This window comes from Saccoglossus kowalevskii, chromosome 12, assembly GCF_978046115.1.
Source record: "Saccoglossus kowalevskii chromosome 12, keSacKowa6.1, whole genome shotgun sequence".
Lineage (NCBI taxonomy): Eukaryota > Metazoa > Hemichordata > Enteropneusta > Harrimaniidae > Saccoglossus > Saccoglossus kowalevskii.
In genome coordinates, this window is record NC_140652.1 from 17,312,500 (window position 1) to 17,375,989 (window position 63,490).

Consider the following 63,490-nt stretch of genomic DNA (forward strand, 5'->3'; position numbering starts at 1 on the left):
TCTCCCTTTCATTCTGTAACAACCCATTTAGGGGCTTAATAATCGCACACAAAGATGCGCAAATTTTATAAAAGGGTAATTTAACGATACTCGTTAAAAGATTTTTTTTAAAACAAGCGCATCACGTGTACCACAATTTAAATGGTTCCTTTCTTCCACGGTCAATTGTATTTTAACCATGTAGTACTTAAAACACAAGTGTAAATCGATTCTTTTGTAACACGATTTTTACGGTGAGTGGTTAGCAGCGTAGTTTCCCTGGTCTACCAGCGAAGTAGACTATGTGTTTGACGTTTACCGTACCTGTATCTCGTACATAATGACGTCATGCATTTTCATTTTTGTTAATTAATAACCACACATGACCTCCAATACAGTTTGTATGTACCATGTCTCGCATTACTAGTATCCTTAAAGTATACGATTATGAACTGGCATTTTACACTTATTACCAATAACTCGCTTAATCAATTGAAAAAAAAAAAACAAAAAAATAAAAAAAAAACAAAAAAACAAAACAAAAAAAAAACAGAAAAATAATTAATACACGATTTACCTGATATTTTTCACAAAAAAATCTATTTTTTAGGACATTTCTATAAAACACAATGTTCAAGAAAAGTGTATTTTTGTTACTTTTCAAACACCATGTATCATTTGTGGCAATTCGAAGCAATTAGTTATTCTTACCTGTCGAAAATTGGCAGACAAATCTGAATTTTCTGCTACACTTCTCAAAGTACCAAGGGAATCCGCTGTCCAGCGTCACCCGGGAACCTGATCTGAAATTTGAAAAAAAAAAATCACATTATATCGCGCTTTCATCTATGCACAAACGATAAACTTTTACTGGTTCTTCTCAATGTCCTACAGCAGTCAACGTGTCGCGTACTATTTTGGTACTGTAATAGCTCCATGCGACCGAGACGATATCGATACGGGCGGGACCCCTCAGGCTGAACACGGATGTTGCTCAATATTTCATGTATATCCGGTTATGAATATTCATGAGTTTGACAATTTGTAATGAAAGTTATACCTGTATTTTGCATAAATCTTAGTTTAATGAGTATGTGTTTTATATACCAAACCCAATAACATAAACTGTGTTATAGACGGCTGTACACATTTTACAGTTTCAGGCACTGACTGCATGAAATGTGGGCTCTACCACCACCCTTAAATTCGCAGAAACTATAAATTTTCACCTTTTAATTTATTCAAAAAAATTGAACCCGGAGAAAACAATTGAACGCTGGAAACAATAAAGGAACAAAATAACAAACAAACAAATACAAAATAAAAATAACTATTAATTTATCAATAGAAAAAAATCAACCAATCAGTCAATACTATGAGGTTATTACGAGGATACCTCAAAGTATGCACGAAGACAGTACAAAGGGAGTATCTACCGACGCGAAGCGGAAGTCGATGCGACAGCGTACTGTCTGAGTGCATACTTTGAGGTATTCTCGTAATAACCCTATTATTATACATCTTTTCCTTCCAAGGATACACCATGGGAATGCCGAAATCCAAAAGTTTAGAACAGAATCAGCGAACTTCTTTGTGCGGAGTCCGGTTAACTTCTGGTGGCAGCAATGTTTCAGTGTTTTTATCATTTTGAATTCATATTTCCTAATATGGTAGGATGAAAATACCCCGTGAAATACCGCAAAACTATGGTAAGCTGTAACTTATGGCGTTACGATGACAGATGTATAATAATATGAGGTTATTACGAGAATATCTCTAAGTATGCACGAAGACAGTACAGCTGGAGAAGTGACCTACGCGCAGGTGAGGTATTCTCGTAATAACCTTATTATTATACATCTTTTCCTTCCAAGGATACATAATGGGAATGCCGAAATCCCCAAAATTTAGAACAGAATCAGCGAACTTCTTTGTATGGAGTCCAGTCAAACTTTGATGGCAGCCATGTTTATTTTTATTATTAGTAGAGAACGCTTATGCGCGTAATCATTCCATATTTGGAATTCGCATTTTCTTATATGGTAGGATGAAAATACCCCGTAAAATACCGCAAAATTATGACGTTACAATGACACATGTACAATAATACGTTATACTTACTTGATAAAACCACAGTCTTTAGAGTCACTATTGCCGTAGGGGTTGGGCAAATTCAGATCACTGGTCTCACTGCCATCAGACCAAGTCATCACTCCTTCCACGTCTTTATCACTTAGACCAATCCAAACAGTGCTAGAAATTCCATTGTTAATCAGTATATCCGCCAAGCGTACATTCGCCGCTCGGCTATCAGGCTGTGCCAACTTACCACCGGACAACTCGCAATACGTTTTGGCGTCTCCCCAGGATTTTTTCCTATTCACGACAAGGTAGGTCGCAAAATCGCCGTAAAAGGGACCTTTATCATCGATAAGGGAGAATATAGTAAAAATTAGTAGAACAACATGTCACAATATTTAGAAATATGTGATGGTAATGGTTTTAATGAAACACGCGGAGATGCAACGGACATGTGAGGGAATGCAATTCGGGTTCCGTCCCGTGCAACGACGAACCCGTCTTCAGAGGAGACACTGCGCATTCATCACGGAAGCGTCATCGCGGTAGGGCGCGACTTATATCGTCAAAATACTTTACTGACAATTCTCAGATTCAATTATAAACATTTAGAAGTAACAAAACCCAATATAATACTGCCAATATTCGAGTATATTTAAATACACATTCACGATAACAACCAGACACTATATACGATGTCATTCATTGTAATAGCAATACATGGGGGCGGAGCTACGTCACAAGACGTTCCACGTTGCTACGACGCGCACCACTGTACATGTATTTCTATGGGCTCTGTGTGCGCTGCTGTGGAACGCCGGACGAGCCGGTGAAAATTCGAGAAAACAACACAAACTCAACTTTGAAGTAATCCTGAACAACCAAATTTACATATGTTACACACATAGGGCTAATCGTGTTACACTGTTCAGGGGGGTCTCAACAACCATCCCAAAAGTACCGTTTTCTGCGAGTTTTTGGCCTTTGTTTTCACCGCGGGGGTTGCCAAGCGGTGAAAAACGCCCGGATGTCCGCCCCCGAGGATACATGTAAAGAATGCTTTCAGTCTTATGTCTTATGCAATATTTTAACATGTAAATTAATGCGTCCTCTCAGTAGTGATACGTCATCGCTGTGACGCGCCGTGGAAATGAGGCGTCGTGAAATATTTCAGTCCCTGTAACCAATGATAAACAACCATCATTAGATTCTTGACAAAATGACCGCCGCTCTGAGTGGAATTTAAAAACCACGGCGAAATGTTAAGTTCAGTATTCTTAGTTTTAAACACTGCAGTGGTTAATACTGAATTTTTTGATACATTGTTGCTACGTTTCTTGTTTGAATGGATTCTACATTGATCACCTTCACAGAATGACACATACCGTCACGTGTTCACCCACCACCACTGAGAGTGCGCAGAGTGACGAACAATATCACGTGTTCATACCTTGTTCGATCGGAATCTTATTTGCTCTTATTTCTCTAATCTGAAAAAAATAATTATACACACAAAGTATATTTTATAGAGGCTTTTTAAAGAAAATTCATTTTTGCGAAAGATTACAACCGGGAAATGAATATAAAAAAAAATGTCAAGTTATGTGGGTCAGTTCAACACCACGTGCATGGTATGCAAATTATTGTACTCTCGCACACTGCTGTCATACGGAACAAGAACCAAAGCTGCGCCACTGTTTTAGAGTCATACATAGCTCGTACATACAAAATTATGTCTGATTGGTTACCCAACCATATCACCTAACAATCAGACCAATCAAGGGACAACTTGTTTGTTAGCTGTTTTTTATTAGACCCATCGTATTCTGTCTAGTATATATGCTTCGACTCAACAGTTTGACCTCGGCAAATGACACACTGTAACCCTTGCCCCGAGAACTGACACGCTGTTGCCATGGCAGCTGACAGACTGATACTGTAGCCCGGAATAAGAACGTGGCGTATATTTTACTCACATTTGATACAGCAAAGCTTCGTTGACATGACAGTGCCATGGACAGCATTAACACACAGACTAGTTGCATCTTCGTCATGATTGCGACAATATGTCTAGAATAGAATAGAATAGAATAGAATAGAATAGAATAGAATAGAATAGAATAGAATAGAATAGAATAGAATAGAATAGAATAGAATAAAAAAAATTCTCTATAGTAATATAAATGCATAATTATATACATTTTAATTTCAGAGCATGTGTTCGCAGTGTTTGAATAGCGTATTATCACTGTAATCACTATGGACAACCATTATTGTTAATATCAGTTGACTTGGCTACAAATAATGGAGCAAATCAATGCCGTACTAGTATATACTTCTGTATTGTGCTGGATACAGTTTCTCCTATCGCGCGACTACCAACCTTTAAAGGGCAGTGGTCGTCACGCAGCGCGTGTTCGAGTTTCATGTAAACAATGCATTTACACTCGTCGTATACGTCGCTATGAGTCCCATATCGAATAGGACGCGACGCGACGACCGCCGCCCTTTAAGATCGCTCAAACAAATACTGTGGAATACTTTATTTTCGCTGGAATTAATTTTCGCTGAAAATGCTTTTTGGGCGCTTTGCTTGGAATTTATTTTCACTGATTTTTCATGAGTTTAATGTGAAATATAGGGAAAAAAGTATATTCGCTGGATTTTATTTTCATGGAATCATCCTTTCAGCGAAAATAAATTCCAAGCGAAAATAAAGTATTCTACAGTATATTCGGTCGATGAACAAGCGGACATGCGTTGTAAATTAATCGTACGTCCCATAAACTAAACGCGCATGATTAGTCATTTTGGCGAATGAATATTATTTTTTGCTCCATCAAAAAATGTGTTCAGTTTAAGGTAAGTAAATAATCCAGCGTATACAAACATCCAGATGCACAGGCGCATGCCTCTTTAACGATATAATACTTTCACCAAACCGACATTCATACAAATCCCGAGTTGCACCAGTGGAGAGTATGTGCACTGTGATGCGCGCATCGCAAAAGTGAAACTGAATCGGGCATATCCTCAACCATGCTGGAACGGTACAAGCCAATATCACATGATGACATGACATATGGTCGGCAATATTCAGTAATCCTTGTTCTAAGTAACTGTTCAAAATACACATGGAAGGTTAAACTTATTCGAAATCAGATATATATATATACCATGTACGCGTGTGCCTGTGCGTTGGAGGACATGTTACGCGTCCCCGAAATGTAACAATGAATTCTGAAGTCTACACTGCCAGACGAATAAGGCGTTATTCACTTACCGCTTTTTAAGAAGGAGTGACTGGTACACTGATGTATCTCCAATCGTGGAATCAGAGAAAATGATCATTACTTTTTTATGTAGCGTAGCTTCACGGAACAACGCTATAATTGACATTTGTGCGTTCAATAAAGTGGAATTTAATGTCCTCTTTACGCCACAAATTGGCACGCACAATCCAAATATAAACAGACTACCTGTTTTTTTCCCACTCTGATTTGCATTAATAATAACTTTATATAATGACATTGCAATCGCATATAATATGCTATCGCGTATGCCAAAATGACGTAAAGTTCACAATTGATTTATTACATCGAATAAAGTAATTTTGATGAGCGTAATTGTCACGAACCTGGATCGCATTGCCGTTGTTGAATATAACATCCAATAGCAATCATAACGCCAGGCAAGGACACAATATTTCTAGTACACTGGTTGCGCTCGAACGGTTTTTGTAATAATTAAAGAGAAAAGTCAGCGTTGGTCTACGGTCAACGAACTAGAGTTGAAGCGAGCGAATCACAGAAACGGCACATAATAAAAAACTACAACAACACATCATGTATATTTCAAAACCAGTTAAAACCAGTGACGTAACGCATTGCTTCATGATTAATGACCAACGTGCAATAAAACTAACTAAATAACAGTCAATTAACTTTTAGTTTGTAATATGTTAATGAAGTCGCAATTGTTTACGTAATACTAGTATGCTTCCACGCGTGCGCAGTGACTGATCGTCAGGAACAGTCGTTCGTTTCCCGACTCGGAGATAAAAAAAACTGAATGGTGTTGGTGGCTGCTGTTCTTATTAAATATGTCGGTGTCCCTATTAATAAAACATTATGGGCAGGATGTCATAACAGATCTAGTGCTGACTAGTGAGCGACAATTTTTCAGACATTCAGGTGCTTGACTGCAAAAAAATATACAAATCTATTGCAAAACTGGCGACTATAAACCTTTTCTATAAATTGTGCCCCCTGGCGACGTAGCATCTCCATGACGTACATGTGACCCCACTCATTGTTTTTATAAAATTGTCACGGTTGGGCCTGTCTACGTTGCGCCCTCTATCGACTGCTACGGGGTTTGACAAAATGTAGGGGGCGCCAAATCTGACTGAACTGATCAGGATTATAAACACTACTAAACAGTCGGTTATCGAAAATTTAAACGAGCCGTGAGGTCAGTAAAAGTGGTATCCAACAATTTACATTATAGCAGTCAAAACACCGCACATAGTTGTATAATATTTCGGCTCGCGCTCAATTCGTTTCGTGCACTTCTGGCTCCTTAGGATCCGACCAACATGGCTGAGATGTTTCCACCAATCAGATGGCAGGATTCACAATCTATATTCTCCGTATAGATTCTATAATCGTAAGAAGTGTTATTTACAACATGGGCCCATGAACTGCAGTATTCAGTCACGGAAAGTGAATGTGTGCTCATTGAACAGCTCTGTTAACACCTAACGCCTCGTGACTGCCATCATGTCACTAGACCCATACAATGTAATGCAATTGTTTTATGTTAATTCTTTTTTTATGAATGGTATTTTGCGATCTTTGGTTCTGAACCAGCATTTTTTTTAATTATCACACACATCAATAAAATAAGTTGCCAGAGGACAAGGTCAGTCTACCAGCAACCTTGAGTTTACACAGTGCCCGGCGTCGTAAAGAACCGGTTCATCGGAAACCGGAACTATCGAACATTGGTTTCGCATTACAATTCTGGAAAGGTGATTTATTCCGATTGTCTGTGCAATGAATGTAACCATGGTGTCCCGGCAACGGTCTTGGGAACAACGGTGGAAATGTCGTTTACATAGAAAGAAAATATGACAATAGGTGATTTTCGTACAACTGCGAGATCTCGCGAGATGCATGAAAGACGCGCGTCGAACGTCTGCCGCAAAAATCGAACGATTTGATTTTGAACTCGACCGGCCGATCTTTGACAGAAGAATATTGCATTCGAATATCCTCACTTAATCGAAATTGCCCATCATCAAATGTGTACAGCACATTATTGACATGGAAATGTCCCCCAAAATACTTTCGCGTTTGTCGAATCTCACGCGATGTTTGACGCCACTACGACGCTATGACCTTTGTTTGTCCTGTTTTTACGTTTGATTTCACGCATAACGCGTGATTCTCGCAGTGAACGGAAACCACTTCATACCCATAGCAAATCAGTTATCACGCGTCCCTACTCACCCCTTGATGAAAAAACACCGAAGGTTGAAGGACGCAAGCCTTCATATTTTCTTCAAATCTATAGACCACTTACCCGGAAGTAATAGTCGATAGAAGGAAATTTTATTTTTGTGACGTCGTTTGGTACACCCAGAAGTACAATATCGCGCGTGCAATTCTACGTTACACCCCAAAACTGTATCCGCGCATGCGAAACCATGTATATTCGACTTCCGGGAAAAGTGGTCTATCTTGCGCTAATTTATTCTGACTTAAATATTTTTACTTGTTCGACCGATTAAACATCCTTCTGGTATAGTTCTACGGAATCATTGTATTTGAGCTTAATATTCACAACACGCTTTCAGGGTCGACAGGGAAACCAGTAGTAACGAGCTTTTCAGAGCCCGTCAAAAGTAGCACTTCGGCTTGTGAGGACGCTGCAAATACGCCATTCGCGAGATTTGAACTGTTTGAAATTCGCGTGAATTGGGTCATAAATCAATATGATGTGTGCGAATTGATAAAATTGTCACTTCGTCGTTTAATTGAAATTTGTACACATAACTTTCTAAAATGAATGTGTACGGCGATGAAAACATGACATGATTTCCAATCCACGGGAATGTTAACGGGGATTAATGTTCTAGTAAACTGCTGTCCCTCTTTAATGTTGGATTTTACGAGGATGACAGAATCACCATTTTTTGATTATTTGATTCGTGGAAATGTAGCAAAGTAACACAAGGAAATGGACTTCACTATAAAAGTAATGTCCATTTCTGCGAAAAGTACGAAAACAAGGATGCATCAGCGCATAGGAACTGCGTTGATGCGACATTCCGTTATTTAGCTGCGAGAAATAATATCAACTTTATTTTGCCGGTGAATTCAAATTACAGATAATCAAATAAATTCGCTAATAGAAATGTTATTTATGTTCGTTTCTAATGGATTTTATGAGAACTTATTTGAAAATGTATATTACCATCATTAACAGTGGTAAATGTAAGTAAATACATATTTTTAATTACTCTGTTTGTCGAACCGCTGTTTAAGGATGTGTATATTTGACGCGTTGTAAAATTTAGAAATTAGATTTTATTTTGAACACTGTTTTGTACCGCTGATGTTTAATTTGTCAGTGTAAGGTAAAAAGTTTAAAAATATTAGCGTATTTCATGAAGTACCTCGGCAGGCTTGAATTGTCGAATCGAATTCCCGTGGTTATACATGCCGAATTCTCGTTATGGTATATAACATTAAGGCCATGGTTCCGACAACCACCACGAAACCAGGATTTAACTAGTCCTAGTACGTCTCTCGTCAAATTCTCTGTTTGTGCGAATTCTCTATTCGAGCGTGAAGCAAAAGAGCAATAATTTCGTTTAGAGAATTTCAAAAACCGAGCATAGGCAAAATGTTGCCGGTGGTGGCGCTATACAATATTCCTCACGCTGCCAAGCCAAATGACCAATCACTGCCAAGCTGCAGACTACATAATCCAAGATTATGGACTACCTAATGTTTTTCGTGACACACATAACTACTGATTGAGAATGTGCATAATGCCACCCTTGAAGAAAAAATTAAATACTCAAGATGGCGACCAATATGGCCGCCGTAATGTATATGGATCTAACCATATCTCGGCTTCTCGATATGATAGATTGATAATATTGGTATCTAAGACTAGGACGAAGAGATCAAGAAATCCACTTATGGTGTTATCAGATTTTCAAAATATTATTTCTATAATAAATTCAAGACGCCAGCTAAATAGGCTTCCAGTGGCCGTTTTATATCATTATTTAAATAATTCTGGGTTCATTAGATGTTTGAGGAGAGGAGGTATTTTTAGTGTACATACTATATATATATATATATATAATATATATGACTACTTAAACAGTGCCTAATTAAAAATGTAGGTATAAAAAAGTGACTACTAAATGATAATAATAAACTCATAATCGACTATGTTATATATAGTAATTTTGTAACTAAAGCGATGATGCCAGTATTACTATAAATAAAAAAAAATATTATCATGAATACGTCGCTCTGATTGGTCAAGAACATTTTTCTGATTATGAAAGCCGTGGTAAAATACACCGTATACTACTGCTTGTCATGTTTAGAAGCAAGGCCCCAAACGTGAATACCACACAGTAGGGGTGAATCAGTTGAAATCGAAAACATTAAATAATTTGCGTTACGGCTAATGAGCGCAATGAAGAACAATGCAACACTTGGGTATCTGGGGTTCAAAATGAATGCATTAGAACATTTTTTTCGTGAGCCCGGAAATGTTGTCGACCGTCAAAACGCAATCGGGCTTAGTACGGCACTAATTAGATTCTGTATTTTTGTTAAATCCCCGTTGTGTGATTTTATATATATCAACGTTGTCGCGAACAATAACATACCGTCGAATTAAGCTTGTAACGTCAAAGTACGGGTGCGAATTTGCTCCACCGATCTATGTATCTATACTCGCTGTATACTACTTCCAGGGCCCATTCTATTGTACCACGTTTAGAAGCAGAAAGCTCGAAAGCACATGTTTTTTTTTATTTTTTTATGCTTTAAAGTTATGTCCGTGTCAAAGAATTACATTTAACGTGAAGTTGGTATAATATAATGGCAATAGGCGATATCTTTTGTTCTGAAGACACAATTGAAATATAACAAGTAATGCATATAACAGTTCTAGAATGTATTCATAAAGGAAGTGTGGTGTAATCACGTGGTGTTACCACGTGGTGTTATCACGTGGTGTTATTATTGTACAATTTTATGACCAACAGTTGTCTAGGCATGTTCACACTTCATCATCACCTTTTTTTTTCTTCATCAATAGCACTTTTATTTGCTGCTTGGGTTGTGCATTTTACACAAATCATCTATAATTATTTTAGTGTTTTTTAAAGATAAAAATTTAAATATGAGTCACAAATATCAATATACTATTCGAACGGAAAAGTATAATACTCTAGACACTCATGTTAAGATCAATAAATATAACACATTTAAGAGGGAATGGGAGAAAGAACAACGTTCACAAGGAAAGACATCTCTCTGTGATATGAATTGTAGAGTCGTGTCTCATTGCATTCAATCACTCTTGTGAATTTGTTTGACTTTTTCTCCCAGATCTGATTTTGCCAGTTGATCTGTGTAATATGAAACGAGGTGTATCAACGAAGTGGCGAAGGTTTCTGATTACGTGCAATATATACCACACAACATGTACCTGCGCTCTTTGGGATGATCGCGTACGTCACGTGCCGGAAGTGATACGTCAGTGAATGACGTACATGCACGCCATGCGCTTCACTACTACGATACCGCTTCACAGGCTCCCCACAGTGCTGCCTCCGCCACAGTGATGCAGCTTTTAGACAAACACAACTTATAGAAACGCCAATGACTTCAATATCATGTTTAATTATAGTTTATAAGGTTATGAAGCTAACGTGTGAAATGCTTGTTAAATAAAGTTGGCAACATTTTTTTTTCTTGTACTTCATTTAAGTGCGGGGTGAAAGTTTTTGTTATAGTGTATACTTATCATAATGTGATGTGCAAACATCGTGTTATGGTATGCGTTTGTCTATGATGTGCACCCGTTATGTTATGTCGTGCAACTATCATGATGTGGTGCGCACACATCGTGTTTTGTTGTGCACTCGCCATGATGCGCACCCGTCTTGTTATGATGTGCAAATATCATTTTATGATATGTGTGTTCATATTGGTTTGGTATGGTTATACTTACATTTAAATTTCTTTACAATTTTGTTTTCTATATACATTTTAATTATTAAGAGTTTTTTGATGCATAAAATTGTAGACAAAGCTATACTACGAAATTAATTTGAAGTTATTGACAAAACCAAAAACGACTATCCCAAATCGACTGTAAACATTTTGGTTTTGTAGTATATATTGTGTTCATGGTCTGTTTACTTTTACGAGTATATTGTTTCACACATCAATAAAATCGATGGCTTTAACAATATTAGTAAAACAATGATGGAAGCAGTAATTAGAAAAAAAATACTCATTTGTACATTTATTTTGTATAAAGATGTAGTGAATATGTCATTAGCTTCTGTTACTCATCTATCGTTATCTGTCCATTTCAAGTGTTATATTACTCCAAAACAGACACAGTCTACGCAAGAAAACTTTCTAAGAATGTATAGGTTTGATAAGTTTTGGTCACTTGGATTTATAGAGCATTCGTTCAATTTCCAAATGGTTTGAAAAATCAATTGTCCGGATAGCGTTTGCTAACATCGTACCAGGGCTTCACGTAAAGGTACTGCGTTCATACATGGTATAAATTCAGGAATCGACAATTAAAATTAATATAGTCGGAATAGATAGGTTCTAGGCTTGTCTTAGCCTTGCATTCAGTCTCTTGTTTTGTTTTTTTTCAATTAAAGCGGGAGGGTCGTCACCTGCGCACGCGCGGGAATTGAGTCCCAAGCGACGATAACAACACACGCTAAAACGCAAAGGCTCATGGGTAGACGCTTGTTTGTAAACAATGACACGCTATAGCCATCTAACACATGCGCGGGTACCCCAGACCATTCGTCCCGGTGTTATCGCTATCGCCACACGAGACTCCAGCTTGTCTCCTATACAATTTTCCTTCCGCCCACTTAATTTTAATATTCATATGACCTTTGCACTGACATCGATAGCCAATCGCATTCGACCGCGGACGTCACTCTAAATAAACAACTGAATAAATTAATATACCATATTTGGAAGATAGCGGGTAAATTCAACGTTGTTGGTGTGTTCCTTCGGGTTCCGAAGTCGCACGAAACGAGTTCATGTTCCGTTATCTTTCGCAAGTAAAACAGGTCGATATGTATTAAACATGGCATTTGTTTTCTTGTTTTAACCCCCTTATTACGCAAGCTTCCGTCGAAGTGGTGTTTTTTTCGACGATTTGTGGCATGTTGCAAAACGAACGAAACATTGCGGCATTCTTAGCGGTGGATAAGGGATTGACTATGTCGTCACATTTATGTCTCGTTTGAAAGAGAATAAACAACCGCTCAGAAAAATATGTTGCTAATATTTAAGTGCGGTGCCTTGAAATCGCCTGCCCGACGTCCAAATTTCAAAAGGATGTTCGATTTGCAATGACGACCGTTCATATGTACTAGGCGACGTTACTAATTACTACTAGAGTCGGTGTTTGCATTAAGAATTATAGAACAAAAGATCAGCAAAGCGGTGCTTTTGTCGGCGATTTTGTCAAAGGGAATATTGATAAAATGTTGCAAAACAGAATCGCGAGTTGGGTGAAAAATTGCGCCGGCGGCATTCTCAGCGATGGCGACACCCCAGAAACACCGTGTCACGGTGCATTCGTGCATCAGTACACCGAAGAAATACATACATATTGTTGCGGACGACTATTGTAGACTGTGTTCGTGTAGTCTTCGAGTTTGTGGACAGTTAAAGTCGTGTGTGAATTTATTCAAGCCAGGAAAAGCAGGAGGGATAACTTATGGAAATCGTCTTTCCAATTTGATTCAGTGCGACGTTGTGAAAGGAGCGACTCTGTCGTCTCATCTATGTCTAGTTTGTAAGAGAAAGATTGATAGCGCAGAAAAATCCGCCAATAATGTAAAACAGTGGCGTGAAATTGTCAGTCATTCTAATATCTCCCAACCTGTGAACGAAAGGGTTAAGCGTGCTGCCTTGAAATCGCCTGCCCGACCACGTTCGAGTTCAAAACGACGTTCCATAACATCGATGTGTTTTAAGACACTGTCCACTGCTGATGCGACAATTTCCTTAGAAATCATTTTGATTTGATTTATGGATGGCGAGCACCGACACTCCGATCCGATGAACTAATCAAAACTAAAATGGCGCGTGTCACGTGACTTTGTTTACTAAAGATAGCGTGGGCGTTTGATTGACACTCAACTCATTAGTATTCCACCAATCACAGCTACATCTACTTTCTGGATGTGCGCAGTCAAATTGTATAGGAGACAAGCTGGAGTCTCGTGTGGCGATAGCGATAACACCAGGACGAATGGTCTGGGGTACATGCGCGGGTGACGACTCTCCGCTTTAAATCAAATGTCATGGGAGTGTGTAAATGGCGAAAGCCCGGTTATCGCGATATAAACAATGGCGCATATTATTTTGTAGCGGCGCTGTTACACCACATTGTCCAATCACAAGCCTTGTGTTCTTCTTGGTTTTTTTGTCAAGAGAATGAGGAATATCAAAGAATATGACTTTAACGGTGTGATTGGTTGAAGGCTAAATATATTTTCAGCGTGTGTATTTTGTTCATTCAAGTAGGATATGATCGTCCGCCAACATGACTGGGCAACGTGGTGGACAAATCTGCGATAGAGGCCAACGTTATTTGTACTCAGTTAGCTGTCCAATCAAAGATTTATGGCCTATTCGTCGATTTATTTTATATTTTCTGTCTATTCAAGCAAAAATAACAAAAATACACGAAAGGTGAAATATTATATTGCAACAACTTGACTATGTGACTAACCGAAATCATGGCAATATGCGCCACAGCCCGTGATCAAAATGTCAGACGTAATTGCCTCGAAAATCATTGTCCGACAACATTTGTCGATTAAGCGGTATTTCACAGACACTGACATCAGGCGGGGAAGCCGTCACCTACGCAGACGATCATAGCGTGTCGTTGTTTACTCATGAGCCTTTGCGTTTTTAGCGTGTGTTGTTATCGTCGCTTTGGGCTCGATTCCCATAGATAATAGTTGTGTACACATCCCGATCTGTGGCACGCTGCAGGCAAGAGTGTGGATTGCGAATCCTGCTATTTGATTGGCGGAAAATATGTATCTATGTTAGAACTGGGGCGTAACACATCATTCTCGTCTCCACAAGAGGTCCGCATATGAAAACCTGGTAACCGCTAAACGCGCTGGCAACATTCCAAACCCGACGTGGGTGACATCAAATCATCGGGTACTTCACGTGTTCGAATCAACACAATTTAATAAGCAACTTGCCACCAAATTCGATAAGAACACCGGTAGAGTGGTGTTGCTGGTTCCATGATCGGTAGGTCCAATGCTACCTGTCCCGATCTTACCTGTGTTGAAAGACGAAAAGGGTGCCGATCCATACCATAAGCACAGACGCAGGTGGTGATCAAATCCACTGGACAAGCTTCATTCGCGAACGGGTGCGACTTGTTCATCCTCCACATCTTCTTGTTGTCGATCTTGTCGAGCTAATTAAATTGCTATACCGTCATTGAGATGACACAGCCCTGCCATGTAGTTCCAAACATGGAATATGTATTCCACGGGAAATACACTACTACATGTACAATCAACACTGGCGCCTATAGTCCCATAATTCATAAATATAATGTGAGCCTATCTAACAGAATCGTCGATTTTCAACGTACTTAAAAACCTACAAAATGTTGTATTCATGTGCAGAGTGTAATCGCTACAGTTGTATTCATATGCAGAGTGTAATCACTACAGTAGTATTCATATGCAGAGTGTAATCGCCACAGTTGTATTCATATGCAGAGTGTAATCGCTACAGTTGTATTCATATGCAGAGTGTAATCGCTACAGTTGTATTCATATGCAGAGTGTAATCGCTACAGTTGTATTCATATGCAGAGTGTAATCGCTACAGCGTATTCATATGGAGAGTGTAATCGCTACAGTTGTATTCATATGGAGAGTGTAATCGCTACAGTGTATTCATATGCAGAGTGTAATCGCTACAGTTGTATTGATATGGAGAGTGTAATCGCTACAGTTGTATTGATATGGAGAGTGTAATCGCTACAGTTGTATTCATATGCAGAGTGTAATCGCTACAGTGTATTCATATGGAGAGTGTAATCGCTACAGTCGTATTCATATGCAGAGTGTAATCGCTACAGTGTATTCATATGCAGAGTGTAATCGCCAGTTATATTCACATGCAGAGTGTAATCGCTACAGTTGTATTCATATGCAGAGTGTAATCGCTACAGTTGTATTCATATGCAGAGTGTAATCGCTAGTTATATTCATATGCAGAGTGTAATCGCTACAGTGTATTCATATGCAGAGTGTAATCGCTACAGTTGTATTCATATGCAGAGTGTAATCGCTACAGTTGTATTCATATGCAGAGTGTAATCGCTACAGTTGTATTCATATGGAGAGTATAATAGCTACAGTTGTATTCATATGGAGAATGTAATCGCTACAGTGTATTCATATGGAGAATGTAATCACTACAGTCGTATTCATATGCAGAGTGTAATCGCTACAGTGTATTCATATGCAGAGTGTAATCGCTACAGTTGTATTCATATGCGGAGTGTAATCGCTACAGTGTATTCATATGCAGAGTGTAATCGCTACAGTGTATTCATATGCAGAGTGTAATCGCTACAGTGTATTCATATGCAGAGTGTAATCGCTACTGTGTATTCATATGCAGAGTGTAATCACTACAGTTGTATTCATATGCAGAGTGTAATCGCTACAGTTGTATTCATATGCAGAGTGTAATCGCTACAGTTGTATTCATATGGAGAGTTTTATAGCTACAGTTGTATTCATATGCGGAGTGTAATCGCTACAGTTGTATTCATATGGAGAGTTTTATAGCTACAGTTGTATTCATATGGAGAGTGTAATCACTACAGTCGTATTCATATGCAGAGTGTAATCGCTACAGTGTATTCATATGCAGAGTGTAATCGCTATAGTTGTATTCATATGCAGAGTGTAATCACTGCAGTTGTATTCATATGCAGAGTGTAATCGCTACAGTGTATTCATATGCAGAGTGTAATCGCTACTGTGTATTCATATGCAGAGTGTAATCACTACAGTTGTATTCATATGCAGCGTGTAATCGCTGCAGTTGTATTCATATGCAGAGTGTAATCGCTACAGTGTATTCATATGGACAGTGTAATCGTTAGTTATATTCATATGCAGAGTGTAATCGCTACAGTAGTATTCATATGTAGAGTGTAATCGCTACAGTTGTATTCATATGCAGTGTAATCGCTACAGTTGTATTCATATGCAGAGTGTAATCGCTACAGTTGTATTCATACGCAAAGTGTAATCGCTACAGTTGTATTCATATGTAGAGTGTAATCGCTACCGTTGTATTCATATGCAGAGTGTAATTGCCACAGTTGTATTCATATGCAGAGTGTAATCGCTACAGTTGTATTCATATGCAGAGTGTAATCGCTACAGTTGTATTCATATGTAGAGTGTAATCGCTACCGTTGTATTCATATGCAGAGTGTCATTGCCACAGTTGTATTCATATGGAGAGTGTAATTGCCACAGTTGTATTCATATGCAGAGTGTAATCGCTACAGTTGTATTCATATGCAGAGTGTAATCGCTACAGTTGTATTCATATGTAGAGTGTAATCGCTACAGTTGTATTCATATGCAGAGTGTAATCACTACAGTTGTATTCATATGCTGAGTGTAATCGCCACAGTTGTATTCATATGCAGAGTGTAATCACTACAGTTGTATTCATATGCAGTGTAATCGCTACAGTTATATTCATATGCAGAGTGTAATTGCTACACTTGTATTCATATGCAGAGTGTAATCGCTACAGTTGTATTCATATGCAGAGTGTAATCTCCACAGTTGTATTCATATGCAGAGTGTAATCGCCACAGTTGTATTCATATGCAGAGTGTAATCGCTTCAGTTGTATTCATATGCAGAGTGTAATTGCTACTGTTGTATTCATATGCAGAGTGTAATCGCTACAGTTGTATTCATATGCAGAGTGTAATTGCTACAGTTGTATTAATATGCAGAGTGTAATCGCTACAGTTATATTCATATGCAGAGTGTAATTGCTACTGTTGTATTCATATGCAGAGTGTAATCGCTACAGTTGTATTAATATGCAGAGTGTAATCGCTACTGTGTATTCATATGCAGAGTGTAATCACTACAGTTGTATTCATATGCAGCGTGTAATCGCTGCAGTTGTATTCATATGCAGAGTGTAATCGCTACAGTTGTATTCATATGCAGAGTGTAATCACTACAGTTGTATTCATATGCAGAGTGTAATCGCTACAGTTGTATTCATATGTAGAGTGTAATCGCTACAGTTGTATTCATATGCAGAGTGTAATCACTACAGTTGTATTCATATGCTGAGTGTAATCGCCACAGTTGTATTCATATGCAGAGTGTAATCGCTTCAGTTGTATTCATATGCAGAGTGTAATTGCTACTGTTGTATTCATATGCAGAGTGTAATCGCTACAGTTGTATTCATATGCAGAGTGTAATTGCTACAGTTGTATTAATATGCAGAGTGTAATCGCTACAGTTATATTCATATGCAGAGTGTAATTGCTACTGTTGTATTCATATGCAGAGTGTAATCGCTACAGTTGTATTAATATGCAGAGTGTAATCGCTACTGTGTATTCATATGCAGAGTGTAATCACTACAGTTGTATTCATATGCAGCGTGTAATCGCTGCAGTTGTATTCATATGCAGAGTGTAATCGCTACAGTTGTATTCATATGCAGAGTGTAATCACTACAGTTGTATTCATATGCAGAGTGTAATCGCTACAGTTGTATTCAGTTGTATTCATATGCAGAGTGTAATCGCTACAGTTATATTCATATGCAGAGTGTAATCGCTACAGTTGTATTCATATGCAGAGTGTAATCGCTACAGTTATATTCATATGCAGAGTGTAATCGCTACAGTTGTATTCATATGCAGAGTGTAATCACTACAGTTGTATTCATATGAGTATAATTGCTACAGTTAACTTTACAAAACGTATAATCCACCTTGAACCGAGGTTAAGGATGAGTAGACTTATTCACGGTGCAGAGGTACATATTTATTATTCGATTATTGGGATTAAATGAACGACTGAACCATTATACATTCTGATTTCGGTTCTGGCCAAATGAACTCGTTATAAAGGTATTTTCAATGTCACATGGTAGGCATTGAATTAATGATGATGGGAAGGCAGCGGTGCATACAATGTTTCCTTTTGTATTTACGTAAATTATCCCCAGTTCAGCGCTGCGTGCAAGGCAAAGCAAATGATTGCCGAATCTTTCAATTTTACCGTTTTCGTCGTCGTAATTGCAACTCGTGGTCTTGTGTTTATAAATGTAAACACCACAGTTGTGGAAAGCACTTCCTAAACCGAGGCTGAAGGTCAAGTGTATTTATAAACACACTCTAACTCATACGATTACCTGACGGTTGGAGTGCTCCTGTTCGACCGCTATTGTCGAATCCTTGTTTTCGGGGACGGGGTCGGTTAATTATCGATGTCTTCCGAGTAGGCGTACTTATACTGCAAACTTGATGACGTGATATACAGTCAAGTGTGTATTTCTCTAAGAAATGAACATCAGATATCAAGATGATAAACGCAATATTGTCGGAGAACACAAAACAAAGCAATAAAAATCGTAAAAGAATTAAAATCAACAATATTATACATCAAAAATTAGTTTAAATACAAATCTTGTTTTGTACAATGATTCATTTTTTTCTCCCAGTCACAGTCTCAATATTTTTGAACTCATAGGGAATAATTTTAAATAAGTTAATTCTTTTATAAATGTGTTCTTGTGGAGCACCCTTGACTTATAAACTGGGAATTTCACAATCATCAATTCCACATATAGTTATTTTCACAGAACAATTGAGTATTAGTGACAGATGATTTTCAACATTTGATCTGCAAATATTCCGTTCAAATCCAGAGTGCTGCTCAACAAAAACATATGTACCCAAGTAAACGAACATTTTTTTTTGAAGAAAGACACTAGTAAACAAAACAGAGTGCTCTCCTCTTGCAAATGCTGACAAAACACAATATTTTACTAGTAAATGATTTCAAAAGATTTCGAACATTAACGCTGCGTTATCGAAAGCATTACATTTAAATATGAAGTATTTTGTTTCTGAATATGACGAGAATTTCGATCGGCTTCTTTTACTTTACGCATTTCAACATTTTCATTTCATTTCTACGGTGTTCCGTGATGTGATTGATGAGACATGCGCTCGACTGACACGCAAACGGAAAATAGTCTTCATCTTATATCATCATGCTCAGACATCAACGTCGCAATCTTGGCATCGAGCTTCAAAGGAAACATCCGCGTGGCAAAGTGGGTGTGCGTGTATATAATACAATTTTTAAGAAATGGAAAAATGCATCTGCCACACGCAAAACCTCAAGCTGGAAATTCAAAAGATAAACAAGCCTGTTGAGGTGAAAACGGACACCACGAACACTGTGTCGTGTTGGTCCTAAAGGGTTACTGAGTGCTGGCGGCCAATCCACTCGTGCGCCTTATCCCCGGCATCGCACTTAGCAACAGGTGTGTCAGAATCTTCAATGAACTAGGGAGTTAATTTCCGCTTCGGTTTATAATTTCAAGGAAGCTCCGTGGCCATTCTCTTTTATGTACATGTGCAACGACATAAAGTCAATATTACCAATGAAAAGCGGGCATCGTTGACATACAAACCTTAGTCAGTGTAAAGGTGGCGTACATATCTTCAGCAGAGCGCTAGCACCGTATGGATACTGGTTGAATCGAACTCTGTGATCCACTAGTTCGGGAAGACAGAAGTCTCATCTTTTGCTCCCGTCGCTGTTTATACAAACCACGTACGGGGAAATTTCGAGTTTGGCTGGACAGAACACAGGTATGCGTACCCTTCATTATAGTAGAACACGTGGCTGGTGTACATGTTAAACGATTGCTATTACGTTTTTTTCTTTTTTTTGCCTTCTACTCTTTGATGTATCATGGTTTTTGCGTGGATGCGTGTGTGCTTCCGTACGCGTGTGTGTGTGGTTTTCGTGTGTACTATTCTTGAAACACCCTTCCTCACGAAACACATTGTACAGCGACGCAGGATTTCAGATCTATGGTCACCTGAGTGGATTTGGTCATTTTAAAGTAAACAATTAGGTGTAGGTGATGACAAAGTCCCTGTCTGACTCTAGAATCTTGAAACGTATTACTCTGAAATTATTTGTTGGTATGTCCGAAAAATCGCAAACACGTTGGCGAGAGAATTGAATACACCTCGTACTAGTAGATGTTCTATTTTAGAGCTGTTACGCGCGTTCATTTGTTCCAGGCTCTACTACAAACTTACTACCGTTTCATACACCCAGGGCTTCAACAGTTACAAATCATCTCCAATTACGAGCTGTGTTCACATCTCCGAGCGGAGACACGTCACGTGTTCGACGTCGTGGAACCAAAATGGCCCTCAGCCACCCATAAATCGTACATCATAATAAGGAATTTAAATTGTCAGCCATTTTGAATCGACGAAGAGATCAAAAATGACGTGCAGAAAGTCGGGTCGAGTTTGCAACAAGTTTGAAGATGCTCTGTTATAAAAAGAACACAGAAACCTCTATAGTATATCCACCACTTGATTGAATGTATAATCCATTGTGTTGCTTTGTCATATTCAATCCGTAATATAAGTCACTTCATCACAAAGTCGCAAATAAAAACAAATGAAAATATGACGATTGCCACAGTTGTGGGCTCCGATTTTTTTCAATCAGGTCCCTAAACAAAATGGCGCGCATTAGTAAACATTTACCCGCTGTATTGAAACAAAGACATGAGATCGCTGTTCAGTAAAGGGAATAGGAAGCGATCACAAGACAAGCTGGCGAATACAGGAAAATCATTATAATTTTTGTTCTTAATGCATTTTGAAGAAATGTTTTCAAATGCACCCACATAATACAGGAACCACAATAATAGCCCTTAACCCGGACTCATACGATACTTTTATTATCCAAAAAGTCTTGGCTATAAACTGTTGAAATTTTGTAGAATTGTGCATAGCGGAACATACTCAAAAAAACGATTTCAAAATATAGATAACAGTTGCAAAATTATCTCTTTTGAATGCTTAGCAAGATTTAGCAAGGCTGTACATAAATAATAAAAAAACATGGTGAAAAAAAGAAATGACGGGATCTCCATATTATGCACTGTATTTAACTTTTTACAAAACGATAATACATTTAAATTTGAAACTGTAACAACCATTTTAATTATGAGCATTAGCAAACTTCTTACTGAGTGAATTGTTATGCAAATTAGCAATTATCACAGCTTCTTTTTTAGAGCACATTCAAGAACTTTAAAAACAAATAGCTCCTAGACGCTTTGAGCTTTTGTTTTGAAATTTTCACAAATGATTGACAATGTGTTTATCTTCAAAACGCCGTCGGGGCATTGTTTTTAGTTGAATAGTGTTACAGCAATCGTACAGACAACTAGCCTGGGTGTTAATTTATGCATAAACTTGAAGTAGTGAAATTTGAGCTGCTGCCCTGCAAAATTGACAACTGGTAGACAGTTTTCAAGACGGCGCTTTCTTTTTAGTAAACAGATGTACGCAAAAAATAATTTTGACAGGAAACATAAGCATGGTTTAGAAGCTATTTTTTTTAAAATCACTTTAACCAAAAAAGCACATTTTTGTGCATATTTCAAACTACAGTGTCCATAAAAATAAAATACTAACAAAACTTTAAAATTCATACAATAAGCTTTCCGAAAATATATAGTTTTGTGGACAAGGGAGGTCATCTTGGTTTCTTAATTAACTAATTAAAATACCTGTCAGGTAAACTGCATCTCTACCTTAATTATAGCATATAAGATAGTAAAGACAGTTGCCTCCCGGCTTTAGAAACTAAACAACTAATCTTTAATACATGGGCTCTATGTTCTTTGGATGGAATCGATGTTTGTGCCAAATCTTTGAAAAATTGAAATTGCGCCAAAAATAGAACGACACTTGCTCTCTTAAATTAAACATTGGTTCATCGACTCGTATACTGTTCAAATATACATCACTTTAACAAATAAACCCACATTGATGAATAGTGTGACTATTTGACGCATGCGCACTCGCCCTAGATGCTGGATGGTAATGATGGCGCCTACGTGTCTTTGGGTGAAATTCATATGTTAACGCCAAAACTAAGTTGACATTTCGCCAAAAGCTACTACTCCTATCACGAGGGAAGAAACATTAACTAAATATCTGCAACCACACTTGCGCTCTTAAAATAAAGCATAATTCATTGACACAGATATTGTTAAGATACAAATGAGTTCAACAAGTAAACCCCAATATCTTGTGAATTGTGTAACTTTTCTGCGCAGACGCAGTACGAAGTACGTACGTAGAAGTTCTGCGTCACACTGTTCTATCATTCTATTTTAAACAAAACTGAGCGGACAGTCATTTAACACAAATCGCTTCATTTCCCGCCTTTTCCTAATCCACTTTCATAGCAGTTTTCAAACAGATAGTTAATAATAATTTCGACAGATTATGAAAATAATCTAAAACACAAAGTTAAAATGAAGCCATTTGTCGATCTTCAATAAAGGAAATTTTGTAATAATTGTTCTCAATTGTTCAATAGAAAAAAAACAGTCTCGTCGATTACAGCCCATTCAAACGAGTGATATGTAGAAATAAACATACATACATGCAATGTTTCAGTAATATGCAAATTATTTAAATTGTCTCAGTGTATCGTAACACTCCACTTACGTAGGTGGTTGTTGTGCTTGTATATGTAAATTTGGACTCACAAAATTACGTTATTTCTAATATCATTGATTTAATACTAGTATTGGTATTTCCGTGACATTTACATACGTGACATTTACATACGAATAGCCATACACATATGACTGTGTGCACATCTAGTCCATTTCACACATACACTTATTATCGAGTAAATATCATCTTCTATAATTGATTTCTAATGTTGTCTAGCATAATCATACTTATTGATTCAGTATTGATTAGGTCAGATGCTACAAAAATTATAGCATTCGCGATACTGTGGATATTCTACTGTTTTCTAATTGATTCGCCATCGAAGACTTTGGATAAGATTTGGATACACTAGAACCGATTTTCAATTCCAGTAAACTTCGAAAAGCTATACACGACGTCGGTAAAATACTAGGCGATACTTTCTATACAATGCTGCGTAATAGTTGATATCGTATTATTGCCTAATACCTCATCTCGACGGAAGCGACATTCCTTAGATAGCACAATATGTAATATATATGTTACATAAGTAATACATACATAAGCATTAACGTCGCCCCTGGCTTTCTGATTTGGGCAGCACTATCACAACCCCTTTAAGATTGAGATAGACTTATAAAATTTAAACCCTGAAATAACAGACACATTTCGGAATCTGCAGTTTGAATGTGAAAAACAATATGCAAATATACATAAAGAGGGACTGTTCGTGCTATTTTGAGAAGAAATTAGATATTTTATACTAAAGTATACGACGAGAAAATAACATCGTCACGATCGTTAATGTCGGCCACTGGATTGCGCATTAGAAATTTGTACACCAATTCGTGCCAAAAAAGTTGTTTGTTAGAAGAAAACGGTCGTATAATTTTGTTTTGATGTTGTCGTCAAATTAATCGCTTTCCGTCGAGAACGTTATATAGTGTGACTGTGTTTCTTTTTCCCAAGTCGCGCTTTATGTTTGAATATTTTTTTTCTATGATAAAAGCGAGTGACGAATAAGGACATAACACATAAAGCTTTGCAATCCTTATTTCTGCAAAATCCGTGTAGATTTTTTACATCACAAAAGAAAAATTTAGCAACTTTTAAAGCTTGACGATCATCACAACGCGTCGTGTTGCACGAAGACGAAAGATTACTTCAAAGTTGAGTTTGTGATGTTTTTGTCGACTGTAACTGTTTTCACCGGCTCTTCGAGCGGCGTTCCACAGCAGCTTGCGCAGAGCCCAAAGAAATACATGGTACAGTGGCGCGCGTCTTGGCAACTTAGAGCGTTCTATGACGGAGCGCGACACAGCGCGACGACTCAGAAGCTTTGCCATTGAAAACATACAAGTGCATGGTGGAGCAACGATGACGTAGTCGGTATGTGGTGGCTCCAGCGTCATTAGTGTCGATGACCGTTATTGACCGGAGACGTCAACTCTAAAAATAATACTAAGCGTAATAACCTTGTGAGTCAAACACGTACCAGGCATGACGATCACGTGACACCATGGAACTATCTTTTCCATTGAAAGTTTGAAATTATCGGTTATCACGTGACTGTGTCGACTATAAGTAACACAGTCGTTCGGTTATCACGGAAAGATCTCGATGCCCGCGCGACAAGTCCAATCTGAAATAGTAGCACAATTCGCGTTACTAGGCAACAACGGAATTATTTGTGAGAGCGAAGTTAGATACGTTCATTTGATTAGTACATTACCGGGGTTACCTGACGGGGGGGGGGGGTTAATTCAACGTGTATGCGCATTAAGATATTATAATAGCATATTTACGATTCATAAACCAAGTATTGTTTACACTAATGACGAATATGTGCCGAGGTAATTAGTATTGTTTACCGGTGACAATGTGGTGATAGTCAAAACTACTTTTTAGTAATTGACCTGTTAGTGATCGATTGTTTTAATCCAGTTGACGTGATTTCGTTCGGATGAGAATTAAAGCATTCGTCGCATATCGCTTTTCACATATATCAATGCTGCCACAGTGCGTTGTGCCAGTTTTACAAGCGTGGCGATATTTTGCAGAATTTTATCCACACCAAGCCAAATATCATAATCATTTTTTGACACGGCGGGTTACGCGATTTAACAAAATACCAGACTCAAAGTGCTGCTCGCAATGCCACATCAACTTCAGTCATGTCATTGTCGCACTCAATATTACCATGGCAACGTAACCAACATTAAAATAGTAAGACGTATCAGGAATTCCTGTATCGTTTACATGTGCGCCATACGTTGGTGGGTGTTAGGGGCCCGGGGTAGAAAGATATTCGTTTCAAAAGATGTATTTGTGGAAAAACCTAAATACGATATATTTATCTGAAGAAATACAATATTTGAAGTTTTGCCTAATGAGGCAAGTGAAAGTATAATAAACATATTTTTTAAATATTTTAAGGCAATTACAAATGATATAATTTTCAAATTAACAATATGCAACTCAGGTTGTACACATCGTTATTGACATTACACGATCGTTTTGCATCAAACTTATAACATAGAAAACAAACGGAGGAAAATTCTCACGCCTGGCGAAATAAGACTATGACTCCAAACTCTGGCAAATAGTTGCAGCGACGAAACCATTCCTGAATGTTATAAAAAAGAAGCTGATATCCAGCCGTTAATCTAACTCATATTTTTCATTTTTGAGAGACTATCGCATTGAATTTAGTCCATCCACCACATTTCTGCCTACAGTGCCTATAGAGGGTTACTTGACCCAGGGGCGGATCCAGCAAAATGTATTGGGGGGGGGGGGTCCAGGCCTATAGGTCGAATACACGGGAGCGTGCGATTCGGACGATGCTATGCGTAATCCAGATGCATTTTCATGCGTTTGGAGGGGGCCATGACCCCCTTGGCCCCCCTCTGGATCCGCCACTGACTTGACCGCGATTTGTCTATTTCATTGTTTCCCCCATTTAGTTCTTTTGAAGTGTTAGTTTTATTTATAGGTCGTTTATACCAAACACCGATAAATGCCTAATGTGGGCACCTAGTTGAACTTTGGAGCGTCAATTTTCTCAGTTTGGAATGAGTAATCGCACTAATCCTTAAGTATACAGGACACTTCCGCAACCAGATCCACTCGACGATAATAAATATTGACGCACACACGATGCAAGGCAGTTCAACAAACACCAATATTGTTAGTAGCTTACTGTCCAGGTCAAAACTGTAAAAAAAAAAATATAGGGGCGGGGCGGGAAACTGCTGGCATTTAAGAAAAGCCTCATTGTCGCTGCACTGACTGTGCGGTTGGATTTTGTGTAATAAATAATGTATTTTACTCTTCGCATGGGACCCATATACAACACTACGCGGCGAGACGACTGAGGATCTGCAATCGAACAATCGATAGTTAGATTAGGAAAACAATCTAGTTACGTCAGTATTCTGACATCAAGGTCAGATTTTGTTTACTTATGTTTTCAAAGAACTTGATCATGGACGTACGTGACTCGACGATCATGACTGGTACACATCGGAACACTAGTGTGGTCATGGAAGGTATTACCTCCATGATTTGGTCGAAAGTGCAGCAAAGAAAAATAGGTTAACCTTCGACCCCAGGGTTGTACATGTGAATGAGAGAACACAAGTCAGATAAAAAGTTGAATTAACTCTAAATGACGATACGTTAGTGTCGGTCATTGACCTCCTCGCCATATTTTTTGTGGTTTGCAACTGTTCATTCCCGCCATAAATCCAACAATTAAACTATCCGCGTTGATCTCATTAACATAAACTTGTTTTTTTTTTCGTTTCCCTACGAATATCGTAATCAAGTAAATTTAGCGGAGAAAGTAATGCAGATAAACATTAAAGAGACGAAACCTGATTTGTTTTGTCGCTAGAGTTTCCGAATAAATTCACTGCGAGGCGGCACAGGGGGGGGGGGGCTGGGCTGTCAGAGGGGTTGATCGTCCCCTCGAAAAAATTTTGAGGGGGTCGCCCCTCCAAAATTAGGCTGAAAACCTTCATGTCAGCAAAATTTGCCCCCCAAAATGCAGGAAATAGCGTTTCAGAGGGTCTAGATTTCAAGATTTTTAAGAGGGGAATGCCCGGACCTCCTAGTAAGGTCACGTCTTCGGCGCAAGGTTGGTAAGCAGATCTCAAATGTTGGACGATTTGATTTGTGCAACGTATACACATTTATTCATCTGTTACGTTAGTAATACCTCTAAAATGCATGCGTTATAGCGTGTGTTTCATGTTTCTAGTTACAATAGCGCTTAAGATATTGGAGATATACATACAAATAAGGTCACATATGGCCATCTTTTATATTAGTCATATCTCTTGTGCAATGCTATTATGATATCACTGGTTGCATGCTCCCATCTGCAACAGAGCTCAAAATATGCATAATAAAGTGGTTATGTATCATTCTATCATTATTACGTTAGTTGCATGTTCCTTAGTTCCATAGTGCTTGAGACTTGTGATTTGTGCATATTAATAAGTCCAGGTGGCTTTATGTGCTCATCTATTATGTTAGTCATATCTTTTTTCTAAAGCCATCAGTATGGTACTGGTTGCATGTTTATATCTACGACAGTGCTTAGGCTATTACATTTATGCATATTAATGAGGTTGCTTGACCATATATGATCATCTTATATTTCTTGACCGGTGCTACCCTATTGTCTCTTGTTGCACGTTCTTATGTACAACAAGACCTAATATTGTCAGCTTGCTTTTATGTTTGGCATATCTTTTTTATCATATCAGATTTTTATTTACAAATTGCTGTCTCAATGTATTACGTATTAGCCATTCAATTTTCAGTGCATACTGGGCCCTCCTCTTTACCATTATCCATTTTACAATCTGAAAAAAATGTTATGAAATATTTAAAAATCTTTTTCCCCGGCTGGGTTGTGTGAAGAGAAAGATGAGATTTGGGTAGTGTGTGGCCAACAACATTACTGTTTTGGAATTTTCCTTCAATATCAATTATGCAAATTACATGCAAAACAAAATCCAAATCAAAAATAGACAACTGCACTTTTATCACAACAAATTGGATTGGACAAATAGATCACTTGTAATTGGTCACTTCTTTGAATTACCTAATCAAATTTGACAGCCAAACCACGTGATTAATGGAAAATCTGAAAAAAAAAATCATTTTAAAGGGAATCTTTTGCTATGTAATATCGCGCAAGTTAAACAGGTGGCTTAGAATTAGTGAATGCTGGAATGTATTTCGAAAATTAAAAATGGCGATCAAGGTCATTTTTTGTTTGCGAATCTTACTCCACGTACTCCATAAGTGCTACACAACCAAATTCAAGAATTAAGCACTTTCGGGTTTTACCAAGTACAAGATGGCGGCCGGACACATAGAATTTTTATCTCAATGTTCAGCCCAACTGATGCAGGTGTTTTTGAGAAGAATTCGTTTGAAAAAAAAGTATTTGGAAAACGTGGCGGAAAAATAATAAACATTACAATAACAACAGGCTTTCATTAATGATTATTATTTACATAAAATATCACATGCCATTAAAAAATCATTTTTTATCATTTTTAACCAACACATTTCATATGTGTAGTTTTCACGTGAGTTTTATAAGCATACAACAAAGTGATAAAGAGTTTCCTTTTTGTCTTTCTTTGTGAAATTCGTTCGTATTTTTGGAAGAAAACTGAAAACAAGAAAGTTCTGAAATATGTTATGAATATTCATATGCACACCAATTATAATTTTCATCAAAACACAAAAATATTACAGGTAAAATACATTTTTTTTACTATATTCTCCATATTTATGCATTTTATTTGTCTTGAATTATGACTGAAAGTTGCAAAAATTAAATTACAAACTGAAATTACAGCAATAACCATAACAAATATAATTTTACTTTACCGTAATTTTCGGCATAAAAACGAAAGAATTTCACAATGTTGAAAACAGAAAGTCTATATCGTAGTGTTAATTATATCATTAACATTCTAATAATATCAGTGTGTATTCAAAGATGACGAAACAACGAATAATAAAACTGTTCTAGAAAATATCGTGACTAAATAATATTCAGTTACCATTACCTCTTCGTGTCTTAATAGCCGACTTTAACGAGCGTTAGAGCCTTACTAGTTTAATTCAACAATCACGTCTGATATTTGGTAGGTTCCTTCCATGCTCAGACGAGAATCTTTATAATAGGAGCCTGTTAGGTTAACAGGTTTTACTGTACTCTATAATGAAACCAATGAGAGGAATGGATGGATATTGTCACTATAAAGTGGTAAATGCACAACTGCTAATTCAAATAGAAATGATTTACTTTCATAATAACATTCACAGTCTTAAATATATTTGTCCAGGGATATTTGCATTGTCCAGTGCCATGGTACGATTCCATCACCTTTGAAAGGTGATGAGCCGTTTTTTTTGTTTCGTCTCAAACTATCAGCAACACTAATACTGTATATTCATGTTTCGATCGAAATTAACTACATGTAGTTGTGTAAATTGTCATAGAATTAACTGTTCGTTACTCAAATCTCACCTCACTACCTCGAAAGCGTTATTTAATTCAAGGCAATGACAAATTATACCGAATATAAACAAGACGGCGTAATATCCTTTGAATTTGTCATAAGTCTTCATTTTTAAGTCATATCTTTCTCCAGAAATATTTGCTAAATTTGCCAATTTACTTAATATTTTTTGTTAAAAAATGTTGTTCTAGTGAAAAAAAATCATGTTGTTCATCATGTTTTGCATTGAAGAAAACCATTGTAAATTGGATTTTTTTTTGGCTCAAAATATGCCGAGAAACTTGTTGATACAGTATATACAATGATTTGTAAATTATAGTTCACCATAAATTGAATTCAAATGAAACATGATTTCAAGTTTTTCCCCAAGAAGTCCAAATTCAATTTGTCAGAACAACACTAGACTCGTTTCATGGGTGTACAATTGTGTGAACGGAGATCACACCGTGACCGCGACTAACATAAATCAGTCTATGGTGCTTAAGTGTACAGTTGCCTATCACATTACAGTGTGTAAACAAACTGAGTGAGCGAGATATAAACAAACAAATCAGCCAACGTGTTTGAGGTTCAGCAACGACGTCTTGTAGTCTAGTACTATGACAAGTACATATAATAGTTTATTCATTTATTCATACATAACGGCAGGTACATGGAAACACTTTTAAATTAATACGATGAAGAACCAGAATCCCTAAAACAGGCGTAAAATGAGGAAATTGAAAACTGACGATCTATTTGTTACTTCCCGCTGTAATAATGACAACGTGACAGCGAGTCGATGTATATTGCACTTGTATATATTTATATAAAAGTATGAATGTACGCTCATTTTAACAATGATGAAAACATGGCGCGATTTATGGTAAAAGCTTGTAAAGATATATAACTGTGAATGTACGCCATTAAGAGCACCCCAAACTGACTTCGATCAATATTTTAAACATTGGCCACAGGAAAATTGCCCAAGGTAAAAACGTTAAGGAGCGGTGACTTGGACGGAACACGAGACGGGTATATACCACGGACCAACAGTAATTAATTTGTTTTAGCTTATTTGTATACAGTAGCACGGCATGTCATATAATCAATTTAATGGCAGTTCATTATAATATTTAAATGATTGTTAAACTGTACAAATCATAAACCATCTGGGATCGGAGATCATATGGAATAAAAAAAAAGAACAAAAACTTCACATTACCTACCCATTTTGCGTTAGATTGTTATGCACATTACTGATGAACAATTGTATTAAATAATTACATGTACACTACTTATATTTCATCCTATATATTCGATTAACCAGTTTTCTTAGCACAGTGAATATCGCCTCTAGTTTTGTACAATGAAATACAAATTAGGTCACACGGTCATTACATCTATTGAGAGTTTGAATTGGTCAATTGGTAACATGTGACTGCATCCGGGTACCTAATGTCACAGTGGTTTCCTATTATAAAATGAGCAAAATAAAATCTACCTCTGCTGATTAACATTTTATCTAATATTGTTTTTATCTAATACGGCGTGTTCTAAACCACTGGTAAACACGAGATTGGATTGGCCATTTCAATCAAGAATTGTCATCGTAACGACGGTTCTTCCTATGCATGATCAATAAGGTAGAAGCCTACTCATAAATTCAAAAACCCAGAATTTATTCATTTTGCAATAAACTGTACTCCAAGGCAATATAAAAATATTGACCTAAAAAAAGTTGGGGGTCACCAGCCTTTTTTTCGAGAAATTGATGGTTGTATTTTAGTGGAAAGTCGCCATTTTGACACTATTATAACACTTTTACCACAGGTTCCTATGGCAGAGATATTATGCAATATCACAAAATCTAGCCTGGTGACATAGGCTGAAAAAAAACATATATTGTTAATGATGGAGTACGTTTTGTTGTTCTGAATTATTTAAAAAAAAAATAAGTTTTAAAAAGTGTCTAAAAATGCAATTTTTCTTTAACATTGTGTTCTATGGAATTGTTAAAAATAGCAATTTTCAAGAAATATTAGGACACGTTTCTCAAAAAGCACAACTGTAACACACATAATAATGCCATTTCATTGTACCATGATACATTAGCCTTAAGATTGTACATAATAAACCAATTTTGTCAAAAATTATGACTAGGCTCCTACCTTAACAGTTGAGTGACCGCAAATTATATGTTGATCAGCATAGTGGCGAACTTGCAAAATATTTCAGACTGAATTGTATTGAACTACATTTATTCACGTACTCGTCTTCGTTAATTATTGTTTCCAAGTAGTTGCAACTAACCATTCATTCGATCTGTCTAAGAGTATGATGCTTAAACTATTAGGTGTGGGCGATACCCCCGCGGAGAGTTGTGAAAATGTGCTCTATTATTATTATTATTATTATTATTATTATTATTATTATTATTATTATTATTATTATTATTTCAGCGTTAACAGCATCTAATCATGGCTTCTGTCTAATGCATTACCAATGTGGGTGACACGGGTGTTCGGATTTGTAATCTCGAGGCTCAAATTGGCCGGGCCATTTCGTTATTATCACAAACTTTTGCATAGCATACTAATATTGTCAGTGCTCGCGGACTAGATGCAAGGTAATTGCGCTGTGTGAAATTTACCACGTCACCAGTCTTTACAAACAAACATATGTCCTAAAAACAAGCTATTAATGGAGCGTTGGTGTGGGCGTTATAGTTCATGGTTACTAAAACATCTTCATTTTGATATTATGAAAAAAAATTATAAACTGTCTTTGTCCAATTATTATCTTGTATGCGTCTCTGAATTAGCTAATCGTCTATACCTAACTAGTACATAACACGGACACACGTCTTTCAATGTGTATATATGTGTGGATCTTCTTATTTTTTTTACGTTTTCCTGGATACGGTAAATGGTATTGATTTTGTAATTACGGCAGTGCATGGGCACAATGGGACTACAGCGTTTTAAATTTGATCGTGAAGTATTGTTTGTCGGTGTGCTTAAAAGTTTCCGGGCAATGTGGTACGTGGTCGTAATGGATTGACATAGTCAAATCTGGAGATTGTTTTCGTATTTGATATATATATATATATATATATATATATATATATGTGTATCCGGCATCCTGCATGTACTGTGACTTTGACTCTGCGATACAATTCATGAGTATTCATAATATATATACACTACGGTCATCAGTGAAAGGCCGTTTAGCTTGGCTATTAAGTAATGTCCGTGCTGATGAAGCCATCAATGTGTTCATGTAATGACTGTTATGTAGATGAGATGAGATGCCCACGAACCATGCATTCACTGTAACCTAACAGTTTTCATGATGGACTTGGTTGAAAATAAAATTGACGGGAACATCTATCAACTCAAATATTAATACTTCATTCTTAGTCGCTGATATGACGTTTAAGACGCGGCAGCTACTTATTCACGAGAAGAGAGTTGAAAGCGATAATTTGAATAAGGACAGAATATATTGAAGACAATACAAAATACCAGATGTCATAAAAGCAAGACATAACAGTGTACGTTGCTGTTGCTATGGCGTGTCGAGTAGAATAATTGTGATCAAATGTATTGGTGTGTTCAACATCGAACTTGACATTGACGATCGGACTTTGGAGTCACTACGCGACGTTCAATAACGCTTTGTTTCCATACTCTCTAAGAGAACAGTCGATCGTGATGGTTTTGTATACCACTGCTCCTTACTCGTGTTGATATAGTGATTTATTCAATTATAGATAAGCTCGGTAGTTGTATGTGATAGCCATCTCCGCTACTTATGGGTTTGCATATTTAAAGAGTTTGTTTACAAAGTGTTCGCTGCTATTTTGAAGCCACGAGTAATGTCACATATTTGTAAAGGGTCACGCTTGCGCTACCTTGTCGATTTCGATCCGGCAACAACGTGACATAGTTGTGCAAGTTACCTCCTTCGTTGGTAAGGAATCTGATTTCGACAACTCGTCACCTGCACTAGCTATTTTCTTCGTTTGAGTTACATTTCTGGAGAGAAAACAGTTTAATTTGTTAGTATATTTCGTCATCTAATCCGCGTAAAAAAAAACAAAAAACAAAACAAAACAGGAAGTGTGCTACGACTAATGTTGTCTGATAAGCATGTCTCAAAACTTTGCCTGTTTAAAGGATAGATAATCACGCGACCTAGCCTAGGTCACGTGACTTCAAATACGTGATTTCATTGGATACATGTTTAATAGACGAGGGTGTGGATACTGTTCACCCAAGCTTGACGTCATATTTAATGATAACGTCATAATTCTTTTTAAGGTATCTGTAATATACTAACTCAAGTTTGAACAATATAGGCAAGTACTCTTTAGTTAAGCGAGTATTCGTATACATACCCAGATTGATAAGGTCGCGAAGCACATGTTTTATAGACTATGCTTAAATTTTAGTCATAAATAATATTTCGCGAGTGAGACTACAATGGACGATTTTATAACAAAAAGCGGAACTTGTCCTGCGTCTTACTGCGGGTTTAATAAATCTAATACTCAAATAATAAATACATAATAAACGTCAAAATATTACTAAAATCGCACTTGGTGTTTGCTACCTATCGGATTAGTTAAAGGGCGGTAGTCGTCGCGCCGCGTCCTGTTCGATATGGGACTTATAGCGACGTATACAACGCGTGTAAAATGCATTGTTTATTTACATGAAATTCGAACACGCGCTGCGCGACGACCACCGCGCTTTAACTAACAGCACACTTAGTGTTGAGTGTCAAGTTCTCATCACACGGTAAAACGTTAGGTGTTTTAAGTTATACTAAGAGCACGTGTAAGCAGCGTATAGACAGAACTATTTCCAAAACGAAAACTTTCGCAATGAATCAAGCATAACCTATTATTGGAAATTGAACAACTGTATTCCCTATCTGTAATTATGTATATTGCGCAATTTTTTTGCCAAAATGTAATCGTAGATTTCATCTAACCTTATTTGGTCCTACACAGGTCATGTTGTTTTGTTAACATTGCGAGTAAATTACCGAAAACAACGTGACATAATTATAGCGATTTAGGTAATTGCGCCCACTAAAAAACATTATTATAGACTGATTGTGTCGTTTGTCAATCAACCGTTATCGGTGGCATAAAATTGTTAATGACTTTAGGAAAGGGATATATAATTAAGCTTGAACGCTAACCCTGAGGCATACTGTCTGATGCGGTGAGCGTAGTGAAAATAAAAATGTAACTCACAATCGTTTACATGTGTTTTGTTCCACGGGGCATCGTTATAGTTTTTTAGATAGCTAATTCTTCACCCGTGGCGTCTATTCGACTCGGATGTGTGTTTAAGGTACGAGCGTGGTTGAATCCAAACGAGCAAGTCGGTGACGTGAATCTACGAGGACGTCACTGGGATGTCATTCTTATGCTTCGCTTTGCGTGGGACTCCGTGGGATTTAAATACTCTGATATACTTAGCTAGTGTCAACAACTGCAATACGTATCTGCGTTTTCAATAAGGTGTAGTATTTGACGGTTATTTCAGGCCTATCTGCTCAGGTAAGACAAAACTTCTATCATGTACGCAAGATTTGGCTACTGATCGTTGTCTTGCGTCTCGGAGTGAAAGGGGAGAGTTGGTTGGTTACGGATTAGTGAGCCGAGAAAATTGAATGAAATCAGCTAGAATCGCCGTGTCAAACGGAAAACATGTATAAACCGAGCAGCTAATGCCCAATCTTGTTTCAATGGTGTTACATGTGTACACATTACTTTTTTAACCGAATTTTGTAAACCGGTAAACTTTTTATACAACTGAGATCGAATGCGGCTTACCACGAAGACCTAGAAAAGCTTTTATTTGACTATTTTCCATTTATTCATTGTGAAAATTATAGACACGTGAAATATTAGTGTTCTATTCCATTCTCTCTGTTTTCTACAACTGCTGATATGTACCACACAAAAACATATCGTTTTACACGGTTTGCCTTCATATTAATTCCAGGGACATAACATAACGGATATGTTCATTTTTTGTGTACGTGTTGTCATTGGTAACTAGAATCAAATTAGGTGCGCCGAGGAGAAAAACTACATTCCACCTTGGAGCTAAAGAGCCACATGGAATTAATAAACTGCTCAACTCGACAAATTCACATAACTTATCATTGGTTAATCATAATTTTTGCAGAACAAAAATGGATTCATTATTGCTTACCTTTTGTCTGACAATGCTCTGGAAAATCATGTTAAATCTCGCCAATTCGGCCAAACTGCGCTGAGGCAGCTTGTCAGGGACTAAACCTATTGGAATTCCCCTTACCTCTAAGCGACCAGTATCACAATTTCTGACTGGTTTTTGTTCCTACGATCAGAAGTTGGTTTGTCAGAGGCCACGTACTCAGGAGACTAGGATTGAAAGCAATCGGGACATCTACATACATCAGATTTTAATCATATTGACGCGTGGTCTACTTTGCATGTGACCCACACAACCGGGCGACCACTGTGGGGCTTCAAAATTGGGACACGTAGCATACTAGTAGACGTAAATGCCCGCCAAAATCTCGTTCTGAGCGAGAGTGTCACATGACTTGCTAAAACTTTCAAAAAATGTTCAATTCTCTCCCGTCAGCGCGTCCACTGTTCCGAATACCATAGTTACATGAGAATAGTGGACCCCCTATTACGGTTTGAATCAACACATCAGTGAATCGGACCCTCAAGTTCTCTCAGGTGAAGTGGAATTCGACTGGTATGTTCAAGGCTGTACCCTATTTATTATGACAGTGCATTAGGTCGGTACATGTACTCATAGCAAGAATGTTGGGCGTGAGGTGCCTCTTTATATTAATAATAATTATAATACGGCAAAGAATGTATGTTGAAACACGTTGAACCACTATTCGTATGTTTAGAAGTCATTACCCGGGAGACCCCGTGATATCGCGTCGTACTTACGAACGATCTTGGTATTTGGACGAGTCGCAAAGTGCCGAGTCAAAATACAGATAACACATCTTGTTATTACGGGGTTGTCATTTTATGTGGCGTCCCATAATGTTCTGTTTTATCCCATTACCATATCTGACGTTAAATAATGACTTGGGTACGAGTTTCACAGAAAAATTTTCTGTGTATACATAGGTGTGCTGTTTTCAGGTGAATTGACATTCAACACCTTTAAATCAGTTAGAAAAATACTGCTCAAAATGGAAAGTAACAGTTAACTCCGGCAAGACCAGGATTATGGTTTGCAGGAAAGCTAGTACTCGCCCATTTATTGCGATCAATTTAGCAGCTTTTGTGCACCGTGCATTTGAAAAAAAGCAATGAGTAATTAATTTAATCACTTGAATGTATGTAATTACTTATGTGTATATATTTTGTGTTTGCTTCATTGTCTTACCCCGATCGTTAAATTTCTACTGTGTTAATATATATGTTCGTCAGGACCTGTGGTCTACAACCCGGAATAAATAAGCCTTATTTGGCAAATACGGATGATTTCGCAGCAGACATTTTTTTCTTTGGAACAACTACCTGCATCCTTCGTGATGTGAACTACACACGTACTCGCGCGCTCTTGATTGAAGTTCGTCGAACACAGGTTGACAGATGTATGGTCATGAAAAGTTGTAGGAACAATGTCGACTCATTTACGTCGTGCTCGAGTTTTCAACCTGAACGCGCGCCGTAATAACAAATATGTATTTCAAGCGGCGCAGTAAACTTATGTTCCGTATTTGGCGAGTCGTCGAATATGACGTCATAGTTTAATGAATGGACGATTCTACGTTCTATGCATGATTACATGACATAGTCGCATTATTTCTATATACACGTGACCTCATTTGAATATACTTACGTGACTATTTTATTTACATTGAAACGAGGAGTCAGTTTGCACAACAATGTCCAACTAACTGATATGCTTATTCACCGCACAAAACGCCGTTATAGATGCGAATAAAAGTGCCGTTGTATGAATGATCGTGTGTTCTCATATGGTTGTTATAGTTAAACTTTAATGTTTGTACAGTGGGATGTCATTGTGTGAAGAACGTGTGCCCGGTCGGTATGATACTACCGAACGCTGGATACTGAACTCAGCGGGTAAATTTCAGCGGCATACAGCTGGTCGGTCCACTGTCTGAAAGTACCCAGCAAGATTATGTCCATTTCTTCCTACACCGGTTAGACTCATGTATATGTATATATCATATTTTGAAATTAAGAAAGTACATATTAAAATTGTTTTCTTCGTTTCTGGCCCAATACGTACTGACGTTTGACGAGAAAATGTTACATCTACAGAATTGAATATCGCCTCTTGGAAGAACGGGGTTGGGTCAGTCTCATTCATGATAATCACACGGCCACGTGACAAACACGCGTGACGATGTTATCATCAAAATATTCAGAGACTGAAAAACCAGCATTCAGTTGCTAAACCTTCGAAATAAGGGAAGTAGTACAGCGCAAATTGTAATATACGGAAGGCGATGTTAGGTGATATATGTCTTAAGCAATTATTTAAACTAGCATGATCTTTTACTTATCTTATATTATCCTATAAACTATTTTCTTAATTTTATATGCTGATCGGACAGGAGTGCCTTTCGGTGACTCACGGTCAGCCACGCTTTAAGAAGTGATTTGTAATTCAAACATTGCCCTTTTTACTGGGCTTGACATCATCGCCGCGGCCAAAAAAAAAACGACGCAATATTTATTCGGAAGGGGAGCGCCGGAAAAAAAAAAATATATGGTCATTCTTTGCTCGCCTGCGTTGCTAGGTTACATGCGCTAGGTAGCACAGCCTGTCTTTTGCGAAACCTGAAACCCAACCAGGACAAACTTGCAGTGTATGCACCTGTTTTTTTTTCTTCGTAATTAAAGTAGCATATTTCGTCAATCTAGGGGAAGTGACGTGGTAAACTCTGTAATTAGGCTCGCATATATGACTTAAACGCGGTACAGATAACCGTGAGTTACTCGACTGAAACTACCCAGGTTGGTTACATTATTTTGCCATCATTGTATCGTTGTATTGTGTATGACATATAATTGTATATATGTGTGTCACTTACGGCCAACCGTTCGGATGTGTATTAACAGTAAAATTACATTATTTTGTCAAATTTATAAATTTGTCATATTCCAATCGAAACGACTCGACTCCACAAGTAATGGATCCACACGCGTTCGATTTAACCCAGCATGTATTTAGGTATGGAACATTTTATTCCACGTGACGTTTATCTCGTTAAAACGTGCGGTGGCGACATAGTGTGTCGTTAGATTTCGGCTCACGCGATTATTAAAGAATCAGAACGCGGCTATTCGCGGTCGGTAAAATCGACGCGACGCGATATAGGTTCCAGGTGACTTAAAGCGGGAGGGTCATCACCTGCGCACGCGCAGTAATTGAGTCCCAAGCGACGATAACAACACACGCTAAACATGCAAAGGCTCATTGGTAGACGCTTGTTTGTGAACAATCACACGCTATGACCATCTGACACATGCGCAGGTGTATCTTGGTTTATTTGCATGAAATTACAATACGCGCTTCACGACGACTGTGGTTTTGCATGGCGAATGTATTAATCTGTTGGTTGTTATGACGACTCCATAGGTAGTCGTTCCACACACGTTCGAGTGAACCCTACCGGTATTTAGATATGGAACCACGATGCGACCTAAACGACCCGTGTACCTTGGTTTATTTGCATGAAGTTTCAATGTACGCTGCACGACAACGACTGTGAAACTGCGACGCTGTGTGGCGACAGCAGTGCTGCAGGATGACTGTGGTGCTACATGGTGGTTGTGATACTACATGATGAATGAGGGACAGCATTACGACTGTGACTCTGCATGGAGACTGTGAAGCTGCATGACGACTGTGACGCTGCATGACGACTGTGACGCTGCATGGAGACTGTGGCGCTGCGTGACGACTGTGACGCTGCATGGAGACTGGCGCTGCGTGACGACTGTGGCGCTGCGTGACGACTGTGGCGCTGCATGACGACTGTGGCACTGCATGACGACTGTGGCGCTGCATGACGACTGTAACACTGGATGGAGACTGTGGCGCCGCGTGACAACTGTGACCCTGCATGACGACTGTGGCGCTGCATGACGACTTTGACGCTGCATGACGACTGTGGCGTTGCAAGACGACTGTGACGCTGTATGACAACTGTGGCACTGCGTGACGACTGTAGCACTGCATGACGAATGTCGCGCTACATGGCGGCTGTGACCCTGCATTACGACTGTGATGCTGCATGACGACTGTGCCACTGCATGACAACTGTGGCGCTGCATGACGACTGTGACGCTGCGTGACGACTGTGGCACTACATGGCACCTGTGGTGCTACATGTCGACTGTGACGCTGCTTGACGACTGTGGCGCTGTATGACGACTATGGTGCTGCGTGACGACTATGGTGCTGCGTGATGACTGTGGCGCTGCGTGACGACTGTGGCACGACATGGCGCTGTGGTGCTACAAATCGACTGTGACGCTGCATGACGACCGTGGCGCTCCATGGCGGCTGTGGCTCTACATGATGAACGTGGCACTGCGTGACGACTATGGCACTGCATGATGAGTGTGTCACTGTGCCACTGAATCAGGCATCGTATGATCACTGTGGTGGTGCAACGACGACTGTGGCCCTGTGAAGACTGCTACTGCGAAGAGACACTGGTGCTGCTTAGCGACTGTTGCACTGCGTGGCGACTGTCAAACTGCATGGCGCTGCGTGGTTATTGTAGCGCTGCGTGACGACTATGAAACTGCATGGCGCTGCGTGGTTATTGTAGCGCTGCGTGGTTATTGTAGCGCTGCATGGCGACTGACGCAGTATGTGTCAACAACTAATATTTGCTCGGATGATTATTTTTGAAGTGTAATTCAATTGACTTAATCTGTCATACAACGCTTCGATTATGAGGTCATTCAACAACTTCCGCAAATAGTGCGTATATCAGGTCTTATCGCCAATCAAAATATCAATTTGTGAATATTGATTTACGAACAAATATATGGCAGGCCGCTTTTCAAATAATCTATCACTGTCTGTGTATCGACATTTACATGGATATAGGTATGTAGAGGTATATGAATACAGGTATCTGGAGTGGACTTGTCATATCGAATGGTATACTTGCCTCTAGGAATGCGATTATTCATACAAACTCTATTTACAAGGTAATTCTGAGACACAGAAATATCATCGAAAACCAGATGTTCAGATGTAACACGGCATCCGAAACATTCAAACTGCAACCGTGGGTAAATGCAATAATACGGCCTGGAACAGCAATTATACATTGAGCGGTGACGCAAATTCGCATCCGTATTTCGTCGTTGCGAGGTCTATTCGTGTATTTTGTTATGTTAACGGCTCAATCGACATTATTTCGAAATTTACAGACAACGATTGCGCCGTTAGCCCAATTGCGTTTTAAGGAACGACAAATTCCTAGTTCACGAACGAGCTACTGCAAACGGCAATCATTTATTTGGCGCCGTTCGCGTAATTCTGTAAATTTTTTTGTTTCATACATTTTTTTGGAATCCTAAATTCCCAAGCACAAAATAATGATATTGTCGAATTTAGTTTACAGTAGGATTTAACCTTGCCCTATGTTATTCACGTTTGGGGCCTAATTCTGAATTCAGAAAATCGTGGCACATCAGTTATTGTAGAGCGGCTTACATAAATTAAAACCATCTGTCATCCAATCACATTTGTGCATTTGCAGTCGTGACACACTATTGAAATATAATTGGAAGTATTGTTTTCGTCATTGCGTTGCCCAAAGTTGTCCCATTAAAACAAGTGGAACGAAACAACCTAATATTTGATTATTTTTTAGCCTTCTAATATTTATTTACTGTGGGTAAAAGTTTATGTTTGCTAAACGACTGTACATTGATATGTACTAGTATATAATTAATTAATTTAGAGTGCCAACGCGATGTCGGATTTCATCGTAAGACTACTACCCTGTTTACTGAACGTAGTGATTCGAATTATGGACTGACTAAATGTAACAGATAATACAATATGTATATACACTCCGTAACTCAACGTGAGTGTATTTTTCCCAGATACCAACACGATACTGAACGTAGTCAACAAATGACGTTAAGTCCGATTCGAGACATAATTTTACACTTAAGTGTCAAAAACATCAACTATAATAGCAATTGTTCGTAATTATACACAATTATCGTAATCATACTAACACAGAATGAAAAGAGCCCTTGTGCTTAAATATCGATTTGTTTAACTGATTGCGGAGGCTCACTTTAAAGATATGGTTTGTATTATTTTAATTTGGGACACAGTATGGGTACACTGGACATACCACATTTAAATATGACAATACAAGAGATAGATACATCGCACATCTGTTAAAAATCTCGTGACCTTCGATCTATTTGTGGGTGAATTTAATTTAAACGTATGATCGTCGGATCAGTGATCAATACATTCGCACGTCACCCGAACTATACACAGTTAGTATTTTGCCCTCGTTGAGGTAGGTTGCACAACGTTTCTTTTCTATTCTATTTTTTTTTACTTTTTGCACGCGGAATCGCTCGATTGATTTTTTTCTTTGAACTCACACGTTTTATCTGTCTACCATTATTTTTGCAATTATATTGCACACTAAGGTTTCTACCATATCCATATTTGGCGACTCATAGATGATGTGTTAAATGTTTGGATGTCAATGCATAATCACGAACCAAACACACATTATTAACTCATTAGACATTAATGGTTTTATAACCTACTCATTTCATTATTATCGGAGTGCCTACTTTAAAGTTTTATTACAATGATCGTGTTATAAACAGGAGTGTGTTTATCCGTTCAGTACAAACAGGGTCGTTTGTCGGGGCCGCCTCCTTTGTGCAGGTGCCAACACAACACAACACGACGCGAGTGTCAATTGGCGAACGACCCATATCTCAGTGCAATGCACCAACGTACACGGGAATATGCCACAGCCCGACGCAGCTATGCCTGCGTGGTTGGGGCCCTTAGATAATGTTAGTACCGCCAATCGTGAATAAAAGCAGCGTACAAAGTCACTTTATTTCTAACCATCAGAATTGATTCCACAGACAATTTAATTTAACAACACAGATTGTCAAGTTTATTGATATTATACTGCCTTCAATACTTAAAGTAAGAAAATATCAAAAACCATTACTGCTATATCGTACTACTATCAACACATTTAATTGTTTATCTGGATTTCGTATATTACAGACAATGAGTACGTCACTAGTGGGCCTGGTATTCTGCTTGACTCTTAGTTTTATGCTATGCCAAATACAAGCCTTAACTGTGGAGAATGAAGAAACAATCACATTCAGTGAGCTCAATACAATGTACGGTACTAGGTAAGTTTAATAAAGAGAGAATATCTCATTAATGATACCAGATTCATTGAACAAGCGGAGTAATTGTCATTAAAAATTAGGTTAATAAACCCCCGTTTCGCACTTTTTAACAAAGCACACAAGCGGAAACATAACTGCGGATCCGAGACTCCTTGGAGCGTGAATGGACCTGTCGCATTTGCATAAACCTGTCGCCGTTCACGAATAACGATTACTGTTTACTATGACAACATTATATGTTTATTTGTGAAGTCATGAAAAAGTTTACTGTTTCGACGATGCATTAGTAAGACAATTACTAATTTTGGAGTTTACCCGATATGTGACTTTAATGCAATTCATGAGTAATACTACTAGACTTGTTAAGTAAAATAACTTTCGTGTGTCGGGAAGTTGAGGTTGGGAGAGATTTATATCAAAAACTGTGTGAAATATTCCAAATTTCCGTTCATAAGGTTCAATCTCCTTTCCTGCAAATTAGATTACTAAAACTACTGTTAAAATAGTATGGAAATATCGATAATAATCTCACTGATTTATAACACGGAAATGTAGGATAAACGACCGTTCCAATATACGTGGTGCAGAGTACAATTTCAGAGTAGAGATGACCATTAAGGCAATTTACGGATTAATATCAACATGGATACTCATATATATATTTATTGAGTTTCCGATTTGATGTCGGATACTCCTCTTAGTGTTTTTTTTTTCATATTAGTTATATATAAGTATATCTCCATGTTTGAACTGTCCGCCCAGTATTTCACTTTGGGGTCGGATTGTAAATTATTTCGGGTATGTATCCTACATTTAAAATGCGTCCATATGGCTTTATGAATCAAACAAATTTACGTTTGTATTTTATGTTTGTTTTAGGACTCTTACTGACTGGCAGGGTAAGTGGACAAGCGAAACAATTCACGCGTGCGGATCGAATCTGTATCGTATCTCCGAGTACGTCTGTTACGTGGACATACATAAATCCCCAGACCGGAAAAGAACTGATGATGGTAGGCATAACCTTGAATATTTATAAATATGACGCTGCGTGACGACTATGGCGTTTACAACAACTATGGAACTGTAAGACGACCATGACGCTACTTGGCGACTGAAACCTGTATGGCTACTGTGGAGCTACGTAGCGACCGTGGCGCTACTTGACGCCTGTGACGGTGCATGGCGACTTCAGCGCTGCGTAACGACTGTGACGCCGCATGGCAACCGTGACGCTGTGTGGCGACTGTGACGCTGATTAACGACTGTGATGCTACGTGACTACTTTGCATAACGACAGTGACGCCGCGTGGCGACTGTGGTACTTTGTGACAACTGTGGCGCGGATTAGCGACTGTGATGATGTATAACGACAGTGACGCCGTGTGGCAACTGTGTCACTGCATGGTAATTGTGGCGCTTACAACAACTGTAGTACTGCGTAATCACTTCGGCGATGCGTGTCGTCTGTAGTGCTGTGAGACGGCAATGACTTCGCAAGACCACATTCTTGGGATTCCACCACCATGTCTTGGCGTGTGCCCGGATTTTCATTTTTAGGAATAACCAATCATTTGCAACTGTACATGCCCGAATTTAAGTCACAAATACCCTATAAATGTCTATATTTGTCATTCGATTTGCAAATACTGCAATTCGACAACTACGTTATTACTCGATCATTCTCGTATATTTTTGGAAAATGCGTTTTCATCAAGTCTGGAAATATAAGCACATGTGGCTTATCTAATTACAAAAAAAAAATAAAAAAAAAATGAGATCATTTTTAAGACAGAAAAAACGTTTACCGATAATGAGCTGCGCCAGCAGGGTATAGGTAGTATCAATATGGCATCGTGCGTACAACTCAGTGTTGTCCCGGTATGCCGTTCCGCTCCTTCCTAAACGTGAAAAACTTACATTGCCCTTGCCACAGCAAGAAGTGAATTGCCACGAGACATCTGAAAACCGATCTTCATCCCAGATTTGTAATTGGTTCTTCGTCTGACGATCTGCTTAATAATGAATAGATGTGAATAAAAGTCGGAATGAATACGAGCGCCGCTGATGACAAGCAAAGTTCGCTGCTATGACATTGTAATACGACAGTACGGGTTTTTCCCATTTAATTAAAATAAAGTCCCTACTTTTTTCATAAGTGATATGGGAATTCCCCCGTTCTCCCCCTCCCGACAATACAAGTCGTTATGGTATACGAATCAGACACGACTATGCTATTGATATCCGGTTGATATCATAGAGAATTACGTGCTTTCTGCACAAGTACATTGTTACTGATACGAATTGTTATATGTGTTATCAGTAACACACGCAGTATCTTCTCGAATCCTGTGTCGAATGTTCAAATTCGGTCGACGTGCATCTACTGTGAGCATTTGAGTCATCAAATAGTCTTGAGTATACTAGTAGACAACATGTAAAATGAAAGGATGAGTCGTAAACGTTATTGTTGCAATGTTTGAACTCTTCGCCAGTGCTCGATGAATCTACAACCTTAATAGCATACTAACTACGCATGAAATATGTTTGCATATATGTTATTTTTTGTGTGTTTGTACTCAGATATTATATACATTGGTATTAACAAATATATTTCTAAACAATTGAATTGATTTTTTGGTGAAACAGTTGTGCGTAAGGTCAGCTGGCTTGAATGACCTGACAGCAAAAAATGTCAGGCAGTTCGTGCAAGTCGTGACTATCTGTATTACCGGGGTAATATTTGCGGTACACACCATTTCGTGTTTTGGTTGAAATTGGTAGACTGATTTTGTTTATTTTTGTTGTTTATTTCTTACTGTTTAACTCGTGACGAATTTGATGCTGATTCATCGTCATGGTAACCACGAGTTTGGTTATATCATTGTCTGGAAGATTAAAAACGTAATTACTTGAAATTCGATTCGAATTTTAAGGTTTCCCGATGAGACTGGAAATGAAAAAATAATGCTCCCTAGGTTATTTCCACACACACGTTATTTCCCGGCGCCGCAAGTAATTATCTTTCCGTTGTTGTCTGAGCCACATTGTGATTGTCATTGAAGGTTTCTGTAGCATGGTATTTTTTGTCGAACTACGTCATCATAAAATCTGTCATTCACGTTTGTTTAGACCCATTCATAGTTCGTCCATCAAAAACATTTTGTTGTTCTTGATCGTAGTTGGTTGTTATTGAACATCTAACTATGAAATGTACATCCAAGTATCCATTTCACATAACACAAAGTACAAACGTTCGACTTATAGTACTGTCTCAAGACAATGTGCAGTCGGTTTAATTTAAGTAAACATATGATATTAAACAAGTTCTGATTTATATTGCATCTTCAATAACTTGGTTTTTTTTTGCAATTATCCTTGAGAAATGGAAAATTTTCATTTTCAATTCCGCCGGAGCTATACGGCAACTTGAAAATTTTACGAAAACAAGTCTTGTTTCTCTCTCACTCTTAACGATATATCGGCGATCATTTGAGCTTGAAGTATATTATAACGAATAAACGTCATATTACAGTGTGCCACATTTTTCTCAGTGTTAGATGAATTGAAAATATGGAAAACAAATGAAAAAAACTAAATATTATTATGATTTATACTTTTTGTTGCAGCTTTCGTTGACTCGGCAGTGGCTCATGATTTTCTGAGAGGGCTTATGGAAAAACGAACATTAAGACGATATAGAAGGACATCTGCTACCAGCGAGTGCTGCGCCGACGACGGAGGTTGTGTCTGGGAAGAATTGGCAGAGTACTGCACTCACCAACGGGAAGTCAGAACGATGGACGAATAGAGCGTATTCGGGATTTCCAGACCTGTTCTTGAAGAAGGGGGGAGTTGCTCGATATTTGAGTTTATAGTGGATCAACTATTATGACGGCTTGGTGTGTACTTAGCGGGTTTTGTAGTGTCGGACCACTAACGTCATCTAACTAAAAACACTGCTGCCACTAAAATGCATGTGAAACATTAAGTTGATTTCGGAAAGACGAGAAAAAAAACAACAACAACACAAAAGCTAACTCTACTCCCTTGAATTATAATGGTTGATCCCAGATCGTGAGGCAGTGCCTTATCAGAAATACATTTTTTAGTTTCTTAAAAATCTATTTTTCGAAGGAGTGCGAAAGTTTACTTCCTCGAGAATATTTTTTTTCTTCCCTAAATCCACCTATTTGCAATCATTCATATTCGTATTGGTGCTTTTTAACTTTCCACGATTTGTTCCTTTTTTAAGGTCATCCGCAAAGCATCACGGTAGATTATGTCATGTTAATGGCGCACATCATTTTCATCATTATTCCTTGAAATACAGGAAATCACACATCATCTCATATGCTTGATCGTTTACATGGTTTATTGATTTGCACGACCTAGATGATCCTCCTCCCCGCTCAGCTAATATGAATTCGCAGCAGTATACTGTTGTTGTTTTTGTTTTTGTTTGTTTTTTAGTCTGTAATCGATCAATTAATCAGTTGGCACGACGTGGTGCGACGACTTTGACAGAAAAGTCACCCAATATCGGTAAAAGATTGCTTATAAAAAAATATTTCGTCTCGTGTATTTATATTTATTACATTTATTGTTTAGTTCTATATTTCTATCTGGTTTTACGTTTCTGCTCGAAATGTTTACGTCAGTATTTTTGTCTTATTAAGTCTATTAGTAATTGATTTTATTGTAATATGTCCGTGAACAATGACTTCACAGTAAGCTTCCGATTGTTAAAAACGTGAACCAGATTTGCCCTTGAAGGATTTGTTGTTATCGACATGATTGACATTCACGTTAGTTCACTTGTATTGCAATTAAAACGAAATTACTGTCATTGTGGGCAAGCCCTTAGATTTATTGAATCTGTTCCGTTTTCTATAAAGACGATACAAATTGTCTGGGAACCCGACGCGGTGTGAGCAGCTATACACTACGTTTAGTTGTAAGCAAACACGTGCATTCTAAAAATCAACAACACTTGTGCTTTATCGATCGATAAATCGATTGGGTAATATACATCATCCCATCAATTTATGATTTATTACAGTAAGGTTAAACACGTACAAACTTGTTGGTTTAATACGACATGTGGCGTAAATATAATATGCATTGTGTTGTTAGTACTTTGAAAATATAATAAAAATAAATCGATATAAAACTCTCCGATGTTACAATTACCGTGGCAATAGGAGTAGGTGTGATTCTCACTAAATACTGCTAAATCTCAGGGAGCTCAGTTTGAATTATGTTATATATATATGAACAGTAATAAGACCATTTGATAGACAAGTTAGAAGTTGAATATATAATATACATATATTGATCATTTTGGATTCGTGACTTTCACATTGTGTCAGAACTACGGCAAGTATACTCAAAGAACAGATTCAATGTTAATTGATCGATTTAAATAATTGTTTTTAAAATGTATTTTATTGTTGGTATATATTTACATTCGTATCTGTTATTTTTTTCTCCATCATGTTTTTTTTTCAAGTTACTGAGATATACATTTTTTGCTTTTGTGGTGGCGGTTATGCATGTGAAATAGTGATTGCAAGGTTGTATTTTGGACATATTTTGCACGGACGCACAGTACAACATTTTCCCGATTGTCATTTTAAATTTCAACAAGCATTATACTATTTTGAGTCTGTAGAAATAAAAGTAAATGACAGTACAGTTGATTAAATTCAGCGCGGAAAAGAGCCAGGGGAATATTTCGTTCCTCGAAAATAGATTGCAAATAGTCCGTCAGCTCCTGAATACACTCCTGCAACAGAATGCAAATTTACCATTCAGTCGGGCATCTAACACACTATTGTATAACCCTCTCCCCATTCGCTGCTTGTTGCAGAGCTTCCATGATTACCAATTTGTCGTGGTAGCCTGTGACGTCACCAGTACAATTTGTAACGTTTTTCTACTTTGTGCATGTGCTTGGCAGTCTCGCATAACAATATGTCGTCACGACCATTTTTAAATCTAATAATGTAATATTAATTAGTCAATTGTACGTTGTTTGTTTATTCCTTTCTCAATACACACTGAAAAACGCATGTACCATTTATTTATTTTTCTTATTATTGGAAACCGCATCAAATAAAAAAATGTAATTTAAAGCTTGGTCTGGTGTTTTAATTAATTAATGCATGTACGTGTGAATTGAACAGAAGGTTCTACTTTCCAAGCCTGCATACAAAGAAAAATATATAAAAATAAATAATGTATGTGTTATTAACAAGGTTTAAAAATAAAGACTACCAATTGTATCTGTAATATATTATGTAGGCCACATATAAGAACATGATAGCGAGGCTATATCTGCAGATTGAATGATTTTTTTGGCTAACATTATATAAATCGTTTTATTCAAAACAAATACAAAAGACAGTGTGTTACTTATGCAAATTGAAAAAAAAACATGTTTCTCAATTTTTTTGCCCATTTCAAACGTTAATAAATATGACATACCATTTTTATTCCACACTGCAAATAAAGTGGATACATATAGGTTAATTGTATACATAAATCATGAGATTACTCCGCAGTCAGCTGGTAAAATTGAAATATATTTTGGTCCAAACAAATAATAATGAGAAAAGCTTGCATACATAATAGATCAGTTATTTTTCATAATTGGGTTAGACGTTAATATTCTTACGTACAGTCTCCTTGCACGCAGTCGCACTTACGTTTTACGTGCGCGCGTGCTCAATACCTGGTTGAAACCAGTCGAAGGTAAAATAGCGGCGTCGTTTGCTGCCGTTGTTATAAAACAACTTGAGGGCAACGTTGTCACGACAGATCGTGAACTAGTGCTGACCAGAAAGCGACATTTGTTATCAGAAACTTTCGTGTGCTGGTTGTTATAATTATGACGTAACAGTACGACGGCAAAAGCGCGCTTTTCTCGACAAATATATAATTCTGTATGTTGTGTTGTTAGATCAGTTCAGCGGGTAGTACAATTCTAGATCATTTTTCTTGGTTCGATGTCAGATCATGAAAAAGCTCACCATTGTTACATATGCTTAGTGCTGCATATAGTACGTTAAATAAATTAGCTTCTCTGATGTTTCTAATAAGCCAGTATTACTGCTTCCATTTCTGCAGACAGGTTCTTTAATGGGATTGCAACTCTTTGTCCTCTGTGTTTATGCCCGGGGAAATTCTGTGTCAGCATCCTTATGTTACAAGTTTTCAACTGAATATTTGAAAGAATCCCATTTCATCAATGATTATTATTTTGGAATTATTAATACGTTGTATCACGTGCTTAGCATCATTGTTTCAACAATATTTATAATCCATTATATTTGCCCCCCCCGGAGGGTGGAATAGTTCATACGCAGTGCACAGGCAAGCATTTTCCATATTGGTGCAAGATGTAATATACCATTTTCATTCTTTGAAAAATTAACAATACACAGTATTTCCGCAATTTGTGTATGAAATCTGATATAATATTGTAAATTTTGGTGCATGCTGAAAATTGAGCTGCCTGTTGGTAACTAACTGTTTTGATATAATGTACACTTTCGAATGCAGTATTTATTCGGCTGTCTTGGTCACTATGTTGCAAGCATCGACACATGACTGAAATCACCCAAAGGTAATCTCATTAACATATCATGTGCATAATTTGAGTAAGCGTAATGTTCTGACGGTAATTCACCATTTCTGTGAGTCGCGCCCTCTAATGGCAAAGCGCCCCCGTGACGTAAAAGGGTGACGCAAAAAAGCTGTTTAAATAGTCGATATCATTCTGATCTTCAGTGTACCAGAGTGTACCAGATTGTACAAGAATGTACCTGAATGGGAGATCTTCAGGGGTAACGAAGTGAATTAGTGAATGTATGTTTAAAAATGAATAACAACATTTGAGTCTAATTTGACACTCAATTTACTACATTTTGTCACATAAATCTACTTGATGTGCACTCTTTTGAAAACAATTAGCATACACTGTATATAACGGAGTGTATAGATTAGAAAAATCAATATTGATTTTTGTTTTTATAAAATATTGCCGCTAAGAACTTGCAACCATACATATTCATAATCTACAGAAAAAAACATGCTATAGGACAAAAAGTAATTCCTGCGCAAGTGATACCAAATAAACGATCGTTCCAGACTAATAAGTGAAGATTTACCGTATTGCAATCATATGGTCATCTACAATTCATTGAAATGATATACGGAAGTGACGTCATATAGTGTTCTAAAAAGGTGTCTATATTTGCATCTGCTGGTGAAACATGTTATTTATTCTGGATGGTATGTTATTGGCCAGTGTAATATGTATTCAAAGTACATTTACTATAGCACTCCTAAAAGATAACATTACCCACCAACAATGCCACAAAAAAGAATAAATGTACAAAATCAGTTCATTAATTTTGATTTCAACGTTCCGGAATTAGGACAATTTAGTGCAAATGTATTAATTATTAGAATTCAAAGTAGTAGCTTAGCGATGAGTGGCTTTTGCGGTTGCTGGCTTTCACAGTGATTTCGTCTTTCGTTGTGAATAGGGCTTTGTCGCAGTAACTGGTTCATTCGTCGGAGTTGAGAATTAATAATCTGTAATTTGTTGCTTGGTGAACCCATGAAATTAAAGGAGATTCAGACAAAATGACGTTGTTTATGCTATTGCATGTGCAGATCTAGATGACCGATGAGTATGGTTAATTCCATTAATTGGTTGTACATTTTATTTTTATATACAAATATCTACTAATACATACTATGTTTATTTTTGATATATAACTGTTTATTTTGAATTGATTTTCTAAATGTCATTAAGCAACAAACATAGGTCTTTTCATTTCATTCACAGATGGTGACCTATATATTTTTGATTGGTATTTTTATTCTTTTTTGATAATAATACAATTAGTACTACTAAACATTGCTAATGTTTTTATAAAGTGGCTACAATTCTTCGGGGTATAGTCTTTAATTTGGGAATATTTCAGGTTTAGAATTGATAAAAAAAATACTAATGTACAGATATGCCATAAAAATAAAATCTGCACAAACATATGCACATTATATACATAATATTAAATGTGTTAAAGTAATTGCGTTCATATTACTTGCCTTTATAAGAATGTACAATCAATTTTATGCTAACTAATGTGATATTGTGCTGCTTCACTTAACATGTCTTCTTTAACTTTATTAGTCAATCATTTCCATAATGCAAACCAGGTTCAGCTATCTGCTACGTTCACCCACGTTGCATCATTTCTTCCTTTGTGGTGACAGTCGTCAAAATTCATCCTTTCAATCACTGATATAACTTATTTTTAAATAAGAACGCACTTAGCAACAAAAGATTTAGACAAATTAAAAAATAGTCCTGCATTAGAGTATTTTTGTTTATCTGTGAACCAAATGTCATCAACATTGAATAAATCATTTTCAAGATATCTTAGAACAAAATTTCTGCACAGATACACACACAAATGACTAATTACAAAGGCGCACATGTGCTTCTTACATGGGATTCAATAAAAATGATTATTTATGACATGGAAATTAATTATATGCAATATATATATATATATATATATATGACAAGTAAAATAGAAATATAGTCTACATTGGGGTATACATATTTTCGCGATTGTTTGTAAACTTGGCATCAAGTTTTGTATTTTTTCTGTTTTGGAAGACGCGGGGTAGTGGTGACAATGTTGACATATTTGATTGTTATGACAGGGCTGTAACACCGCATCACATAGATCAATAATAATACTTTAATGCAAATATGAAGAACATTACATATAATATTTAATTCAAATCTCTTGGAGAAGATCGAAAAGAATTGAAAATTATATGTAATGTATATGTAAAAGTCATCAAAATATTGGTTTCTATTTTAAAATTATTTCTCGAAATTGTAATCGTCGATTTATGATAAATAAATATTTTTTAGGAAAAATATAATATGTTTTTCATTTAAATCTTAAAAAATGAAATTTAATTCAATCAGCTCTCAGTACGATAATGTTTATGCAATGGGAGGTTCTCTCCCACAATACATATGCAGTTTGAAGTCGGCTCAACACCCCTTTTACTTCAGCACTGTGCAAGAGAGACAAGCCCACACACTGCGGAAGTGTCCCAACGACTATTTGCATGGAATCGCAGATTTTTTCCAACCGTGCACGTTACTATGTGTTCGTTCTAACTAACGCTGTTGGCAACATACACATGAGGGAGGTAATGTACGGAAATGACTCCGCCAACCCACGTTCTAACCTAATCAGATTACAATCCGTGGAAGCGATGTCCTTGACCAATCTTGATATGATAACATTGCAATGGGTATTGATATATGTACACATTCATTTCAACTGACAGCATGAGCTTCTTCAGTATAATTTTTTTCTGATTCACTTTCACAAATTAACAATGCCAATGTACTTTCTGAAAATCTGAAAACTCAATTATACTGCGTTTTTAGATACATTCGATTATGCTTTATCGTGAACTAAAAAAGCTTTTCTTGTAACACAAAGCTGAGTATTCGTTTTCTTATGTGCGCATGAGTAGTACAATAACATTACTGCACATGCGTATTATTGTGTTCGATTGTCATCTGACGTCTACCATACAATGTGTTGCTATACCCACATCATTTGTTACCATGAATCATGACTAGACGTGTCCTCAACATTCAATATTAAACAACAATATAAACATTGAGATCAAGCAGATTTCACCAAAGGTTATTACCAAGATATTCAGAGCTGTTGCTCCAGTTCACCTTTCATGTCTGCGTAAATGTGCACGTTGCATTTACCCATTTAGTAAGGTTTCTCTCAGGTGTTTTTATATGCGATGGAAAATGACCCACAATTCTTTGCGCCAACTGCATATGAGATCGCTCGAATTAAAAAAAACGGTATCCCTCACCGTTCAAATAAAATACCCTCACCGACGGAGGGTAAACCAGCGATTCACGAAAACTGAAAACAAAAAAAAAATTAGATAGTGTACTCAACTTCATAACAATGATATGAAAATCAATTCACTCGAATGCAATTTAATATTTTTTATTTACTCAGTAAGTATTGATCACAAAGAGTCGTAGTCTTATTAATGGTACATTGATTGAAAGATCAATGATAGAAAAGCTAATGACGTCACCATGATCCTGTCTGTTTTAGCTATGAACAGTTATTATTTAAATTATCAGTATTACTAAACTTTGACAGTTACGGATGGTTTCGTCTCAAGGCCTGCCTATATGTAGCATTAACTGCCACTGACATTTTTGTGCGAGTTGTCTTGAAATCACCATTATACTTAGCGCCACCTACAACAAAAGAAACAACACATGTCGACAAAGATGGCGTAATATTAAGACCACCTCTCTTTTAGTCATATGTTTGTACCGGTTCAAATGGCATGTCTCAGTGCAATGATAGAACAGACGACGAACAGAGAACAGTTGTAACGTCGTATCATGGATATTGGCGTGAAACCATTTTGGTACCAGCAATAGAAACAAGTTTTAAAAATATCAAAATACAGTGAAGTACAACTGACGTTGAGGGCAACACCTGTATGCAAATGTTGACCGTAAAACGTTACCAGCAAAATTGAACAATATTTGTCGGTGAGGGCACACCCAACTTTATCTTCTATGCACACAAAGATATCACGGTTGAGTCGAAGCAGGTTTGCAAGACAGAACACGTCGAGGAATAAAACAAATTGCAACAAACGAGCTGGTCTCTGATTGGTCTGAAGCATCATTTTGTAAGTAACCTCGTAATGATACAGAATGATACGACTGTAAATAGGTTATTAATAACATATTGTCATTCTGCGGTAATTTCAAAAGTTTGTGTCCCGTAATAAAATGAAAGATAACAAATATATAAATTTTAAACAACATAATTTTAAACCCCGTAGCTTTTGGGAACACATACGCTCCTCCACAAATGCCGAAAATCTGTGAAGTGCGCTCTCACGTCCGAAAACAAATTAGCCATATTTTGATCTGCTGCATGTTCTCGTGAGAAGGTATGGCATTGGAAGTATGTATTTCAGTATGCACACATTTACAGTTTATTTTCAACAGTGATAAAAGCATATCCGTCGACACGATATACTATATAATTGGCATTGCGCCCTCATCGGCGAGACTGTTACAAATATAGTCAATTCAATATAAGAGCTGACTGAGAAGAATAATCAACACTCATCACGGCGAGTACTTGCTGGGATAACTCCGTGTAAGTCAAAGACAGCATTGTAGAACACCATTCGATAGTTCCCATTAGAATCGAAAAGACCTAGCTCTAGCAATTTAGCGATTTTACTAACCGTTGAAGCCGTTTTTGCTGAAGCGACAGCCTTGATCGACACACTGAGAGAGATCTTTTCATTTCATTAGAGATAAGTCACACAGTATGACACTAACCACCAATCAACTAACGTCACTGTATTTACTTTATTTGACGTTGGAGCCATACAATATATTTAATAAAATGTATTTAAACCGTTTTGAACATTTCAATTATTTAATTAGCGAAGGGATCTTTTCATTTCATAAGAGACACGTCACTCTTCATTCTCTTACAAGCCGGTATGACACTAACCACCAAGTCACTAACGTCACTGTATTTACTTTATTTAACGCGCAATCTATAAAATATATTTAATAAAATGTATTTAAACCGTTTTGAACATTTCAATTATTTAATTAGCGAAGCGATCTTTTCATTTCATTAGAGATAAGTCACTCTTCTTTCCCTTACAGGCCGGTATGAAAAAACACACAAAGCAACTAACGTCACTGTATTTAATTGACATGGGACATACATACTGTGGTTGTTCTAATAATGTAGGTGTGCAAATGATGAAACAAGGTAATGTTTTCCTGATTCAAACTTGCTGAATTGTTCGAGTTACGAGCACTGAGTAACAAAAGTGACCACAAACATATTTTAGAAAGCGCGCTCACCCCAGAGAAGTCATGCTCAAATTGTAACTTGATGTTCAAGTAATCGTTAACAGGACATCGGGTTACGAACAACATAGGTTTATCGTGTTATTTCGAATTTTAATTAACTGTTAACTGAACTTTCAGTTACAGATAATATTTTATTGATTAACATATTAACTTATTAAGTATAGCTCTCTACATCAGATATCTCATTTTGCTGTCATATCATTTTTACAGGCGACTTGCGTTGCATCCATATAAATTAACACATGGTAGTTTTTTACATGTATTTTCACGCCTCAGTTATACAGAATACCCTCACAGGAACAAGGACTCGCATTGAATACTTATATTGGAGCAAGAATAGCACTACCGAGTTAGGTATTTGCAACAATGACGTGGTAATTGCATCACACTGCTATCAATTACGTAAAAAATATAGTGTTGGTTGTTCATGTTCCCATACACGATCTTGCAAATCTGTTGCAGGTGATATGTCCTTATAAGCTTTTGAAACTTAGTATGTTGTTATGATAGGTTGAAATACATTGACACTAGCTGCTGCTGGTGTTGGATCACTTCTTCTTTATGATCATCTCTTCACGGGTATTTCAACATCTAGTAATGTTAATCACGTGGTTATGTGTATAACCTTGGAAGATCTTATTTTCGATTGATCTACTGCAGAATATGTATAAATTACCGGTCTCTAATTCTCAAAGCAATATTATCTCAACACAAAACACTAAATACTACCACCACAACTGAAAAGGGGAACGTGTACACTTGCAAGCTCGTGTATGGAAACATGTATTTAAACATGGTACACTATCGCTTTACACTTCACTGTTGACTGTGTGATGAAATTACCTTACTAAGTCTTACTAATACTCGAAGATCGCTACTTGTTCCAATATAGTCCACTATTCACGTGAGAGTATCATGTACCAAAAAAGCATGAATGTGCAAGTACAACAACTACAATGTATTATATGTAAATGTCACACAGAAGTCTGCTACAACATGTTCAGCTGTGTAATCTATTTTGCTTTATTAGAACCACTATATTTTGTTGTGGAATACGTTTTAGGAAGTTTATTATATGTTCATGCTAGTAGTCATGATTTCTACAAAAAAAACAAAACAACAACAACACATAACTTAATTGAAAAATATGCACAAGACATAAACATTCAAATACTACAAATTAAACTGGAAATAAACATACCAATGATAAAGATCCCTCCACGATCTGAAAAATAGTATACTAACTTTTGAACTAAACACAATTCTAATGACAAAATCAATAGTATAATACCATGGCGGTCATCTAAAAATGATCATATGCCTCATTCAAGGGCCATCCCAATACCTTTAAACAGGAATGTCGCTTTCCTATCACCAGCATGTGTTAATTGAAGGTGGAGATATGCGTGTTATGGTATCTTGGCAACCAAGGATGACGTCATACGTTCATGCCGATATTCAGACATCATTCATTTATTTAGCAACATTTCAGCACAATCCAAAGCAGTTTGTTGACGAATTACTTGTGCCTACGTGAACCAAAAGGTTATGTGACAAAATTATAATTGAAATTTTCTAAATAATTTTGGAGCTCTCTTGTCAAATAAAGTAAATACAGTGACGTCAGTGGGTGGTTTGTTTCATAACGTCCGTAAGGAAACGATAAGCGACTTGTCTCTAATGTAAGGGAATGAAGTGCGACTTGTCTCTAATGAAATGAATAGTTCTCTTGGCTAATTAATTAATTAAAATGTTGAAAACGGTGTAAACGTATTGTACAGCACATATTCCATGGCTTTCATGTCAAATAAAATAAACACAGTGACGTTAGTGGGTGGTATGTGTCATACCGGCCTGTAAGGGAATGAAGTGCGACTTGTCTCTAATGAAATGAAAAGTTATCTTGGCTAATTAATGAATTAAAATGTTGAAAACGGTGTAAACGTATTGTACAGCACATATTCCATGGCTTTCATGTCAAATAAAATAAACGCAGTGACGTTAGTGGGTGGTTTGTGTCATACCGGCCTGTAAGGGAATGAAGTGCGACTTGTCTCTAATGAAATGAAAAGTTCTCTTGGCTAATTAATTAATTAAAATGTTGAAAACGGTGTAAACGTATTGTACAGCACATATTCCATGGCTTTCATGTCAAATAAAATAAACACAGTGACGTTAGTGGGTGGTTTGCGTCATACCGGCCTGTAAAGGAATGAAGTGCGACTTGTCTCTAATGAAATGAAAAGTTCTCTTGGCTAATTAATTAATTAAAATGTTGAAAACGGTGTAAACGTATTGTACAACACATATTCCACGGCTTCCATGTCAAAAAATAAATACAGTGACGTTAGTGGGTGTTTTTTGTCATACCGGCCTGTAAGGGAATGAAGTGCGACTTATCTCTAATGAAATGAAAAGTTCTCTTGGCTAATTAATTAATTAAAATGTTGAAAACGATGTAAACGTATTGTACAACACATATTCCACGGCTTCCATGTCAAATAAAATAAATGCAGTAAATACAGAGGCGTAAAGGTTGGTTTCTGTCATACCGATCCGTAAGGGAATGAAGAGCGACATGTCTCTAATGGAATGAAAACATCGCTTGGCGAATTAATAACGTATTGCGGAAGCAATAGGCTTTGTGTCTGGAACGCAAGCGATAGTGCGCCATCAACGGGGCTGATGTGCGTAATGTGATGTCACTTCTTGTTGCGCGAGGTGTGACGTCACTCCATCTTCAAGGCGTCACAACAGAAATGTAAGTGGTCTTTCTTAGTGTGGTAAATTGTGGAAATAATATTCATTTTCTATTGATCTCCGCTTCACTTGGTATATTTATCAACCTTAATACATCCAAGATTTGAATGAAGGTGGTTTGGTGTGGCATATCATTTGAATTTCATTCCTAGAAGCGTTTTGAATTTGTAGTCTGCGGCGGATTCTTTTGCTTGATTCGACCGCCATTTTATTACGTGTAAGGTGAAGGATGTGCGCGGCCAAAAAACCAACGGTTCTTATTTTAGGACACTCGTTTGTAAGGCGACTCAAAATTTGTGTGCATGAGGACCAACAGCAATATAATGTGTCACCAACTTTCGATTTGAGTCAAATGGTTATTTATTTCCATGGTGTTGGTGGACGAACGGTATCGTCGCTGGTAAACTTTGACCTTGGTGTGGTGAGCCGGGTTTCGCCGGATATTATGGTCTTAGAGCTAGGGTCCAATGATCTGTGTGACTTTTGCGTGGTGCCATTGCAAATCACATGCAAAATGGTAGACCTCGTTCAACAAATGCATAGGGAATTCAGGGTAAAACAAATAATTGTCAGTCAAGTCATGCACAGAATGAGACCATTTCATAAGTTTCATATTTACAATGCTAGGGTAGATATTTTAAATCACGCGTTAAAGTCTGCCTTAGAGGAACTTTCATTTGCCATGTTTTGGAAGCATATTGGCTTATGGATTTCTTCTCTAACTATAATGTTACCAGATAGCATTCACTTGAACAAATTGGGTAATTATAGATATTATCAAAGTGTTCGTGGGGTACTCTTGCAGGCATGGAGGTTTTTAAAGGCAGCACAGGTTTAACTGGTGGTGGTTAGGTAGTTGCTAAATGCAGACTGTTACATGAATGAGTTTCTGCTTTTATTATTTATTGAACTGTGGATACTATCTCTAATACCCCGGGTACTTGAGTGTGATTTTTGTTTTTATTTTATATTTTGCAGACTTTTGATCCTATCTTTATTACATGAGTGTGGAGTTTCTGCTTTATTTTATATTTTGCAGACTGTTGATCCTATCTCTATTACATGAGTGTGGAGTTTCTGCTTTATTTATATTTTGCAGACTTTTGATCCTATCTCTATTACATGAGTGTGGAGTTTCTGCTTTTATTGTAAATGTTGCAGACTTTTGATCCTATCTCTATTACATGAGTGTGGAGTTTCTGCTTTATTTATATTTTGCAGACTTTTGATCCTATCTTTATTACATGAGTGTGGAGTTTCTGCTTTATTTTATATTTTGCAGACTTTTGATCCTATCTTTATTACATGAGTGTGGAGTTTCTGCTTTATTTATATTTTGCAGACTGTTGATCCTATCTCTATTACATGAGTGTGGAGTTTCTGCTTTATTTTATATTTTGCAGACTTTTGATCCTATCTCTATTACATGAGTGTGGAGTTTCTGCTTTTATTGTAAAGGTTGCAGACTTTTGATCCTATCTCTATTACATGAGTGTGGAGTTTCTGCTTTTATTGTAAAGGTTGCAGACTTTTGATCCTATCTCTATTACATGAGTGAGGAGTTTCTGCTTTTATTGTAAAGGTTGCAGACTGTTGATCCTATCTCTATTACATGAGTGTGGAGTTTCTGCTTTATTTATATTTTGCAGACTGTTGATCCTATCTCTATTACATGAGTTTGGAGTTTCTGCTTTATTTTATATTTTGCAGACTTTTGATCCTATCTCTATTACATGAGTGTGGAGTTTCTGCTTTTATTGTAAAGGTTGCAGACTTTTGATCCTATCTCTATTACATGAGTGTGGAGTTTCTGCTTTTATTGTAAAGGTTGCAGACTTTTGATCCTATCTCTATTACATGAGTGAGGAGTTTCTGCTTTTATTGTAAAGGTTGCAGACTGTTGATCCTATCTCTATTACATGAGTGTGGAGTTTCTGCTTTTATTGTAAAGGTTGCAGACTTTTGATCCTATCTCTATTACACGAGTGTGGAGTTTCTGCTTTTATTGTAAAGGTTGCAGACTTTTGATCCTATCTCTATTACATGAGTGAGAAGTTTCTGCTTTTATTGTAAAGGTTGCAGACTGTTGATCCTATCTCTATTACATGAGTGTGGAGTTTCTGCTTTTATTGTAAAGGTTGCAGACTTTTGATCCTATCTCTATTACATGAGTGAGGAGTTTCTGCTTTTATTTTACATTTTTGCTGAATTTTGATCCTATCTTGATCACACGTGGGAGTTTCTGCTTTTATTTTATATTTTACAAACTGATATTGTAAATGTTGCAGACTTTTGATCCTATTTCTATTTCATGAGTGCTTTAATATTAAAATGTTTTGCTTGATCCTAGCTCAGTACAATTAGGCAGTTGATTCAACATCTTGCTCTAGTTTCTGCCTTTTTCAAAATCATTTTTCACTAAATAGTATCATCTGTTTATGTGCATCTCTGCACAGATTCATAGAGTATGTTTTGTAACAGTAATGCTGCTGATTAGTCTCTTTATTATAGATCATGGCACCTGCGCGAAAGCGTAACACACTGAAAAAAGTTGTGTCACCACCATGGAAGCGTACCATGGCAACCAGGAGAGGGAAAACCAAGCTACCTGTTCCCATGGAAACAGCAGCCATATATGATGTTGGTGCAACACCAGTAGCAACACAGGATGTGCCAGCACAGCCTTCTCCTAGTGTACCAGTGAGTCAACCAAGCACATCACAAGCATTAGCATAAACATCAGCACTTATTCAACAGTCTACTTCAGCATTACTTAAAGGTATTGAGACATTTACCAACCTAGCAAACTCGATGCAAACAAGTCAAGCTAACACACATGGGGAATCGGTTATTGCAACACCAACAACTTGTACGAGCATCCCAGCTACAACAACAGTGGTTGAAAATGCTGTTCTGAATACAGTTAACGAAATAAGAGATTCATGTCCACAATATTCGGTACAGGAGCAGGTGGAAGGAGGGAAAGTAAGTCATTTTACAAGTGTAACTGTTCCATTAGGCGCTAGGGTGCCACACAAAGTTAAACACAAAATTTGGTGTAATGAGTTTGTTGATTTGGGTAGTTTGTTGTCAAAATTTGACAAGGAACAGTATACATTATCAGTTATGAACCCTTCTCAGACTGACAGTCCATCTTTCCGCCTGATTCCTACTGAAAAACAGATACCCATTGACTCAATTGCAAAATGGTCATCTGCTTTTCAAATTTTCATAGCAATTTATTCAGCTAAGTTTAGTTCTGATACACCTGGTCTTATGAAATACATGGATACTGTCAGGGAAATAGCAACTGGAGGAGGGGATTGGAAGTACTATGACACGAATTTTCGCAAATTACGTCAACAGGCAGCCTTACCTTGGGGTAAGTTGCACATTGAGTTGTATTTGAGAGCAAAACAATCTCCTCGCCAGTCTTTCCCAAACAGTTTTCAGTCTTTTCATTCACAGCGCTTCTTTCCAAGAGGAGTATGTTACAAGTACCAGAGGGGAAAGCCATGTTCCGGATGCAACTACCCTCACAAATGTTGCTGGTGCTCTGGATCACACCCAGGCTTGGAATGTAAAACCCGCAAACAGGATTTGCAAAATGGACCTGGCGTTGGATATAGCTGAATTAACCCCAGTTTTCCCTATAGGTCTATTACCCACCCCAATAAATATTTAGCAGTTACAACTAAGGTTATCTGGCTATGACCCTATTCTGGCTCAATACCTTATTGAATGTTTTAGTTGTGGTTTTTCTATTGGATTTTCTGGGAATAACATAACGTTTGATTCGCCTAATCTTAGATCAGCTGTTGAGCAACCAGGGGTTGTTGACAAAAAATTGCAGAAAGAATTATCTGCAGGCAGGATTGCTGGACCATTTCCGAAAAAAACCTTTAATAATTTCCATTGTTCACCATTGGGTGTTCTTAAGAAGGTACCAGGTGAATTTAGACTAATTCATCATTTGTCTTGGCCACAGGGTAACTCCATTAATGATGGCATTCCACCTGAGCTAACTATAGTTAAGTATGCACGAGTGGATGACGCAGTTCAGGCAATTATACAATTTGGTGAGGGCTGCTACTTGGCCAAAACAGATATTCGCTCTGCATTCAGAATTATCCCAGTGGCACCATCTGATTATAATTTGCTGCGGTTTAAGTGGCTAGGTCTCTTCTATTATGACAAATGTTTCCCAATGGGGTGTGCAGCATCCTGCAGAATCTTCGAAGCTTTTAGCACTGCTTTGGAATGGATGACTGGACAGTCAAAGCATGCAGGAGCGGTTCTACATATTTTGGATGATTTTTTATTGGTTAACAGGGACTTTTATTACAGTAAAACGAATCTTGATGTTTTTTTTAGTCTATGTAATGATTTGGGAGTCTCATTATTTAAGGAGAAAACGGAGGACCCTGCTACTGTTTTGTGCTTTGCGGGTATTGAGTTAGACACTGTTTTGATGCAAGCTCGTCTCCCACTTGAAAAAATACAACGTTG

General features: G+C 37.4%; 2 protein-coding genes across 2 annotated transcripts in view; one reads left to right on the forward strand and one right to left on the reverse strand.

The window, feature by feature from the left end:
- LOC100375812 (uncharacterized) overlaps positions 1-5,457 on the reverse strand; it is an 8,598-nt gene extending 3,141 nt beyond the window's left edge. Inside the window, exons 1-5 of the mRNA XM_002733631.4 lie at positions 5,342-5,457; positions 4,035-4,128; positions 3,509-3,548; positions 2,101-2,398; positions 691-782 (exon numbers count right to left, since the gene is read on the reverse strand). Of these exons, the coding sequence (XP_002733677.2) occupies positions 691-782; positions 2,101-2,398; positions 3,509-3,548; positions 4,035-4,128; positions 5,342-5,457 (640 nt within the window). The remainder of the gene's footprint in view (positions 1-690; positions 783-2,100; positions 2,399-3,508; positions 3,549-4,034; positions 4,129-5,341) is intronic.
- A 14,819-nt stretch (positions 5,458-20,276) lies between these two features.
- LOC102808381 (insulin-like peptide 7) lies at positions 20,277-49,343 on the forward strand. The gene is made up of 4 exons (XM_006815088.3): positions 20,277-20,313; positions 43,073-43,206; positions 44,086-44,219; positions 46,836-49,343. Exons 2-4 carry the CDS (start codon positions 43,076-43,078, stop codon positions 47,015-47,017), a joined length of 447 nt encoding a protein of 148 aa, XP_006815151.1. The 5' UTR covers positions 20,277-20,313; positions 43,073-43,075; the 3' UTR covers positions 47,018-49,343.
- Positions 49,344-63,490: the final 14,147 nt, after the last annotated feature.

Coding starts and splice junctions, on each gene's coding strand:
- LOC102808381 (XM_006815088.3), top strand. CDS start 43,076: ATGAGTACGTCACTAGTGGGCCTGGTATTCTGCTTGACTCTTAGTTTT. Junction 43,207..44,085: donor AATACAATGTACGGTACTAG/GTAAGTTTAATA, acceptor TGTTTGTTTTAG/GACTCTTACTGACTGGCAGG. Junction 44,220..46,835: donor CCGGAAAAGAACTGATGATG/GTAGGCATAACC, acceptor TTTTTGTTGCAG/CTTTCGTTGACTCGGCAGTG.